General features: G+C 45.6%; 1 protein-coding gene across 3 annotated transcripts; it reads left to right on the top strand.

The window, feature by feature from the left end:
• The first annotated feature begins 48,425 nt into the window (after positions 1–48,425).
• LOC125515005 (uncharacterized) lies at positions 48,426–52,633 on the top strand. Of its 3 annotated transcripts, none has more exons than XM_048680415.2 (5): positions 48,426–48,706; positions 49,467–49,533; positions 50,017–50,544; positions 50,645–50,784; positions 51,669–52,633. In XM_048680415.2, the coding sequence occupies exons 3-5, from the start codon at positions 50,021–50,023 to the stop codon at positions 52,394–52,396; spliced, it is 1,392 nt and encodes a 463-aa protein (XP_048536372.1). In that variant the 5' UTR covers positions 48,426–48,706; positions 49,467–49,533; positions 50,017–50,020; the 3' UTR covers positions 52,397–52,633. The 3 variants fall into 3 exon arrangements, with proteins under 3 accessions (XP_048536372.1, XP_048536370.1, XP_048536371.1); XM_048680413.2 differs by having other exon boundaries at positions 48,426–48,710; XM_048680414.2 differs by lacking the exon at positions 48,426–48,706 and having other exon boundaries at positions 49,458–49,533.
• Positions 52,634–72,089: the final 19,456 nt, after the last annotated feature.

The following is a 72,089-nucleotide window of genomic DNA, read 5'->3' as shown; positions in this document are numbered from 1 at the left end:
GGAGACATTTCCTCATTGGAAATCATTGTGAGGTGTACACGGATCATAAGAGTTTGAAGTACATTTTCACGCAGAAGGAGTTGAACCTCCAACAAAGGAGATGGTTGGAGCTCATCAAGGATTATGACATGAGATTGCATTACCATCCCGGAAAGGCTAATGTAGTAGCTGACGCATTGAGCCGTAAGGGCCATGTCAATACCCTAGTGACGGGGAAAATACCAAAGGAATTAGCAGAAAACCTTCATGAACTAAGCTTAGAAATAGTTCCGAGAGGCTATGTAGCAGCATTGGAGATTCAGTCAACATTGATGGATAAGATCAGAGAAGCTCAGAAATCTGACAAGGAGATTGCTGCTATAAAGGAGAGACTTAGCAAAGGAAAAGCAAAGGGATTTCGTGAGGATGAGCACGATACCTTATGGTTTGAGGACCGTGTTTATGTGCCCAATGACCCGGAGATCAGGAAGTTGATTTTGCAAGAGGCACATAATTCACCATATTCGATTCACCCAGGGAATACCAAGATGTATTTGGATTTGAAGGAAACATTCTGGTGGACCGGAATGAAGAAGGATATTGCAGCGTATGTAGCAGTTTGTGACGTATGTCAGAGAGTAAAAGCAGAACATCAAAAGCCAGCAAGATTGTTACAACCACTGCCGATACCCGAATGGAAGTGGAATAAGATAGGCATGGATTTTATCACAGGGCTACCCAGGACAAAAGCCGGATATGACTCGATATGGGTAGTAGTTGATCGTTTGACGAAGGTAGCACATTTCATTCCAGTTAAGACCACTTACACCAGTGCTAAGTTGGCAAAGATATACATGACTAGAATCGTTTGTTTGCATGGAGTTCCGAGGAGTATCGTATCAGATAGAGGAACCCAATTTACCTCAAAGTTTTGGAATCAGTTGCATGAAACTTTAGGAACCAGACTAGAGTTCAGCACAGCTTTTCATCCGCAGACAGATGGACAGACCGAGAGAGTCAATCATATTTTGGAAGATATGCTGAGAGCTTGTGCACTAGATTATGGATCAAGTTGGGACGAAAACTTACCGTATGCGGAGTTTTCTTATAACAACAGTTACCAAACCAGTTTGAAGATGGCCCCTTTCGAAGCTTTATACGGAAGGAGGTGCAGGACACCGTTATCATGGAACGAAGTTGGAGACCGTCAATTCTTTGGACCAGATTTGATTAAGGAGTCTGAACGGAAGGTTAAGTTGATTCGCGATAGGCTCAAGGTAGCCCAGTCCAGGCAGAAGAGCTATGCAGATTCTAAACGCAAGGAGACAGTTTACGAAACCGGAGACAGAGTTTACCTTCGAGTATCCCCACTTCAAGGAGTTAAGCGCTTTGGAGTTAAGGGAAAGTTAGCACCGCGTTTCGTTGGACCGTTTAAGATCGTGAAACGTATGGGAGAAGTCGTTTATAAGTTGGAACTACCAGAAGGACTGTCAGGAGTTCATGATGTATTTCATGTTTCTCAGTTGAAGAGATGTCACGCCGAGATGGCGGAGGTACCGCTAAGAGATACTGTGCCGCTTGAAGCGATTCAGTTGAAGGACGATTTAACGTATGAGGAGAAACCAGTCAAGATTCTCGATGTTGCCAGTAGAGTTACTCGCAGCAAGGTTATCAAGTTTTGCAAAGTTCAGTGGAACCACCACTCAGAAGATGAAGCCACCTGGGAGAGAGAAGAAGATTTGCTCAAAGACCACCGTCACCTATTTTCTAGCCAACCCGAATCTCGAGGGCGAGATTCATCTTAAGGGGGGTAGGTTTGTAACATCCCAAATTTTCAATTTGGAATGTTATACACTAGATCATATGCATATCATATTTTCTTGCATTTTGGTTGATCCTAGAAATTTCACGCAACTCAAGGACCCTCGGAGAGAGTTGGAGATTTCGTTGTTTTCATATTTGAGAGTTCTCTCGAATTTTGAAAATAGGATCATTTGATTTATTTATTTTATCTTCAATAATTTTTCCGGTGTCAAAATATATGAGAGAGGGAATAATATGACTTTCCCAAATTTAGGAAAAATGAAGATATAATAAATAGATCAATTTTGCTTTCCGGTGTTTATTTGCATTTTATTTGGATAGGGAAAAATGCGCGTTTTCAAAATTTGCCTTTTAGGTCCGGAGAAAAGTTCATTTTGTTCGGCTCATTTTTAGGAGTCGGGGAAAATTTACTTTAGATTTTTCGGAGTTCGTTTAGATCCCTTTTTGTTTTTTTTTCTGCGCGAGGAAACTATTTAATAAAAATTGAGCAGCGCCTTGGGCCAAAGGCCCAAGCCAAGCCACCTACCGCCGCGCTCCCAGGCGCCAGGCGCCGAGCCAGGAGCCGGTCGGCCGCCGCCACCTCTTGCTAGGACCGAATCCTTTATGGATTCTAGGCTTTAGCCCCCTTGTCCCCTTTCCTTATTCCGTTTATTTTCTAGATCTTTCCTACTCCTATTCTAATTCCTTATCCTCTACCCCAAGTAAACCCCTCCCCTCCCCAATATAAATATCCAAGCACCCCCCCCCTCTAAACACATCAAATCAAAGCTCTCCTCCACACCCGCGCTGCCGCCGCACCTTACCGCCGCCGCCCCACACCCGCGCCGCCGCCGCACCTTGCCCACGCCGCCGCCCTACGCCGAAGCCGCCGGAGCCCCTCACCGGAGACCTCGCCAAGGTTGCCCCGCGCTACATCTATTCTTTTTCTCAGATCGTTTTCTTCTAATCGTTCCGATTCTTTTCTTCTCTAAACCGTTCCGGTTTTCTAGATCAGTTTTTCGATCGGTTTTTCTTCTCCGAAACCCTAGATCGGATTCGTTTTCTTCTCCGATTTAGTTGCTTTGGACCGTTCGCCGGACCGTTCGTCCTAACGAACGTGATCACCGGATTCTTCTAGGTTAACGAACGTCCGTTCGTTTAACCGTTCTTCTTTTTGTTTTCGTCGGATTTATTCCGCGATCGCGATCTCAGATCCGATCTTCGTTCTAGTCTTTCTTTTCGCTCGTTTATCGGAATCAGGTGATTCAAGCGCCTGGAGTTTCATCTCGAAACCGCCATTCCGTCTAATCAACTTGAACAAGTTTTTGCCCCAGTAAAATTTGACCTAGTTTCAACTTGCTAGAACCGAGTTGTTTTCTTCCGCCGTTTGTTTTTCGTTCTTTCTTGCAACCGGAGTTCTTAAGTTGAACTACCTGGTTCGATCTCTTGTTCGAGTTTTACCTGTGCATTAGATGAGTACTTATTGTATGCTTGTTGTTTGTCTGCGATAGATTACCCGGATTGCGCCGCTTGTTACTTCGAAACCCTAGGACTCGCGGATCATCAGCAAGGCAAGTAACACTTTGATCATACCTTTTCTACAACCCATGTTTTACTGCATTAGATCAATCCTCACACATTGCATGATTAGGATCTAATTAAATTGTGGGATGGGAAGTAGATGAGGTAGTACCTATTACCTGTATTATTATGAAACCTTTGGGAGTTACTCTACGTTTGCTTATATTGCCATGCTATGCTAGTAGACGTGGATTGGGTGAGTGATATCCATGACAGATGTGAGATTGATAATTTTAATGGTTTATCTAAGGTGGCAATTTAAACACACATCTGGGTGGATTGAGGCACCTGATGTCTATCAGGACTTGCCTGTTTTTTTTGGACCGCCACCCAGGCTCAAAGGGATCATAAGATAATTCATGCTAGAAACTTCCGTGTGCAGCCACATGCTACTATGGGCTCTAGCATAGTTGACTAAGTTGTGCGAACTCTTACGGGGTGGACTAGCAGATGTAGGGGATGTAGGTGTACCGGTCTACCCCACATGTAAGGTGCTAGTGCTTCTGAAAGATTATGTCTCGGTCATCCGTTTCTCAAACACCATGTAGTGCGAGAAAACAAACGGAGGCGATCGAGTCATGTGGGGAAAAGTGCGCAACCTCTGCAGAGTTAACAAACTAATCATGATTAGCCGTGTCCCCGGTTATGGACAACTTGAGTATCTAGTACTTGAATATCATTGTGAATCTCAACATGTTACTTCTAATTAATGTTATTGGGTTTTAATTACTTTTAATTGGGATTGAGAATGCTGTCAACCATTCTCAATGTTTCACAACCACCATGATAGTTAGATAAAATTTATTCCTTTGCAGTAGGCAAAAACTGGCTTTACGCAAAACTGTAACCATAGAGCTTTCCACCAGTCATATATGCATATAGTATAGCTGTTTCATTCCATTACTCTCTATGTGTTACTTTGCCAGCATATTCCATGTGCTGACCCGTTTTCGGGCTGCAACTTCTCATGTTGCAGACTTTTCAGACGACGAGTAAAGAGCGTTTAGGTCGTGGTTCTATACTCAGTGATGCCGCTGGAGTTGATGGACCCATTTATCTTCCAAGTCTTCCGCTGTTATCTTTAAAATATGGCCTTAAGTCATATTTATTGTAACAAGTTTTTTTTGAGCCATCGATGTAATAAGTGTGTGATTGCAACTCTGCTATAAAACCTCGATGTACTGTGTGGTGTCAGCATTACTGATCCAGGGATGACACCGTAGCACAGTAGACGTGATCCATTCGGGTCAGGTCGCTACAGGCAGCCACGCCCAGTACGCTCCCTGGGGCCAGCAAAGCTTCAGCTCTCCGTCGCCGCAGCCATGGGGATCGCCCTCGCCGAGCTACACCGACGGGGACGCGCACGGCGGGTTCAACCCAAACGTCACCTTCCCCCATGGACACCCGGCCGAGCACACGCCCTCGCCGGTGACCTTCACCGGTGTGCAGTACCCTCCATACAACTACTCGCCGCCCGCCTACGCGTCTTCCCCGACGCCCCATTTTCGTTGTTGCGCGCTGCCCTTCTCGCACCTCGGCGACACTGACGAGACCGAGGGCGACATGGACAACATCATCGCCGCAGGTTCGGCCGCGGCCGCCGCGTCTCCCGGGTTCGACACCCCTGACGAGACGGTGGATCTCAGCGGCGGGATGGACGGCGAGCTCGGCTACGTCTACGGCAAGGAGGAGCAGGAGGAGCAGGAGCAGGAGGAGGAGGACGAGAAGGATAAGGAGGTGGAGGAGGAGCCGGCGACTGTTCCGGTGAAGAGGTGCAAGAAGAAGACGCGGGCGGCCAGGTCAGGCGAGCCGCACATCAACTGGGCGTCCAAGGAGGAGGAATGCCTCGCCGAAGCATGGAAAATCGTCTGCCTCGACCCGACCACCGGTATGAACCAGAGCATCGAGACGTACTGGGAGCGCATCAAGACCGAGTTCGACGAGTGCAAGCTCGTCGACCCCTACTTCAAAGGCGTCTACATGCAGCGCGGCTCGAAGGCGATGGCGACCATTGGGGGCGTATCCAGGGGCATGCAACAAGTGGCATAGGATCGTCGAGGAGGTCGCGGCTTGCCCAAAGAGCGGCGCCAGCGTTGAGGATCAGGTATGCCACACCGGTCTCCCGCCTCTCTTCGTCGTGTACGCCCGCCAACTGTTTGTTCCTCCGCGCAGTTGTTGCGCATGTTCGCCCTGTACCGGCAGAGCAACAACGATGCCGAATTCAAGTACCTCCACGTTTACAAGCGCATTGACAACTGCGAGAAGTAGACGGAAGTCCGACGCACCCTCAACAAGGCCAAGGAGACCTACAAGCCGGATGCGCCGACTCCTGGCGCATCGGAAGGGCGGCCGGACGGCAACAAAGGTGCCAAGAAAGGGAAACACACCGACGCGGCCACCGCTCGAGTGCACGAGTCCATCGAGCACTGCCTCGCCGACGCGCAGGCCCGGGTTGTTCTTCGTGAAGAGAAGACCGACTCGCGGTGGTCGGCGTTGATGTCGAGCAACGCCGTCAAGCTCGACCTGCTCCTGACCAATGTCGCCGCGAAGAAGTGAAACACCGACCTGGCTTTTCTGCTGGGCGGGGCGGACATGCTCCAGAGTACCGACGAGGCGGTCAAGGCGTGGTACTTGGTGGAGCGCAGCCTCATCCTGAACCAGCTTCCCTCGACAACACCGCCGCCGCTGCCGCCGCCAAGCCCGCGTGATGACGACTCCACGACGCCCAGCAGCACCGAAGCCGCGCCGACACCGCCCAGCGCAGAAGCAGCTCCGACACCGCCAAGCCCGCGCACGCCAACTCCGCCGACGCCTGGGGCAGAGCCCGCCGAGTGATGTGTTGCGCACGCGAACTTCTGCCGCTCTATTTTTTGTACGCTTGACTATATCCGATCGTCGAACTGTGACTTGCGATCGCCGGACTTGTGGCGTCTTTTATGAGCGGGAACGACTAAGTTTGAATTTTCCGCGTCCTGGGGGCGGCGCCTGAGGGCGTGACTGGGAGTTAGGTCGCCCCCAGGGGCCGAACTAGCGCCGGTTCGCCCCCAGACCGCTCTTTTGTAGCGCCCTGGAGGGCCGAACGGCTGGAGATGCTCTTAGTCTTAGCAAGTCTGAAACTCGGGACGTTGTCCCGGACTTTATCCTGCATTCTTATGTAAATGATCTAGCTCTTATTTGATGAATAAAGTTTTAATGCTAAAAAAACATGTGTGTTGGTCATTTTGCAATGAAAGGAGACGTAAGAGCTGATGCTTATGCCTCTGATTGATCTACGCATGATGTGTGCATGCAGCTTGACAGCAGCCTTGCGGCCGTATATCTCGAGCGTGAGAGCGGCCTGGCTGCCAACCCTGTGTGCGCCTGTGGCCGTGTGTGTGCACAGCCTTGCGGCGGCAGCCGCGTGCGTCGCCCCTGTGAGCGGCCTGGCGGCCGTGTGTATGCCCATGTGCACAGCCTTGCGGCGGCGGCCGCGTGCGCGTGTATGTGAGCGGCCTCACGGCGGGATCTGTGTGCGTGAGACGTGAGGGCGGCCTGACGGCCAGCCCTTGAGTGTGCTCCTCTCCCTCTGCGTGAAGATTGCTGGCCTTTATATAGGCAGGCGCTAGGGTAAGGCCAACTCCACCGCGCGACGCCAATCAGATATTCCTTTTATCTGAATTTTGTCTGTTTGGATAGAATAATAGAGTTATGTTCGGGCGTATTCTGGGATGCGATGCCCGTGCGCCCAGCGCGTGGTCGTATCCATTTGCCTCATCTTGTCCGCCTCCATTTAAAAAAAAGGCAACGTTTCAAATGCCAAGCCTAGTTCATGGCCAGTGGCCCTAGTTCACACCGACGACAGAGCCAGCGGCCTACACGTCCATCGCCGGCAACACAGCCAGCGGCCGGCAACACAACCAGCCTCCAAAATGAATAGTTGTCCTCGCCAGCAACACAGCCAGCGACCGGCAACACAGCCGGCCTCCAAAATGAATATTTTTCTTGCCGGCACACATTCAGCGGCCCAGCGGACGGGCGGCACCCATGCCAGCCTCCAAAAAGAACGACCACGACCGATCGGACGACCTAGTTCAGCCCGTCGGCGTCGAGCATCTCCTTCTGCCTGGCCTCGAACTAGGCCCTCGTCTTGTCGCTCATCTTGAACAAGTCCACGCTCATGATCGCAAGGGCCACCTCCTTTGCTTTGGTTACGGCATTGGTGGCCTCGATGTCGAGCTGCCTCTGCCTGGCCGAGACATTGGCGGCCTCGATGTCGAGCTGCCTTTGCCGGGACGCCTCCTCCATGTCGATCTTCCTCCTCTTGGTCGTCTCCTCCATCTCGAGATTCTTCCTTTGAAGCTCTAGGTATTGCTTTCATTTGCTCGTTCTTGCTTTGCCGCTTCTTCTCGTCCCTCATATCCTTTTGAGACAGCATGCCATGCAAAGTGTCATGCAAGGCCATGGATGAGGCATCACGTATGTCGTCCACCTTGGAGTTGGTCTTGCCCCTCGGCCTCTTCAACGCCTCGCCATCTCCACCTCCGGCGAACTTGGCCGTCTTCTTGCCTCTCTTTCTTTGAAGTTCACGGTATTGATCCTTGAACTTGGGGCAATTGTTGATGATCGTCCAACAATGCGTAAGAGTGAATGGCTTGTCATTGTGCCGGGCCTTGAATGCTTCCAAAGATTGAAATGCCTACACCACATGATCAACAACAATTGAGCATGCAAACATATACAAGGCCGAAGTCTCACATGGCCGTAGCAAGGAAAATGACTAGGATAAGGAGAACATACCATGTCCCCAACGCTGAGACCACTTACGGGGCGTGCTTCGATGCTCTCAAATGCGGCGCAATACTTGTTACACTCTTGTTGGATGAACAACCACCTCTTTTGAATCGAGGTGATGCCATGGTTGCTTGTAATTTGGTAGGGCTCAAACATCTTCCTTTCATGAAAAGTTTTGTGGACTCTCGTCCAGAAAACAAGACTCTTTTGTTGCGCGCCGGTCTTCGAATCTTGGCTAATCTCCATCCAACATTGGCAAATTAACTTATCCTCATCTTGTTTATATGAACCCGTGTGAATGCTCTTCCTCCTCTTTTGTGCTTCCGCTCTTTGGGTGAGCTCGTCGATGAACAATGGCTTGCCACCAATATCAATGTCATTGTTTTCTTCTTCATCACCATCACCTTGCAATAGATGTCATCGTCTTCATGCCACGAGTCACCATGGTCGTAGTTAGCACGGTCGTCGGCCTCTTCATCGGCAACGTACTGGGCGCGGCCATCCCGACTTTGGGTCTCCTCGGGTCGCACGCACGGCCATGCCCACCCTCGAAGATCACATCCTCCATGAACTAGTTGTAGAAGGGGTCGTCGACCGGTGGCGTTGGTGTTGGCATTCCATCGAACAAGACGCGGGTGGACGGCATGGTGCCCGTGAACGGTGCCCGTGCTTGCTTCCTTTGCATCTCGACGGACGGCCGACCGCCGCTGCTGGACCCAGAAGTGATGTTGAGGTCGATGACGGCCGAGGGGCGCGGGGTGGACGGCGCGATCATGCCAACGTCCGGCGACCCCGAGAAACGGGTTTGGGCGTCGTGCCTTGGCTGAGGAAAGCCGGACGACATAGGCGTGGTCCGCGACGTCGGCGACTGGCAGTGCGGAGGTCGGGCGGCCGACGAGCATGTGCTCGCCGCGCCGACGGCCGCTGCAGGGAAACCGGCCGGACGGCACATGCCAAGCATGAGGAGGGCGTGCGCTTTGTTGACAATGTCCTCCTTCTCGTCGACCACGGCCTTGCGCTGCGCGGCCTCCATCGCATCGCGCTCGGCGACGAACTTGGCCGCGGCAGCATTGACCTTGACGACCGCCCTTCGGTTCCTCCTCTTCGCCGATTCTGCGTCCAACTTGGCGATCTCCTCCGGCGTGCACTCCGACTGCGGCTTCCTTGGAGCATTGGCCGCCTTCTTCTTCACCTTTGGGGGCGGGTCGACGGCCGGGCCGCCGGAATTCGGCTGGGCGTCGGCCATGGAATGGGGAGGGAGGGGGCGACGGGAGAGAAGTGGGAGGGTTTGGGGGGAATGGCGCCAAATAGGGCGCGGGGTTTTTTGCTTTGTGGCGCCGACAGACGGGCCAGGGGAGGACAAGCGCGCGCGTCCCGCCCGTCCACGCGCCGTCCGTTTTAACTCAAAATCGGCGCAAACTTGGGCCAAGGATGGGTCGAAAGCGGATAGAAAACGGACAAAAGTCCATTTGCTCCCACGTGTTGGGCCGTCTGATTTGTCCTTTTTATCTTAAACAGACGACAGGATAGGGTCGCGCGGTGGAGTCGGCCTCACGGAGGGAGCGACGTGCAGCCCACCAGTGCCGTCAATTTTCTATTTGTTGCATGACCGTATTGTTGGCGAGAGAATTGGAGCAGTCCATGCTTATCTTATCTCTACTGGTGAATTTGAAACAAAGGAAGCTTCGGGTGCATTTTAGGCCTTGTACAATGGAAGATGCTTAGGAAAAGTGCTTAGAAAAATAAACCAGATTTTTTTAAACACTGGTGCTTATTTGTACAGGGTAAACGCTTAACTAAGCGTCTTTTTTATAGAAATAGGCACCTGTGCTTCAGAAAAACTCGATTTATTTTTTTAAGCACCTCTCTAAGCATCTCCCATTCTACATGGGCTAATCCAACAGCGTACAGCTGATGTACTTTTGACCGAGGCCCTTGTGGCTGTCCCGCAGACTCAAGTGCGTGGCCGGAATATTTAAACGACATATTTGTGATTGAGAAATCTAATTAGCATGCAACGCATGCATGCATCAGGCTCAAGTCCACATGCATGAACTATGGCCACCGTACCTGGAGAAAGCTTTTCTTTGTACGTGTGCATATCAAATACTACCAAAATCATTCTTCCTTTGATTCTATGGAAAAAAAAACACTATGCTATATACTTGTGCTCATAGATACTTCGGCACGACAAATTCTCGTCAAACAACCGTCAAAGTACATCAAGCAACCTAGGTCGGTGTTTTGTGGGATTTTTTGTCCTTCTGTCCATTCCACGAAGAAGTCGGTGAGTGTTCGAGACTTAATGGTGAAGCAGGGTTTGTATTTGATCCCGAAGGGTAAGAGCGTGGTTGCCCACTTTGCCACGCATCCGGCGATGTCTTTGTTGTTGATGATGTTAGAAAGCGGGGCGTAGCTGACAACTTTAATGGGATTCACTACCTCCCATCCCCTCCATGTTCACAACGATGTATGGTTTTAGGATTTTGGTCACTATGTCTAGGTGATGGTCAAGATGTTAGATCGGGTCAATGGCACAATCATGTGGTTCAACAACACAAAGGGGTTCGGCTTCATCTCCCATGAAGACCGCGGCGGGCCGGGGGGGGGGGGGGGGGGGGGGGCATATTCCTTCACGGGTCCTGCTCGTAGGAAGAAGGAAGATGACGTGAAAAGCTATATATGTAATGGGAGTTCGAGTGATTTGTTTTCTAGGCACTTCTGTGATTTCTGACGTATCATCCATTATGAAGTGAATCATCTTGAACTAATCGATACCCAATGACCTTGCCTCCTTTGTCCATTTTGTAAGTAAGCATTCCTTCTTCTTAGGTTTCTGTCTCCTACATGGGACATCTCTATCAGCCTCCTAATATTGCCCTTCTATGTTCTCTTCCTCCCTCTCAATTCTCCATAAATTTCTTCAATGACATGTGTTGCTGTTGTTGATGTAGATACGTTCAACTGATATTCTTTGGTAAAGTTTTGATTTACCTTTTATTTCGGTGGCAACTACCACAACATCTCGGGCTGCAGTGGCTTATCAATTAAACCCCCCAGACCGTCTATTTTGTGTGTGTGCAGATGTTCTAATTTATGTCGGCAAGGTCTTTGATGAAGCTAGTAGCAGTTCGTGGTTGTAAATGGATCTAGGTAATCTTTATGCTCCATTGCATACCAAAATATGTTTTTTGAATCTTTGATGCTGTCATTGATAAAAAATTTGATTAGTTCATATAGGAGGTCATTATTTGCAATTTTTGAAGAAAAAAGAAATTCAATAAGTTTATGATTAATTTTATTTAAAAATTACCGATAGTTATGTGTCGTAAGAATAATATCCGGTGTCTATTCTTGATAGGTATGATATATTTTTGTGTTCATAATCTTTGGCATTATATAGATTGAGCGACCAATTCTTTCATAGTACATTGTTCGCACAATAGCTGATTTTTTGAGAAAAGCTTTGTTTTATATTCTGTAATTGTTATATGCCCTATGTGCAGATTCTTTCTAAATGTCTATCAACAAGTTGTATGATGAAAAACAAAGTAGGCCAATGACCTTACTTAATTATACACTGTTGTCACATGCCATTCTTTTCCTAAGTCTGATGCAGACATCCAAGAAGCGTGCTATTTCAAAAGCATTTACCCTTCACTAAATATATTGAGGCACTACTGGGTGTCTTTATGCCCAGTCTTATTCCTTCTAATATCTTCACAATAACATTACCAGGTCATATTCTTCTTATGGTCATGTTCTAAGTCGTCTCTCTTTTGTATCAGCGACCTTATATTTCCTTCACAGTAACATTATAAGTGAAGATGCCACAAATAAAGATTGAAGCATGCATGCAGACTTGCCAAACATGGTGTATTTACTATTTACTAGAACATGATGGCGCGCGTTGCCACGCCCGCTTATTTTGAGATACTACCGACACTTTTATTAATAAGTTGGTTTCACCGATGAAAACACTACTTTATATTTTGTGTAATCACCGATGTTATTTTAATCTCATGTAAAATTCTATGCTTCTATCATCTTTTGACGGGGTACAAATGGTTGTTCCGACATGGACCTTCGTGAACAAATTGTCCTTGGTTTACCTCGGATAAAAATATAATAATAATATAAATGGGTTACTTGCAAAAATGATCCTTTGGACTAATCTTGTATATCTTTTTTTTAAATATACCTTGCCCTACATTGAGCTCCCCATTCTGGTGATTGTCCAACATCAAAAGGGTTGTTTTATCTACAAAAGTACAAAGGAAAACAAGCCATCTCCAGCATAACATAATGAAAACTAAACCCCCCAGTAAACAAAGGTAAAACCAGAACTCCAAGTATTACCATTGCAATGCGGCTATTCTTTTTTGCCTTCATTCTCGAATTTTGTACTTACCGTTCAAAGCTTAATTGATGTCTCTGACTGGCTAAATTTAGCTTCTGAACAATGCACCATGAAGTGGCTGCATGTGAATTCTTGGGCACCAGAACCTATCAATCCATGTTACCCAACACTGCTAATAGAACTTCTGTAAAGTATGAGTAGTTCCTAAATTTACCACACTGGGTAGTGCAAAATTCGAGTGGAAAAATAAGAAAATGTGTCAACATATTTTCCAAAGTTCTTCCAGCTTGCTGAAAAAAGGTTCTTCCATACATGAAAACATTACAATTCAACGGAGGATTATGAGAGACATTGGTTTAATTGTTTTTTCATATAGTTGACCATTCTCCTTATTTTATTTCTAAATCTTGTGTTAGCATACTGAAATCCTGCAAATTATTAATAAAGCTCCCATGATGTTTCCCACAAAGAAATACAGATCAGAGCCTCATTTACATCTAAATCACAGTAAATTCTCCTCTAGCCAACAATCGATCAATCATCGGTCATCACCGAAGATGCATCAAAGCTTGCCCCTGATCCTGCTGCTATAAACTAAGAAAACAAAGCATAATAAACAAAGGAAAAAAGGTGGGGCATCGTACATGGGGAATCGAGAAGATGCAGCATCATGTGGCCCTCACGCCAAATCCAAACCCAGCAGAGCAATTCACACCGTTGAGCTCGAGAATTCCTGAAACAAGAAGATCCAAGGTGAAGGTCAGATGGGAAGAATGAAAGGATGACACGGACACGCAGTAGGAAGAACCCAGAAAAAAGGAAAGGGGGTGGAGGCGGATGCAGGAGGAGGACAACCGACGATGGACGCCGACGGACGGGCGGCAGTCGCAGCTGCCAGGAAGGAATGCTTCAGGACACAACATTAAAAACATGAAAGAAGGGGCCTGCGGAGGACAGTACATGGCATGTAAAGGTCATCGACGGGGAGGCAGGCCCGGAGCAAAAGCTCGCCGACGGGACAGAGGACGGCGGCGGCGCATCAAGGACGAAGGAATAGAGAAGCAGTTTCGGAGGAATAGACCTGGCAAAAGAAAACTCGGGCCTGTAAACATGCATGTCCGCCTGGACCCGGGCCTTTGACAGCCCGATTACGGACAGAATCTAAAGCTCATTCTATGGAGCAGCGGCTCATGAAACGGTGCGTGAATGTGTGATGACCTGGAGCCGACTGAGCTGATCTAAATCGTACATTAGAGTGATTCGATGGTTCAGAGACTTAAAACGTTGTGGAGGCTCCTAACTCACTATGCTATACTGTTTAGTAATTTGTATGTGCAGTGCGAGAATAGTAATATTCTTTTTATCGTTCTGGTTGTTTGTTGTATATACACTTACGTCCTAAGATCGGAGCAGTATCTCCCCATTCAACATATTATGCATATTAAATTGATTTGCATGTTCTTTTGGATCTGTATCTATCTTTGTATAATATATCAAGTTTTCTTGCTGATTTCATTACCATACATAAGTGATAACTGATAACAACGTCCTCTAGATGTACATGTCTGATAACCTGACTAAAGGTGCATTGTAATAATGATCGGGATTGCTAATTCAGCATGGAAACATTTAAATTATCGTCCTCAAGTGCTATCTTAGCTGAACTATGAGCTTCAGAGTCGTGGTCCCCGGTGATATGGAATACAAATTTACTAAAAGGTTTGTGATTTCTCAGTGTCCAGGTCCTGTCATGGGCGATCTAGCAGTTGCAACTTTGGCAAGGGTTAGATTTTCTATTAGGATAGCTGCTTCCTAAAGATGTATTCTAGACGTAATGATGGCTGCAAGTGTTAGTTCCCGTGCTTCCGGTTGAACCTTTCCCCCATGATGTATGTGTTGTAAGTGTGCCTGCCTAATCAATGAGTTCTGGTCCACGGATTGTGTTGGGGATATACTTCACGGTATGACCTGGCCCCAAGTATGACCCCGCCGGGACTTGGCGCCTCGTTGATAACCCGGCATGACTGGGCAGCTCATTGGTGACCCGGTCAATGGGTCAGACAAAGCAAGAAGGCCCAAGACTCAGAAGGCGGCTCATGAGAAGGCCGACTCAAGGTACAGTATCCGATGGACCGACTTGAGAGGAAAAGCATAAGGAATATCACTTTCCCCGTGAAAAAAAGCATAAGGAATATCTCGCTTACTTGGGAAGCAAGACCTAGCAAGGGAAAGCAAGATATGGATTAGGATTCCACTTGTAATAGAAAATAGACTAGTCTTAATTCTACCAGAACTCTACATGTAAACTAGCCCCTTCAACTCATATAAGGAGGGGAAAGGCACCCCAAGAGGGACAAGTTAGAAAGAGACAAGTCAATAACTCTCGAATTAGAGGTAGCGAAACACCGACCTTGTAATCAAGATCATCATCATCATCAATATCAACCAAGCAGGATGTAGGTTTTTACCTCCACCGCGAGAGGCCGAACCTAAATAAAACTCACGTCTCTCGATTCGGACCAAACCCGTTCAAGCGATCACCTAGCAGTGATAGCCTCATGATTAAGTCCTTTTTTCGAGGACATATGTCGTGACAAAACCACGACAGGTTGCATTATTGTGCATAAACCATACATCGAATTATTGTTGGAACTTTGTGATGACACTTTGAAGAATGAATGTGGAAATACAATTATTTCATTGGTTGAAAAGTTTTCTGTAATTTGTGAGATCAAAATAATATAGAGCTATCATTTTACAAATGTGTTTTACGTGAGCTCACAAGCATCCCACTAAAGCGGTAAAATTAGTTTCTTTCTCATATTATTTGTCCTTTAGGAATGCACCTCATGAGTTTTCAAGAACTTGGCGTACTAAGTCCCCGTAGCAACAGACGAAGCATTATCTAGTTTTATACAGCTAAGAACAGTTTCGTAGCTAGGATTTACCCACAACGCAGGCCAGTCTTGTTGGTACAGTAAACACTGTAGCGATAGTGTGTTATTGTTTGCTACATTTAACGAAGTGTTGATTAGGCGACGGCCTTGGCAGCCCGGGGCCTGCCTACACCCCTGGCTAAGAACCTTATTTTATACAGCAACTTTTACTAAAAAAACTTATTATAACACGATACTCGCCTCTAGGCCCATGTAGGTGAAGTGATATGAAGTTGACGTTCGTACATCATCATCAGAGAATTACACCACAACATAATCAAACAACAACCTTTACCACAAATTTATATGACCATTAATAACTAGTTTTCTCCCATGTCCTCAAGAACACTACTAAACTACCCACAATACATCATGGCGCTCGTGCACCCATGCCGAACTTGAATGTTCATGCTTTGGAAGAGAAAGTAATGTGAATTACTAACCATTATGGCGGCTTGGCCCGATCAAGACTTCTATCCCTAAAAAATGGCCTCACTTCTTTTCCGTGCGCGCGGTTGAGGAAATTGGATGGTGATCATATTCATAGGTGTAATGGTAAATATGACAATTTGAAAGTACAAACCTTTCACCAATAAAACACATAACATCAAGTAATATAATATTGATTAACGCTGGCAAGGTTCTGTTTGATAGCAAAGTACTAAAAAATCAAAGTATCAAAAACTACAGTAATTTAGCATGCATGTACAAAATACCATGGTTTTAATTTAACAACGTTTTTTGAAGTATTCACAGTGCAGAGGACCTGTTTGGTTACACCACGTAATGCTGTAAAATTTACTTGCTAGTTGTTGGTCGTGCATCCATTCGTAGCTAGTAGCTAGCAATTGCTTTTAGCGGTGAGTAGTAGTACTCGTTAAGAGAGATGAGATCGCCTCTCCGGACCTTGACTGATCTCTAAAGGATAGCCATGGATTGCTTCAGATCCTTTCTTTGATCAACGTATCCAGCCTAGTTAATTTATTTGCATTACGGAACACGCAAGACAGGGGATCGAGCGGCGGCTTGATAGCCAGATGAGTTTGTTGAGAATATCTAGCGGCCGACTCGTTTCTTTCGCTTGCTCTGTTAAAAAAAAAAGAGGTTCAGGGCTCTTTTTATTATGCAGAGAAATTACTACAATTTTGTAAATACTCTAGTTTTAATAACACAGTTTTTGGCGTTAGTCAAACAGGTCGTAGTAAATAAAACTGTGGTATCTAAAAAAACTGTAGTATTCTTAAAATACTTAGGAAATACTTTGCAATCAAACATGGCCTAAGTGATAACAGTAATTGATTCACGCCAATTGTACATGGATGGAAGGGAGATGGATGGGTGATGGTGTTGTTGATGTAGATGATGAAGATAACTTGGATGAAGATGTTCTCGTTGATGCATGCTGAGTGCGGTGTGAGTACCCTTGTTGGGCTCCCCAGTGTACGAGTTTGCAGTATGCAACAAGATTTCCCTCAGTGAGAAATAGCAGGTATCAATCTGTGAAGGTACAAGTATTCTACAATAGTTGAATGCTCTGCAACACAAATAAAACTTTGTTTGTGCCCCCAACAGTTCTAAAAAATATATCAACCTTATTAATCTTGCTAGTTGTACAAGACAATTAAAAAATAATGTCTGATGAATATTTTTGGAATAAAACAAATCTAAAAACAAAACAACATGTAAAAGTTGCTAGAAGGTGATTCTTCTTGCGAAGTCAAAGGCCCATGTCTTGGATTAGTCCACATGCACATATGAACTCCTCATACCCATGTTAAAATCCTGGCTCTGCCACTGTTTATCTTGAATAATTCATATGCATGTCCATGGGCTGTATACTCTTATTATTCTTGGATCAATTGTTTCTCTTTCGTGTTAAGTAGAAATCTATTTGTTTTTGTATTAGATAAGGGGATATTAATGCATTTGTTTAAATAAAAGAAGAACACAAGGAGATGAAGAGAGAGAGGTATTCGTCTCTGACTGTGAGTGACATGTCCCGGTCTTTGGCTCTACCTCAGAGCCATCTAGTCTAGGGGCTAAGATGAATTGGAACATGGGTATATTTGTTGTTACGAATATAAACACGTTTAATAAGAAAGATGAAGCAATTTAACAATTTAAGGCTTGTATCAGGGTTGAAATCTCTGCGAGGAAGTGCATGTAATATCAATAGACCACTTGAAATATTTGGCCTAATAGCTTTGTTTGTTCAATTTACGAGTGATGAGGACATATACCATTGTTACACCCACAGCCCCTGCTGCTGTACATACTGGACCAATTACTAGAGCTCGCGCACGCCAATTGAATTATCAGGTACTTTCGTTTCTTGGTAACGATTCTAATGTTCATGTGAATATGATGCTGCCTAAGTTGGATACATTTGTTTTGCTTACAAATGAAGGGCCTAGCTTGGACAAGAAAGATGAACATTGGAGCAAGTTCAAGCATGGAGATGATGGCATGCGCAAGGGGAACAAGAACGGAGTTACAAGTGATGATTCCAGGACTCTGAAGCCACCATAATGAGTGCATGAAGCATGAGACGAAATATACAAGATGCCACTTCATAAATTTCATCCAAAGGCTATTCTAGGTGCTGCGTCACCTTATTATTGGGTCAGGCCCATGTATTTTCGAAATACTTAAGTATAGGCTGTTTTTAGAGTCCGTATGTGTGGGGAAACAAGAGTTAGGGTTGGTTTCGGACCCCTCCACCAAGGGCCACGAAATTCCCCCTCTCTCCTCCATATATACAGCCCTTAGGGCATCGTTTAGACTTTGGGTTTTGTTTAGATTAAAAGTTCGCCATAGCTGCAACTTCGCGTACTTCGTTTGTGTCCAACGACCAGACCAAGACGTCACAGAACCCCACCTTGATCAATAAAGCTTTCATCTTATATTCGCAATATCCAGATTGCAATCTCAGTTTCTTGCTTGTTCTTCGTTTGCTCGCAGGAAACAGGCCCTCGTGGTCAGGTTGATCGTGCTCCAGCGTGGTCAATAACCCATCGGAGTTGGTTTAGCGATTGCTAAGGCGCGACGTCCTCTCGCGTTCGTAGTCAGATCGTCAAAGTCGACTTCCTCTAAAACGATAGCCACTATCTCATCGAAAGACGGGACACCTTTGCCTCTATCAAGTGGTATCAGATTTCCAGGTTACTCGGTGAGATTTTACAGTTTTTCGTAGTTTAGATCGAGTCTGTTCTTCATACCTATAGTCCACGAAAAAGCCAAAAAAATAGGGTTAGTTCATCCTATCCGAACCAACCTGAGCCTTTGCATAATCTTTTCTGTATTTGCTTTGTTGAATTTGCGGTTGCATCGTCGTGTCAAGTTGCTGGTCTTAGCGTCTAGTCCTTTCGAGTTTTGAGTTCTGTTCACAGGTTGTCACGTCGCCACTGCCATATATCACCACCGCATCATCATCATCGCTGCTGCCATATACCACCACCACACTAACTTCATCGTCGCTGCCATATTCACCACCACATATTCACCATCAATCTGAGTCCATATACGCCACCACATATCCGCTGCCATCACGCCAATCCGAGTCCACCTACAACATATATTCGCCACCAGTCCGATTTCCACCAGATTCATCGCCGCCACCAGTCCGAGATTCCACCAGATTCATCTCCGCCACCAGTGCTAGTCCGAGTCCAGTAATTGTTGCATTGTTTTTGATTTCCGGATCACGCGATACTTCGAGTCGTGACAGAATAGGACTCCTGAGTTTTCGAGCTACCCGCGGAAGAAAAATAGTTCCAAACTCAAAAAAAACTAAGTCTGGAAAATTCTGGCTAGGCAGTTTTTAGACCATTTGTAGACTTTTTCGAAAAAAAATTTGTTGCAGAGGAAAAAAGTGCAAAAAAAAGTGAAAAAAAAGAAAAAAAAATTCAGAGAGTGCTCCTCCCTTGTTTACGTGCAGCGCCGTGATTTTGTTAGTGTTCTAGGCTCGCGTCTCTAGCACGGTCTAGCCTAGGACCAGCACAGTACCGTCGTTGAACGTTTATTCAACATTGCATCTCTGAATTGATTATTGCTGACCCTTTTTGCTACCATATTATAAGCCTTCCCAGCTCCACATACATCTACGTCGTGCGTTTGACTCTCCCTGGTAATCGCTCTATCCAAGCTTTGAGAGTTTTGACTACGACGGTTGCTGATCACCGCCTGATGCTGGGTAAGAATGTTGAGGATCGTAGCAGAAATTTAAAATTTTCTACGCATCACCGAGATCAATCTATGGAGTAATCTAGCAACGAGGGGAAGGGGAGTGCATCTACATACCCTTGTAGATCGCTAAGCGGAAGCGTTCAAGTGAACGGGGTTGATGGAGTCGTACTCGTCGTGATCCAAATCACCGATGATCCTAGCGCCGAACGGACGGCACCTCCGCGTTCAACACACGTACGGTTGGGAGACGTCTCCTCCTTCTTGATCCAGCAAGGTGAGAGGAGAAGTTGAGGGAAAACTTCGACAGCACGACGGCATGGTGGTGATGGAGCTCGTGGTTCTCCGGCAAGGCTTCGCCAAGCGCTACGGAGGAGGATGAGGTGTTGGAGGAGGAAGAGGGCTGCGCCAGGGAAGAGGTCACGGCTGCCCTCCCACCCCTCCACTATATATAGGGGCAAGGGGAGGCGCCCTAGGGTTTCCCCTAGGGGGCGGCGGCTAGGCAGATTGGATCTCCCTAGGGAAAATCCTAGGAAGACTTGCCCCCCAAGCCAAGCAGGTGGAGGCTTGTCTCCCAAGTAACGTGGGAAAGGGTGTGGGGGCGCACCACCCCTTAGTGGGCTGGTTTGCCCCTTCCCCTTTGGCCCATGAGGCCCTCCCACACTTGCCGGGGGTCCCGAAACACCTTTCGGTCATGCTGGTCATAGCCTGATACCCCCGGAACACTTCCGGACTCCAATACCCTTCGTCCAATATACCGATCTTCACCTCTGGACCATTCCGGAGCTCCTCGTCATGTCCGGGATCTCATCTGGGACTCCGAACAACCTTCGGTAACCACATACTATTTCCCATAACAACTCTAGCGTCACCGAACCTTAAGTGTGTAGACCCTACGGGTTCGGGAACCATGCAGACATGACCGAGACAACTCTCCGGCCAATAACCAACAGCAGGGATCTGGATACCCATGTTGGCTCCCACATGTTCCACGATGATCTCATCGGATGAACCATGATGTCGAGGATTCAATCAATCCCGTATACAATTCCCTTTGTCCAGCGGTATTGTACTTTCCCGAGATTCGATCGTCGGTATCCTGATACCTTGTTCAATCTCGTTACCGGCAAGTCTCTTTACTCGTTCCATAACACATCATCCCATGATCAACTCCTTGGTCACATTGTGCACATTATGATGATGTCCTACCGAGTGGGCCCAGAGATACCTCTCCGTTTACACGGAGTGACAAATCCCAGTCTCGATTCGTGCCAACCCAACAGACACTTTCGGAGATACCTGTAGTGTACCTTTATAGCCACCCAGTTACGTTGTGACGTTTGGCACACCCAAAGCACTCCTACGGTATCCGGGAGTTGCACAATCTCATGGTCTAAGGAAATGATACTTGACATTAGAAAAGCTTTAGCAAACGAACTACACGATCTTGTGCTAGGCTTAGGATTGGGTCTTGTCCATCACATCATTCTCCTAATGATGTGATCCCGTTATCAACGACATCCAATGTCCATGGTCAGGAAACCGTAACCATCTATTGATCAACGAGCTAGTCAACTAGAGGCTTACTAGGGACATGGTGTTGTCTATGTATCCACACATGTATCTGAGTTTCCTATCAATACAATTCTAGCATGGATAATAAACGATTAACATGAACAATGAAATATAATATAATAATAACTAATTTATTATTGCCTCTAGGGCATATTTCCAACAGTCTCCCACTTGCACTAGAGTCAATAATCTAGTTCACATCGCCATGTGATTAACACTCACAGGTCACATCGTCATGTGACCAACATCCAAGAGTCTACTAGACTCAATGATCTAGTTCACATCACTATGTGATAAACACTCAAAGAGTTCTGGGTTTGATCATGTTATGCTTGTGAGAGAGGTTGTAGTCAACGGGTCTTGCCATATTCAGATCCCTATGTATTTCGCAAAACTTTATGTCATATCGTAGATGCTGCACCAACGTTGCACTTGGGGCTATTCCAAATTATTGCTCCATTGTACGTATCCGGTATCTCTACTCAGAGCTATCCGGATAGGTGTTAAGCTTGCATCGACGTAACTCTTTATGTCGAACTCTTTATCACCTCCATAACCGAGAAACATTTCCTTATTCCTCTAAGGATAATTTTTGACTGCTATCTAGTGATCCAGTCCTAGATCACCTTTGTACCTTCTTGCCAGACATGTGGCAAGGCACACATCAGGTGCGGTACTCAGCATGGCATACCGTATAGAGCCTATGACAAGAGCATAGGGGACGACCTTCGTCCTTCCTATTTCTTCTGCTGTGGTCAATCTTTGAGTCTTTTTTAGATCTGGAGAGAGGGTGGTAGTGTGAGAAGCAAGTGGGCAGCCCTTAGCAAGAAAGCGCTCAAGCTCCAGCCTATATATCTTTTTTATACTACTAGTATTGGAGGTGGAGTAGTGGTAGAGTAGTTTATATTTTCTCTGTGTACAGTACTGTTGGAAATATGCCCTAGAGGCAATAATAAAAGCATTATTATTATATTTCCTTGTTCATGATAATTGTCTTTATTCATGCTATAATTGTGTTATCCGGAAATCGTAATACATGTGTGAATAATAGACACCAACATGTCCCTAGTAAGCCTCTAGTTGACTAGCTCGTTGATCAACAGATAGACATGGTTTCCTGACTATGGACATTGGATGTCATTGATAACGAGATCACATCATTAGGAGAATTATGTGATGGACAAGACCCAATCCTAAACATAGCACAAGATCGTATAGTTCGTTTGCTAGAGTTTTCCAATGTCAAGTATCTTTTCCTTAGACCATGAGATCGTGTAACTCCCGGATACCGTAGGAGTGCTTTGGGTGTACCAAACGTCACAACGTAACTGGGTGACTATAAAGGTATACTACGGGTATCTCCGAAAGTGTCTGTTGGGTTGACACGGATCAAGACTGGGATTTGTCACTTCGTATGATGGAGAGGTATCATCGGGCCCACTCGGTAATGCATCATCATAATGAGCTCAAAGTGACCAAGTGTCTGGTCACGGGATCATGCATTACGGTATGAGTAAAGTGACTTGCCAGTAACGAGATTGAACGAGGTATTGGGATACCGACGATCGAATCTCGGGCAAGTAACATACCGATTGACGAAGGGAATTGTATACGGGGTTGCTTGAATCCTCGACATCGTGGTTCATCCGATGAGATCATCGAGGAGCATGTGGGAGCCAACATGGGTATCCAGATCCCGCTGTTGGTTATTGACCGGAGAGCGATCTCGGTCATGTCTACATGTCTCCCGAACCCGTAGGGTCTACACACTTAAGGTTCGGTGACGCTAGGGTTGTAGGGATATGTATATGCAGTAATCCGAATGTTGTTCGGAGTCCCGGATGAGATCCCGAACGTCACGAGGAGTTCTGGAATAGTCCGGAGGTAAAGAATTATATATAGGAAGTGCTATTTCGGCCACCGGGACAAGTTTCGGGGTCACCGGTATTGTACCGGGACCACCGGAAGGGTCCCTGGAGTCCACCGGGTGGGGCCACCTGCCCCGGGGGGCCACATGGACTGTAGGGGGTGCGCCTTGGCCTATATGGGCCAAGGGCACCAGCCCCAAGAGGCCCATGCGCCAAGAGATAAAAAAAAGGGAAGAGTCCCAAAGGGGGAAGGCACCTCCTAGGTGCCTTGGGGAGGAGGGATTCCTCCCTTGGCCGCCGCCCCCCTAGGAGATTGAATCTCCTAGGGCCGGCACCCCCCCTAGGCTCCCTATATATAGTGGGGGAAGGAGGGCCTCTCATACCACGCCTTTGGTGCCTCCCTCTCCCTCTCCAACACATCCTCCTCCTCCATAGTGCTTGGCGAAGCCCTGCCGGAGTACTGCAGCTCCATCACCACGACGCCGTCGTGCTGCTGCTGGAGCCATCTTCCTCAACCTCTCCTTTCCCCTTGCTGGATCAAGAAGGAGGAGACGTCACGCTGACCGTACGTGTGTTGAACGCGGAGGTGCCGTCCGTTCGGCGCTAGGATCTCCGGTGATTTGGATCACGTCGAGTACGACTTCCTCATCCCCGTTCTTTGAACGCTTCCGCGCGTGATCTACAAAGGTATGTAGATGAAATCCGATCACTCGTTGCTAGATGAACTCCTAGATGGATCTTGGTGAAACCGTAGGAAAATTTTTGTTTTCTGCAACGTTCCCCAACAGTGGCATCATGAGCTAGGTCTATGCGTAGTTCTCTTGCACGAGTAGAACACAATTTATTGTGGGCGTTGATGTTGTCAACTTTCTTGCCGCTAGTAGTCTTATCTTGCTTCAACGGTATTGTGGGATGAAGCGGCCCGGACCGGTGAGACCAGTTCCACCGACAAACATGCACTAGTTGCATAAGGTGGCTGGCGGGTGTCTGTCTCTCCCACTTTAGTTGGAGTGGATTCGATGAAAAGGGTCCTTATGAAGGGTAAATAGAAGTTGACAAATCACGTTGTGGCTTTCACGTAGGTAAGAAAACGTTCTTGCTAGAACCCTACTTCAGCCACGTAAAACTTGCAACAACAATTAGAGGACGCCTAACTTGTTTTTGCAGCAAGTGCTTTGTGATATGATATGGCCAAAGTTGTGATGAATGATGAATGATATATATGTGATGTATGAGATGTTCATGCTATTGTAATAGGAATCACGACTTGCATGTCGATGAGTATGACAACCTGCAGGAGCCATAGGAGTTGTCTTTATTTTTTGTATGACCTGCGTGTCATTGAGAAACGCCATGTAAATTACTTTACTTTATTTCTAAACGCGTTAGCCATAGTAGTAGAAGTAATAGTTGGCGAGCAACTTCATGGAGACACGATGATGGAGATCATGGTGTCATGCCGGTGACAAGATGATCATGGAGCCCCAAGATGGAGATCAAAGGAGCTATGTGATATTGGCCATATCATGTCACTATTATTATTTGATTGCATGTGATGTTTATCATGTTTTTGCATCTTGTTTACTTAGACGACGGTAGTAAATAAGATGATCCCTCATAATAATTTCAAGAAAGTGTTCCGCCTAACTATGCACCGTTGCGACAGTTCGTTGTTTCGAAGCACCACGTGATGATCGGGTGTGATAGATTCTAACGTTCACATACAACGGGTGTAAGACAGATTTACACATGCAAACACTTAGGTTGACTTGACGAGCCTAGCATGTACAGACATGGCCTCGGAACGCAGAAGACCGAAAGGTCGAGCATGAGTCGTATAGAAGATACGATCAACATGAAGATGTTCACCGATGTTGACTAGTCCGTCTCACGTGATGATCGGACACGGCCTAGTTAATTCGGATCATGTTATACTTAGATGACTGGAGGGATGTCTATCTAAGTGGGAGTTCATTGAATAATTTGATTAGATGAACTTAATTATCATGAACTTAGTCTAAAATTTTACAATATGTCTTGTAGATCAAATGGCCAACGTAGTCCTCAACTTCAACGCGTTCCTAGAGAAAACCAAGCTGAAAGACGATGGCAGCAACTACACGGACTGGGTCCGGAACCTGAGGATCATCCTCATAGCTGCCAAGAAAGATTATGTCCTACAAGCACTGCTAGGTGATGCACCTGTTCTCCCTGCAGAACAAGACGTTATGAACGCTTGGCAGGCACGTACCGATGACTACTCCCTCGTTCAGTGCGGCATGCTTTACAGCTTAGAGCCGGGACTCCAAAAATGTTTTGAGAGACACGGAGCATATGAGATGTTCGAAGAGCTGAAAATGGTTTTCCAAGCTCATGCCCGGGTCGAGAGATATCAAGTCTCCGACAAGTTCTTCAGCTGTAAGATGGAGGAAAACAGTTCTGTCAGTGAGCACATACTCACTATGTCTGGGTTGCATAACCGCTTGACTCAGCTGGGAGTTAATCTCCCGGATGACGCGGTCATTGACAGAATCCTTCAGTCGCTTCCACCGAGCTACAAGAGCTTTGTGATGAACTTCAATATGCAGGGGATGGAAAAGACCATTCCTGAAGTATTTGCAATGCTGAAATCAGCAGAGGTAGAAGTCAAAAAGGAACATCAAGTGTTGATGGTGAATAAAACCACTAAGTTCAAGAAGGGCAAGGGTAAGAAAGCCTTCAAGAAGGACGGCCAGGGAGTTGCCGCGCCCGGCAAACAAGCTGCCGGGAAGAAGCCAAAGAATGGACCCAAGCCCGAGACTGAGTGATTTTATTGCAAGGAAAGTGGTCACTGGAAGCGAAACTGCCCCAAATACTTAGCAGACAAGAAGGCCGGCAAAACAAAAGGTATATGTGATATACATGTAATTGATGTGTACCTTACCAGTACTCGTAGTAGCTCCTGGGTATTTGATACCGGTGCAGTTGCTCACATTTGTAACTCAAAGCAGGAGCTGCAAAATAAGTGGAGACTGGCGAAGGACGAGGTGACGATGCGCGTCGGGAATGGTTCCAAGGTCGATGTGATCGCCGTCGGCACGCTACCTCTACATTTACCTACGGGATTAGTTTTGAACCTCAATAATTGTTATTTAGTGCCAAGTTTGAGCATGAACATTGTATCAGGATCTCGTTTAATTCGAGATGGCTACTCATTTAAATCCGAGAATAATGGTTGTTCTATTTATATGAGAGATATGTTTTATGGTCATGCTCCGATGGTGAATGGTTTATTCTTAATGAATCTCGAGCGTAATGCTACACATATTCGTAGTGTGAATACCAAAAGATGTAAGATTGATAATGATAGTCCCACATACTTGTGGCATTGCCGCCTTGGTCACATAGGTGTCAAACGCATGAAGAAGCTCCATGTTGATGGACTTTTGGAGTCTCTTGATTACGAATCATTTGACACGTGCGAACCATGCCTCATGGGTAAAATGACCAAGACTCCGTTCTCAGGAACAATGGAGCGAGCAACCAACTTATTGGAAATCATACATACTGATGTGTGCGGTCCAATGAGTGTTGAGGCTCGCGGTGGCTATCATTATGTTCTCACCCTCACTGATGACTTGAGTAGATATGGGTATGTCTATTTAATGAAACACAAGTCTGAGACCTTTGAAAAGTTCAAGGAATTTCAGAGTGAGGTTGAAAATCAACGTGACAGGAAAATCAAGTTCCTGCGATCAGATCGTGGAGGAGAATACTTGAGTCACGAATTTGGCACACACTTAAGAAAATGTGGAATAGTTTCACAACTCATGCCGCCTAGAACGCCTCAGCGTAATGGTGTGTCCGAACGTCGTAATCGCACTCTATTAGATATGGTGCGATCTATGATGTCTCTTGCCGATTTACCGCTATCTTTTTGGGGCTATGCTTTAGAGACTGCCGCATTCACTTTAAATAGGGCTCCGTCGAAATCCGTTGAGACGACACCGTATGAATTATGGTTTGGGAAGAAACCTAAGCTGTCGTTTCTAAAAGTTTGGGGATGCGATGCTTATGTCAAGAAACTTCAACCTGAAAAGCTCGAACCCAAATCGGAAAAATGCGTCTTTATAGGATACCCTAAAGAAACTATTGGGTATACCTTCTACCTCAGATCCAAAGGCAAGATCTTTGTTGCCAAGAATGGATCCTTTCTAGAGAAGGAGTTTCTCTCGAAACAAGTAAGTGGGAGGAAAGTAGAACTTGATGAAGTATTACCTCTTGAACCGGAAAATGGCGCAACTCAAGAAAATGTTCCTGAGGTGCCTGCACCGACTAGAGAGGAAGTTAATGATGATGATCAAGATACTTCTGATCAAGTTCCTACTGAAATTCGAAGGTCCACAAGGACACGTTCCGCACCAGAGTGGTACGGCAACCCTGTCTTGGAAATCATGTTGTTAGACAACGGTGAACCTTCGAACTATGAAGAAGCGATGGCGGGCCCGGATTCCGACAAATGGCTAGAAGCCATGAAATCCGAGATAGGATCCATGTATGAAAACGAAGTATGGACTTTGACTGACTTGCCCGTTGAGCGGCGAGCCATAGAAAATAAATGGATCTTTAAGAAGATGACAGACGCGGATGGTAATGTGACCATCTATAAAGCTCGGCTTGTCGCTAAGGGTTATCGACAAGTTCACGGGGTTGACTATGATGAGACTTTCTCACCGGTAGCGAAGCTAAAGTCCGTCCGAATCATGTTAGCAATTGCCGCATTCTACGATTATGAGATATGGCAAATGGACGTCAAAACAGCATTCCTTAATGGTTTCCTTAAGGAAGAATTGTATATGATGCAGCCGGAAGGTTTTGTCGATCCTAAGAATGCTAACAAGGTGTGCAAGCTCCAACGCTCGATTTATGGGCTGGTGCAAGCATCTCGGAGTTGGAACATTCGCTTTGATGAGATGATCAAAGCGTTTGGGTTTACACAGACTTATGGAGAAGCCTGCGTTTACAAGAAAGTGAGTGGGAGCTCTGTAGCATTTCTCATATTATATGTAGATGACATACTTTTGATGGGAAATGATATAGAACTCTTGGACAGCATTAAGGCCTACTTGAATAAAAGTTTTTCAATGAAGGACCTTGGAGAAGCTGCTTATATATTAGGCATCAAGATCTACAGAGATAGATCAAGACGCCTCATAGGTCTTTCACAAAGCACATACCTTGATAAGATATTGAAGAAGTTCAATATGGATCAGTCTAAGAAGGGGTTCTTGCCTGTGTTGCAAGGTGTGAAATTGAGCTCAGCTCAATGTCCGACCACGGCAGAAGATATAGAAGAGATGAGTGTCATCCCCTATGCCTCAGCCATAGGTTCTATTATGCATGCCATGCTGTGTACCAGACCTGGTGTAAACCTTGCCGTAAGTTTGGTAGGTAGGTACCAAAGTAATCCCGGCAAGGAACACTAGACAGCGGTCAAGAATATCCTGAAGTACCTGAAAAGGACTAAGGAAATGTTTCTCGTTTATGGAGGTGACGAAGAGCTCGTCGTAAAAGGTTACGTCGACGCTAGCTTCGACACAGATCTGGATGACTCTAAGTCACAAACCGGATACGTGTATATTTTGAATGGTGGGGCAGTAAGCTGGTGCAGTTGCAAGCAGAGCGTCGTGGCGGGATCTACATGTGAAGCGGAGTACATGGCAGCCTCGGAGGCAGCACATGAAGCAATTTGGGTGAAGGAGTTCATCACCGACCTAGGAGTCATACCCAATGCGTCGGGGCCAATCAAACTCTTCTGTGACAACACTGGAGCTTTTGCACTTGCCAAGGAGCCCAGGTTTCACAAGAAGACGAGGCACATCAAGCGTCGCTTCAACTCCATTCGTGAAAATGTTCAAGATGGAGACATAGATATTTCTAAAGTACATACGGACCTGAATATAGCAGATCCGTTGACTAAACCTCTCCCTAGAGCAAAACATGATCAACACCAGAATTCCATGGGTGTTCGATTCATCACATGTAACTAGATTATTGACTCTAGTGCAAGTGGGAGACTATTGGAAATATGCCCTAGAGGCAATAATAAAAGCATTATTATTATATTTCCTTGTTCATGATAATTGTCTTTATTCATGCTATAATTGTGTTATCCGGAATCGTAATACATGTGTGAATAATAGACACCAACATGTCCCTAGTAAGCCTCTAGTTGACTAGCTCGTTGATCAACAGATAGTTATGGTTTCCTGACTATGGACATTGGATGTCATTGATAACGAGATCACATCATTAGGAGAATGATGTGATGGACAAGACCCAATCCTAAACATAGCACAAGATCGTATAGTTCGTTTGCTAGAGTTTTCCAATGTCAAGTATCTTTTCCTTAGACCATGAGATCGTGTAACTCCCGGATACCGTAGGAGTGCTTTGGGTGTACCAAACGTCACAACGTAACTGGGTGACTATAAAGGTATACTACGGGTATCTCCGAAAGTGTCTGTTGGGTTGACACGGATCAAGACTGGGATTTGTCACTCCGTATGACGGAGAGGTATCACCGGGCCCACTCGGTAATGCATCATCATAATGAGCTCAAAGTGACCAAGTGTCTGGTCACGGGATCATGCATTACGGTATGAGTAAGGTGACTTGCCGGTAACGAGATTGAACGAGGTATTGGGATACCGACGATCGAATCTCGGGCAAGTAACATACCGATTGACGAAGGGAATTGTATACGGGGTTGCTTGAATCCTCGACATCGTGGTTCATCCGATGAGATCATCGAGGAGCATGTGGGAGCCAACATGGGTATCCAGATCCCGCTGTTGGTTATTGACCAGAGAGCGATCTCGGTCATGTCTACATGTCTCCCGAACCCGTAGGGTCTACACACTTAAGGTTCGGTGACGCTAGGGTTGTAGGGATATGTATATGCAGTAACCCGAATGTTGTTTGGAGTCCCGGATGAGATCCCGGACGTCACGAGGAGTTCCGAAATAGTCCGGAGGTAAAGAATTATATATAGGAAGTGCTATTTCGGCCATCGGGACAAGTTTCGGGGTCACCGGTATTGTACCGGGACCACCTGAAGGGTCCCGGGGGTCCACCGGGTGGGGCCACCTGCCCCGGGGGGGCACATGGGCTGTAGGGGGTGCGCCTTGGCCTATATGGGCCAAGGGCACCAGCCCCAAGAGGCCCATGCGCCAAGAGATAAAAAAAGGGAAGAGTCCCAAAGGGGGAAGGCACCTCCTAGGTGCCTTGGGGAGGAGGGATTCCTCCCTTGGCCGCCGCCCCCCCTAGGAGATTGAATCTCCTAGGGCCGGCGCCCCCCCTAGGCTCCCTATATATAGTGGGGGAAGGAGGGCCTCTCATACCACGCCTTTGGTGCCTTCCTCTCCCTCTCCAACACATCCTCCTCCTCCATAGTGCTTGGCGAAGCCCTGCCGGAGTACTGCAGCTCCATCACCACCACGCCGTCGTGCTGCTGCTGGAGCCATCTTCCTCAACCTCTCCTTTCCCCTTGCTGGATCAAGAAGGAGGAGACTTCACGCTGACCGTACGTGTGTTGAACGCGGAGGTGCCGTCCGTTCGGCGCTAGGATCTCCGGTGATTTGGATCACGTCGAGTACGACTTCCTCATCCCCGTTCTTTGAACGCTTCCGCACGTGATCTACAAAGGTATGTAGATGCAATCCGATCACTCGTTGCTAGATGAACTCCTAGATGGATCTTGGTGAAACCGTAGGAAAATTTTTTTTTTCTGCAACGTTCCCCAACACAACTCAGGTAAGAACCCCTTCTTTGACTGATCTATTTTGAACTCCTTCAAAAACATGTCAAGGTGTGCGTTCTTTGAAAATATCATCAGGCGTCTTGATCTATCTCTATAGATCTTGATGCCCAGTTTGTAAGCAGCTTTATCCAGGTCTTCCTTTGAAAAACACTCTTCAAACAACCGTTTATGCTTTCCAAAAATTCTACATTATTTCGGATCTTACAATATGTCATCCACATATACTTATCAGAAATGTTGTAGTGCTCCCACTCACTTTCTTGTAAATACAAGTTTCTAGCAAACATTGTATAAACCTAAAAGCTTTGATCACTCCATCAAAGCATGTATTCTGACTCCGAGATGCTTGCTCTAGTCCATAGAAGGATTGCTGGAGCAAGCATACCTTTTAGCATCCTTAGGATCGACAAAACCTTTTATTGTATCACATACAAACTTTTCTTACGGAAACTGGTAAGAAAACTTGTTTTGGCATCCATTTGTCAGATTTCATAATCGAAAAATACAGCTAATGCTAACATGATTCCGACAGACTTAAGCATCGCTACGGGTGAGAAATTCTCATCGTAGTCAACTCCTTGAACTTGTGAAAAGACTCTTTCCCACAAGTCGCACTTCATAGACGGTAACATTACCGTCCATGTCCGTCTTCTTCTTAAAGATCCATTTATTCTCAATGGCTTGCCGATCATTGGCCAAGCCCACCAAAGTCCATACTTTGTTCTGATACATGGATCCTATCTTGGATTTCATGGCTTCTAACCATCTGTCGGAATACGGGCCCACCATCGCTTCTCCATAGCTCGTAGGTTCATTGTTGTCTAACAACATGATATCTAAGACAGGATTACCGTACCACTTAGGAGTAGTACATATCCTTGTCGACCTACGAGGTTCGATAGCAACTTGATCTGAAGCTTCATGATCACTATCATTAACTTCCTCTTCAACAGACGTAGGCGCCACAGAAAACATCTTTCTGTGTTGCATCACTCTCTGGTTGAAGTAAAGGTTCGACAACCTCATCAAGTTCTATCTTCCTCCCACTCAATTCTTTCGAGAGAAACTCCTTCTCGAGAAAGGACCCGTTCTTAGTGACAAACAATTTGCCCTCGGATCTGAGATAGAAGGTATACCCTACTGTCACCTTTGGGTATCCTATGAAGATGTGTTTGTCCGCTTTGGGTTCAAGCTTCTCCGGCTGAAGCCTTAAGCATCACAGCCCCAAACATTAAGAAACGACAACTTTGGTTTCTTGCCAAACCAATGTTCATACGACGTCGTCTCAACGGACTTAGATGGTGTCCTATCTAAAGTGAATGCAGCTGTCTCTAACGCATAACCTCAAAATGAAAATGGTAGATTGGTAAGAGACATCATAGATCGCACCATATCTCATAGTGTTCGATTACGACGTCCGGATACACCATTACCTTGTGGTGTTCCAGGTGGCTTCAACTGTGAAACAATTCCACAATGTCTTAAGTGATTGCCAAACTCATAACTCAGAAAATCCCCTTTTGATCAGATTGTAGGAACATGATCTTATTGTTATGATGATTCTTAACTTCACTCTGAAATCGCTTGAACTTTTCAAACGTTTCAGACTTGTGCTTCATTAAGTAGATATACCTATATCTACTCAAATCGTCAGTGAAGATGAGAAAATAGCGATATCCACTGCACGCTTCAATTCTCATTGGATCACACGCATCAGCATGCATGATCTCCAACAAGTCACTTGCCCGTTTCATTGTACCTGAAAACGGGGTCTTAGTCATCCTGCCCATGAGGCATGGCTCGCATGTGTCAAGCGATTCAAAATCAAGTGACTCCAAACATCCATCGACATGGAGTTTCTTCGTGCATCTTACGCCAATATGACTTAAGCGGCAGTGCCACGAGAAAGTGGTACTATCATTATTAACTCTACATCTTTTGGCGTGAACATGTGTATTACCACGACCGAGATTCAATGAACCATTCACATAGGGTGCATGACCATGAAAGGTATCATTCATGTAAAACAGAATAACCATTATTCTCTAACTTAAATGAATGACCGTATTGCAATGAACATGATCTAATCATATTCATGCTCAACGTAGACACCTGATAACATGTATCTAGGTTCAATACTAATCCCGAAGGCAGATGGAGCGTGCGATGGTGATCTCATCAACTTTGGAAACACTTCCAACACACATCGTCACCTCGCCCTTAGCTAGTCTCCGTTTACTCCATAGCTTTTGCTTCAAGTCACCAATAATAGCAACTGAACCGGTATCCAATACCCAGGTGCTACCAGGAGTACTAGTGAGGTACACATTAATAACACGTATATACTTTGTTGAAGTTGCCAGCCTTCTTATCTACCATGCATTTGGGGTAATTCCGCTACCAGTGACCGTTCCCCTTACAATAGAAGCACTTAGTCTTGGGTTTGGGTTCAACCTTGGGTTCCTTCACTGGAGCGGCAACTGGTTTGCCATCCATGAAGTTTCCCTTTTAGCCCTTGCCCTTCTTGAAACTAGTGGTCTTGTTAAACCATCAACACTTGATGCTCCTTCTTGATTTCTACCTTTTGCGGTCTTAAGCACCGCGAACAGCTCCGGGATCAACTCCATCCCTTGCATGTCATAGTTCATCACGAAGATCTAGTAGTTTAGTGATAGTGGCTAGAGAACTCTATCAATCACTATCTTATCTGGAAGTTTAACTCCCACTTGATTTAAGTGATTGTAGCACCCAGACATTCTGAGCACATGCTCACTAGCTGAGCTATTCTCCTCCATCTTGTTGGCAAAAAGAACTTGTCAGAGGTCTCACACCTCTCAACACGGGCATGAGCCTGAAATCCCAATTTTAGCTCTTGGAACATCTCATATGTTCTATGGCATTTAAAACGTCATTGGAATCCTGATTCTAAGCCGTAAAGTATGGTGCACTAAACTATCAAATAGTCATCAGGATGTGTCTATCAGGTGTTCACAACATCCACAGACGACGTTGTAGGGGTTTGCACATCGAGCGGTGCATCAAAGACGTAAGCCTTCTGTGTAGCAGTGAGGACACTCCTCGGACTATGGACCTAGTCCGCATCATTGCTTACAATATCTTTCAACTTAATCTTTCTCTAGGAATGTATTGAAACAGGGAGCTACAACATGAGCTATTTATCTACAACATATTTGCAAAGACAATTTAGACTATGTTCATGATAATTGAGTTCATCTAATCAAATTATTTAATGAACTCCCACTCAGATAGAAATCCCTCTAGTCATCTAAGTGAAACATGATCTGAATCGACTAGGCCGTGTCCGATCATCACGTGAGACGGACTAGTCATCAACAGTGAACATCTCATGTTGATCGTATCTTCTATACGACTCATGTTTGACCTTTCGGTCTTCCGTGTTCCAAGGCCATGTCTGTACATGCTAGGCTCGTCAAGTCAACCTAAGTGTTTCGCATGTGTCCCGAGGCCATGTCTGTACATGCTAGGCTCGTCAACACTCGTTGTATTCGAACGTTAGAATCTATCACACCCGATCATCACGTGGTGCTTCGAAACAACGAACCTTCGCAACAGTGCACAGTTAGGGGGAACGCTTTCTTGAAATTTTAGTGAGGGATCATCTTATTTAAGCTACCGTCGTTCTAAGCAAATAAGATGTAAAACATGATAAACATCACATGCAATCAAATAGTGACATGATATGGCCAATATCATTTTGCTCCTTATGATCTCCATCTTCGGGCTCCATGATCATCGTTGTCACCGGCATGACACCATGATCTCCATCATCATGATCTCCATCATCGTGTCTTCTTGAAGTTGTCTCGTCATCTATTACTTCTACTACTATGGCTAACGCTTTAGCAATAAAGTAAAGTAATTACATGACGTTTATGTTGACACGCAGGTCATAAAAAAATTAAGACAACTCCTATGGCTCCTGCCGGTTGTCATACTCATCGACATGCAAGTCGTGATTCCTATTACAAGAACATGATCAATCTCATACATCACATATATCATTCATCACATCCTTTTGGCCATATCACATCACAAGGCATATGCTGCAAAAACAAGTTAGACGTCCTCTAATTGTTGTTGCAAGTTTTTACGTGGCTGCTATAGGTTTCTAGCAAGAACGTTTCTTACCTACGCCAAAACCACAACGTGATATGCCAATTTCTATTTACCCTTCATAAGGACCCTTTTCATCGAATCCGATCCGACTAAAGTGGGAGAGACGGACACCCGCTAGCCACCTTATGCAACTAGTGCATGTCAGTCGGTGGAACCAGTCTCACGTAAGAGTACGTGTAAGGTCGGTCCGGGCCGCTTCATCCCACGATGCCGCCGAATCAAGATAAGACTAGTAACGACAAGTAAATTGACAATATCGACGCCCACAACTGCTTTGTGTTCTACTCGTGCATAGAAAGTACGCATAGACCTAGCTCATGATGCCACTGTTCGGGATCGTAGCAGAAATTTAAAATTTTCTACGCATCACCGAGATCAATCTATGGAGTAATCTAGCAACGAGGGGAAGGGGAGTGCATCTACATACCCTTGTAGATCGCTAAGCGGAAGCGTTCAAGTGAACGGGGTTGATGGAGTCGTACTCGTCGTGATCCAAATCACCGATGATCCTAGCGCCGAACGGAAGGCACCTCCGCGTTCAACACACGTACGGTTGGGAGACGTCTCCTCCTTCTTGATCCAGCAAGGTGAGAGGAGAAGTTGAGGGAAAACTTCGACAGCACGACGGCATGGTGGTGATGGAGCTCGTGGTTCTCCGGCAGGGCTTCGCCAAGCGCTACGGAGGAGGATGAGGTGTTGGAGGAGGAAGAGGGCTGCGCCAGGGAAGAGGTCACGGCTGCCCTCCCACCCCTCCACTATATATAGGGGCAAGGGGAGGTGCCCTAGGGTTTCCCCTAGGGGGCGGCGGCTAGGCAGATTGGATCTCCCTAGGGAAAATCCTAGGAAGACTTGCCCCCCAAGCCAAGCAGGTGGAGGCTTGTCTCCCAAGTAACGTGGGAAAGGGTGTGGGGGCGCACCACCCCTTAGTGGGCTGGTTTGCCCCTTCCCCTTTGGCCCATGAGGCCCTCCCACACTTGCCGGGGGTCCCGAAACACCTTTCGGTCATGCTGGTCATAGCCTGATACCCCCGGAACACTTCCGGACTCCAATACCCTTCGTCCAATATACCAATCTTCACCTCCGGACCATTCCGGAGCTCCTCGTCATGTCCGGGATCTCATCTGGGACTCCGAACAACCTTCGGTAACCACATACTATTTCCCATAACAACTCTAGCGTCACCGAACCTTAAGTGTGTAGACCCTACGGGTTCGGGAACCATGCAGACATGACCGAGACAACTCTTCGGCCAATAACCAACAGCAGGATCTGTATACCCATGTTGGCTCCCACATGTTCCACGATGATCTCATCGGATGAACCACGATGTCGAGGATTCAATCAATCCCATATACAATTCCCTTTGTCCAGCGGTATTTTACTTGCCCGAGATTCGATCATCGGTATCCCGATACCTTGTTCAATCTCGTTACCGGCAAGTCTCTTTACTCGTTCCGTAACACATCATCCCATGATCAACTCCTTGGTCACATTGTGCACATTATGATGATGTCCTACCGAGTGGGCCCAGAGATACCTCTCCGTTTACACGGAGTGACAAATCCCAGTCTCGATTCGTGCCAACCCAACAGACACTTTCGGAGATACCTGTAGTGTACCTTTATAGCTACCCAGTTACGTTGTGACGTTTGGCACACCCAAAGCACTCCTACGGTATCCAGGAGTTGCACAATCTCATGGTCTAAGGAAATGATACTTGACATTAGAAAAGCTTTAGCAAACGAACTACACGATCTTGTGCTAGGCTTAGGATTGGGTCTTGTCCATCACATCATTCTTCTAATGATGTGATCCCATTATCAACGACATCCAATGTCCATGGCCAGGAAACCGTAACCATCTATTGATCAACGAGCTAGTCAACTAGAGGCTTACTAGGGACATGGTGTTGTCTATGTATCCACACATGTATCTGAGTTTCCTATCAATACAATTCTAGCATGGATAATAAACGATTAACATGAACAATGAAATGTAATATAATAATAACTAATTTATTATTGCCTCTAGGGCATATTTCCAACAAAGAACTGGTAAGAATCTGAGATTTGCTTGACGGATTTGTGACATCCACCACCACCTCTTGTCTTGTGTGTTTCTATTGCTGCTAACCATGGCAGGATCACAAGCCGATGAGACTGACTGGGAGAACCTGACGAATAAGGAGTTGCATGATAAATTTCAGCAAATGATGAGTGGACAGGTGCAAGATGTGCTTAACAGATTTGACGAGGCCATGGAGAAGATAGATGGCATGGAGAAGACGTTCGAAACAAAGGTCGATAACAAGTTTAATGAATTGCTCGCGCGTCTTCCACCACCACCACCACCGGCTGCCCCTAACGCACCTCTCCAACAACAACAACAACAACAACAACAACAACGCTTTCCAAATCAAGTGGGACGAACACAGTGCGTTCCGATTGACCCTGGGCAAACTTCTGGTGCCGCTGTTGATGCTTCTGCCGCTCCTGCTGCTACTGCGGAGGCGGAGGACCATTACGAGGATGAGATTGACCAAAATCAAAACTACGTGCCACCACCAGCACCGCCACCACCAGGTCATCCTCATGCATATCATCGCAACGGTAGGGCTACACCACCACCTGAGGGACATGACCATCTTCCTGAACTAAAATTGAATATTCCACCATTTGAGGGTAGATATGTTCCTGATATATATCTTACTTGGGAGTTAGAAACTGAACAACGATTTACATGTTTACAATATCCTGAGGAGAGACGTGTTCCTGCTGCTGTTTGTGCTTTCACTAGCTTTGCATGTGTTTGGTGGTCTGAACATTGTAGATTATATCCTATTCCAGCTACTTGGTCTGCTTTGAAAACTGCTATGCGTACTCGTTGGGTTCCACCATATTATCAACGTGAATTACTTCAAAATTTGCAGCGTTTAAGACAAGGAAAAAATTCTGTAGAAGAATATTATCAGGAATTACAAACTGGCATGATTAGATGTGGTATTGTTGAGGAGAATGAAGCTATGCTTGCACGTTTTATGGGTGGATTAAATAGAGAGATTCGGACCATTCTAGAGTATAAGGAGTATACTAATATCACTCGTTTATTCCATCTTGCTTGTAAAGCTAAACGTGAAGTGCAGGATCGACATGCATTGGCGCGAACTAACTTTTCTGCAGGTCGATCTTCATCATGGACACCACGTGCATCCTCTACTTCCACTCCACCAGCACCTCCATCAGGTGACACCTCCAGCCGTGATACAAGAAAGCAGGCACAACCACCACTATCTGCCAAGAGCACACCTGCCGGACCTGCGTAGAGCTCTTCTTCTTCCATGGCATCAACAGGGCACACAAGTGATATTATTTGTCGTCGTTCTAAGGGGAGAGGACATTTTGCGAGAGAATGCCAATCTCAGCGTGTGATGATTGCTATTGAGGATGGTGGGTATGAGTCCGCTAGTGACTATGATGAGGAGACTTTGGCTCTTATTACACGTTAAGAACACGATGGAGATGATTCTGATCATGAGACGCAATACATGGCTCTTGAAGATGCTGACAGGTATGAATGTTTAGTTGCTCAACGTGTTTTGAGTGTGCAGGTCACACAAGCTGAGCAAAATCAGAGGCATAATTTGTTCCATACAAAGGGAGTTGTGAAGGAACGTTCTATTCGCGTCATCATAGATGGAGGGAGCTGCAATAACTTGGCTAGCATGGAGATGGTGGAGAAGCTATCTCTCACCACAAGACCACATCCACATCCTTACTACATCCAATGGTTCAACAACAGCGGCAAGGTTAAGGTAACATGTACTGTTCGTGTGCATTTTAGTATCTCTACATATGCTGATTATGTTGATTGTGATGTGGTACCTATGCAAGCATGTTCCTTATTACTTGGTAGACCATGGCAATTTGATAAAAATTATGTACACCATGGTAGAAACAATCAGTATACTCTTGTTCATAAGGATAAAAATATTACTTTGCTTCCTATGACTCCTGAATCCATTTTGAAAGATGATATTAATAGAGCTAATAAATCAAAACAGGAGAAAATAAGAGTGAAAATCAGATTGTGGCAAAAGAATTTGAGCAACAAATGAAACCTAATAATAAACCATCTAGTGTTGCTTCTGAAATTAAATTGAAAAGTGCATGTTTACTTGCCACAAAATCTGATATTGATAATCTAGATTTCAGCAAATCTGTTTGCTATGCTTTTGTGTGCAACGAGGCATTATTTTCATTCGAGGACGTGCCTTCCTCTTTGCCTCCTGCTGTCACTAACATTTTGCAGGAGTTCGCTGATGTATTTCTAGAAGACGTGCCACCGGGATTACCACCTATTCGAGGGATTGAGCATCAAATTGACTTAATTCCCGGTGCATCATTACCCAACCGTGCACCATACCGTACCAATCCAGCGGAGACGAAGGAGATTATGCGTCAAGTACAAGAACTGCTCGACAAAGGTTATATACGCGAATCCCTTAGTCCTTGTGCTGTTCCTATCATTTTAGTGCCGAAAAAGGATGGTACGTCGCGTATGTGCGTTGATTGTAGAGGCATTAATAATATTACTATTCGTTATCGTCATCCTATTCCTAGGCTAGATGATATGCTTGATGAATTGAGTGGCATTACAATACTCTCCAAAGTTGATTTGCATAGTGGATACCATCAAATTCGTATGAAATTGGGAGATGAATGGAAAACAACATTTAAAACTAAGTTTGGATTATATGAGTGGTTAGTCATGCCTTTTGGGTTAACTAATGCACCTAGTACTTTCATGAGGTTAATGAACGAAGTTTTACGTGCTTTCATTGGACGATTTGTGGTAGTTTACTTTGATGACATATTGATTTATAGCAAATCTTTGGAGGAACATTTGGAACATTTACGTGCTGTTTTTACTGCTCTACGTGATGCACGTTTGTTTGGTAACCTTGGAAAGTGCACCTTTTGCACCGACCGAGTATCTTTTCTTGGCTATGTTGTTACTCCACAGGGAATTGAAGTTGATAAAGCCAAGATTGAAGCTATTGAGAGTTGGCCGCAACCCAAAACGGTCACACAAGTGAGGAGTTTCCTTGGCCTCGTTGGTTTCTATAGGCGTTTTGTGAGAGATTTCAGCACCATTGCTGCACCTCTCAACGAGCTTACAAAGAAGGATGTGCCTTTTGTTTGGGGTACCGCACAGGAAGAAGCCTTCACGGTATTGAAAGATAAGTTGACACATGCTCCTTTACTCCAACTTCCTGATTTTAATAAGACTTTTGAGCTTGAATGTGATGCTAGTGGAATTGGATTAGGAGATGTGTTATTACAAGATGGCAAACCTGTTGCATACTTTTCTGAAAAATTGAGTGGGCCTAGTCTGAACTATTCTACTTATGACAAAGAATTATATGCTCTTGTTTGGACCTTAGAAACATGGCAACATTATTTATGGCCCAAGGAATTTGTTATACATTCTGATCATGAATCTTTGGAACACATTAAAAGTCAAGCAAAACTGAACCATAGACATGCTAAATGGGTTGAATTCATTGAGACTTTTCCTTATGTCATTAAACACAAGAAGGGTAAAGAAAATGTTATTGCTGATGCATTATCTCGTCGTTATACTATGCTTTCACAACTTGACTTTAAAAAATTTGGTTTGGAGACCATCAAAGATCAATATTGTAACGCCCTCGATGCGGCTATATCTCCCACGTGTCGAAGCACGACTTAGAGGCATAACCGCATTGAAAGCAATGTCACAAGTGAGGTAATCTTCACACAACCCATGTAATAAAATAGGGGAAGAAGTTACATAGTTGACTTACAATCGTCACTTCACACAATTACATGAATAAAGCATTACATCATCCAAATACAATCAAGGTCCGACTATGGAACCAAAATAAAAGAAGAACCCCAAATGCGACAAGGTCCCCGATCGACCCCAACTGGGCTCCACTACTGATCAACTAGAACGAAACACCACAAAGGACAAGATCTTCATCGAGCTCCTTCTGAGCTTGGTTGCGTCAACTGCACGGTCTCATCAGCACCTGCAAGCTGGTTTTTGGAAGTATCTGTGAGCCACGGGGACTCAGCAATCTCGCACCCTCGCTATCAAGACTATTTAAGCTTATGGGTAAGGTAAAGGTATGAGGTGGAGCTGCAGCAAGCGACTAGCATATATGGTGGCTAACCTGTTCACAAAAGAGAGCGAGAAGAGAAGGCAAAGCACGGTCGATAAAAGTATGATCAAGAAGTGATCCTAGAACAACCTACGTCAAGCATAACTCCAACACCGTGTTCACTTCCCGGACTCCGCCGGAAAGAGACCATCACGGTTACACACGCGGTTGACTCATTTTAATTAAGTTAAGGTTCAAGTTATCTACAACCGGACGTTAACAAATTCCCATCTGCCCATAACCGCGGGCACGGCTTTCGAAAGTTCAAATCCCTGCAGGGGTGTCCCACTTAGCCCATCACAAGCTCTCACGGTCAACGAAGGAATAGACCTCCTCCCGAGACATTCCGATCAGACTCGGTATCCCGGTACTCCAAGACATCCTCGACAATGGTAAAACAAGTCCAGCAAGACCACCCGATGCGCCGACATCCCGATAGGAGCTGCACATATCTCGTTCTCAGGGCAACACCGGATAAGCAATCCGTACAACTAAAACCAGCCCTCGAGTTTCCCCGAGGTGGTGCTGCAAGGGGCTCTAGTTTGGACCAACACTTAGACAAGCACTGGCCCGGGGGGTTAAAATAAAGATGACCCTTGGGCTGGCCTAACCCAAGGGAAAAAAAGGCTAGGTGGCAAATGGTAAAACCAATGTTGGGCCTTGCTGGAGGAGTTTTATTCAAAGAGAACTATCAATGGGTTCCCATTATAACCCAACCGCGTAAGGAACGCAAAATCCGGGAACATAACACCGATATGACGGAAACTAGGGCGGCAAGAGTGGAACAAAACACTAGGCATAAGGCCGAGCCTTCCACCCTTTACCAAGTATATAGATGCATTAATTAAATAAGAGATATTGTGATATCCCAACAAGTAAACATGTTCCAACAAGGAACAACATCTCCATGTTCCAACAAGGAACAAGCTTCAATCTTTACCTGCAACTAACAATGCTATAAGAGGGGCTGAGCAAAGCGGTAACATAGCCAAACAACGGTTTGCTAGGACAAGGTGGGTTAGAGGCTTGGTTCAACAATATGGGAGGCATGATAAGCAAGTGGTAGGTATCGCAGCATAGGCATAGCAAAAGAGCGAGCAACTAGCAAGCAAAGATAGAAGTGATTTCGAGGGTATGGTCATCTTGCCTGAAATCCCGCAAGGAAGAAGAACGAGTCCATGAAGAAGACAAATGGACGTAGTCGAACGGTTCCTCACAAACGCGACATTAACGGAACCAACCCGAAGAAGCAAACACCGGAAAGAAGCACACAACATAGTAAACAACCCTCACATAATCATGGCATGATGCACAAACAAGTATGATGCATGTCCGGATTAAAGAGGCATGGCATGGCAAAGTGCACAAGCAATCCTACAAATTAAGTGGAGCTCAATATTAACCAATTATTTAGTTCACTCTCGATTAGGTACTCCATAATATTAAATGTTGGTTAACATGGCAAGAGGTGTAGCATAACAAACTATACCATCTAAACAATTTAAATGGGGCCGGATATAATAAACAACAAAACCGGTATACCCCATATGCAATTATCAATTTGGTGCAACAACAATTTTAACCAATCTTGAAGTTGTTATCATGATGCGGATGACATGTGCAAGTTTATGCAATTTTTAATAAAAGTTGACAAGAGAATTATGAAGCATTTGTCACCGTGGTGAAAAGAAAAGGGGTGCCACGGCGACGAATACGAAAATGATGCCACGACAACATATCGGTTATCAGGTAGTCCACGGGGATACCAGTGCAAAAGGAAAAGTGACGGGAGCGTGCAAGAGATGGTGGGATGATCCCGGATTCCGGGTGTCCCACGGGTTAGTGGCATGGAAAACGAGTGACAATACGGACACGGTGCAGACAAAGGGTGCATCTCATCCAACATGCATTCATGCGTTCACGGGCGTCGACTCGGGGTTATACCTTTTAAGCATGCGTTTTCGAAGTGTATCGAGTCGGCGTAGAGGAAGTAGTGGAAGTAGACGTTCTCGGACGTCGAGGGAAGTAGTGGTTCACGCGACGGTAGTAGAAGTAGTCGTCCTATCGTTCATCGGCGATCATCGGAGCGGTAGTGGAAGTAGAGGTACATGACGACGGTAGAGATACTCGCGATGGTAGTGGTACAAGGTCGTCGGGGTACTTGCCGGTCCGGTCTTGGTGTATTATGTACATGGCTAACGTAATGGTACTCGGTGTCTTGTCGAACCCAAGCGACGGTAGTCGTACACGGCGCGATGTGGAAGTAGTTGTACTCGCGGTCTTCGGTGATGGTAGTCGTACACGTATCGACGAGGTACTTAACGTTTCGGTTTGTAGCCGTTCGAGCGTCCGTGTGGTCTTGCCGGTGGGGTACTTGGCGCTTGCGGTCCAACTCCGAGGTCATAGCCGTGTAGTCGAACTTGACGGAAAACGGGTCTCGCTGGGGACTTGACGCATCCATCCAGAACTTGTGGTACTTGGCGAAAACGACGGGAGGCGGGCAGTGAACAACGACACGAAGTTCAGGTGTCGCGGTGGTCTTGGCGTCCAGCGACAGCAGCAGGCATCGCAGACACCGGGCGCGGTCGCCTGCAGACGGACAGAGACGCAACAGCAAAAGAAAAACAGCAGCAGCTCCCGAAACTTGACAGCGCATGGAAGGAGGAGGTCGAGGACGCAGGCGGGGCAGCGGTGCTGGCGACGGTCGAGGATGACGCCTCCGGTCAGCGAAGCACGGGTGCAGGGGAGGTGGAGTTCCTGCTCGGGGAGGCGCAGGTGAGGGTCGTCGTGGTGCTCTGCTGTAGGGTGCCATGGCGGGGAGGCGACGAAGAGGATGGAGCTCTGGGCGCAGGAGGATGGCCAGGGTGCACGGAGCGGCAACGGTCGCCGGAGCTTGAGGGCGCGGGGCCGCGACGTTCGCGATGGCGGCGGCAGGCCTGGTCGAGGGAGAGATGGGGGTCGAGGACGAGGGGGACTTGGGGCACCGGCGGCGGCCTCGGGAAGGAGGAGGGACTTGGCGCGGCGGAGAGCAGGGAGAAGAGACGAGGGAGAGGACGAGGGGATCGGGGAGAGAAGACGAGGTGGGAGGCGGTGCTGGATGAGGACGAGAGGGAGAGAAGATGGGCTCTCTCCCTGCTCTAGGGTTAGCTGGGGAGTGGGCCTTGGGAGGCCGGCCCAATGGAGAGGAAAACGTCCAGGGGCCTGCTGGGCTGCTCTCTCTCCTACTCTCTTCCTCATTTCCTTTTATTTGCCAAAATAGCAAATAGCAAAGGCATAAATAAGAGAAAGAAAAGGTTGGAGAAGGAATTTGGGCACTGGGATAATTTTCACAGACTCAGAAAAATGTGCACAGTCCGGGAAAATAGAAAAAGGTCAAGTTTAAAGATTAAATTCAAATTCCTTTGAATTTAATTCAAAAGGTTTGAACTAGGATAGGTTTTTTGAAGTGCCCAAAAATGTTGAGAAAATAGGTGGAGCTCCGGAAAATGATGAAAGGACATGTGGCAAAGTTAGAGGCCAAGAGTTGAAATAATAAAAGGCATTGGGATTTTTGCAAGTGTGTTAAGGTAATTCCACATAATTGGAATAATTACTATAGCTCTCTAAATATCGAGAGGATAAGTTGTAAAGAGAATCACCATGTGAATTCCCTCAATTTAAATGGATCAAAGATCCATACCATTTGTTTAGTTGAGTTAAGAAAAATAAATGGCATGATGGCATGATGACAATGCACATGATGCAATGATGAATGCAAAGAACCAAACAAATCACACGACGAAACCTGGAAACCCTGGAAGGCAACTGAAGCTCTGGTCTTGGGGCGTTACAAATATGTCCATGATGCTAAATTTAAAGATGTATTGCAGAATTGTAAGGAAGGGAGAACTTGGAACAAGTTCGTTCTTAACGATGGATTTGTGTTTCGTGCTAACAAGCTATGCATTCCAGCTAGCTCTATTTGTCTTTTGTTGTTGCAGGAGGCGCATGGAGGAGGATTAATGGGACACTTTGGCGTCAAGAAGACGGAGGATATACTTGCTACACATTTCTTTTGGCCAAAGATGAGACGGAATGTTGAGCGTTTTGTTGCTCGCTGCACTACATGTCAAAAAGCTAAGTCACGACTCAATCCTCATGGTTTATATATGCCTTTTGCCTGTACCTAGTGTTCCTTGGGAGGATATATCTATGGACTTTGTTTTAGGTTTACCTCGAACAAAGAAGGGGAGGGATAGCATATTTGTTGTCGTGGATAGGTTCTCGAAAATGGCACACTATATACCATGTCATAAAAGCGATGATGCTGTTAATGTTGCTGATTTGTTCTTTCGTGAAATTATTCGCTTGCATGGTGTGCCAAATACTATTGTTTCAGATCGTGATACTAAATTTCTTAGCCACTTTTGGAGATGTTTATGGGCTAAGTTGGGGACTAAACTGCTTTTTAGTACTACTTGTCACCCCCAAACTGATGGACAAACTGAAGTAGTCAATAGAACATTGTCTACTATGCTTAGGGCTGTTTTGAAGAATAACAAGAAAATGTGGGAAGAATGCTTGCCTCATATTGAATTTGCTTATAATCGTTCATTGCATTCTACTACTAAGATGTGTCCTTTTGAAATTGTGTATGGTTTCCTACCTCGTGCACCTATTGATTTGTTGCCTCTTCCATCTTCGGAGAAGGTTAATTTTGATGCTAAAGAACGTGCTGAATTAATTTTAAAAATGCATGAGTTAACTAAGGAAAACATTGAGCGTATGAATGCTAAATATAAACTTGCTGGAGATAAGAGTAGAAAAGATGTTTGTGTTTGCACCTGGAGATCTTGTTTGGTTACATTTGCGTAAGGATAGATTTCCTAATTTGCACAAATCAAAGCTAATGCCACGTGCTGATGGTCCTTTTAAGGTGTTAGAGAAAATAAATGATAATGCATATAAACTTGAGCTGTCTGCAGATTTTAGGGTTAGTCCCACTTTTAACATTGCAGATTTGAAGCCTTATTTGGGTGAGGACGATGAACTTTCGTCGAGGACGACTTCATTTCAAGAAGGGGGGGATGATGAGGACATCAATACCATTGTTACACTCACAGCCCCTGCTGCTGTACATACTAGACCAATTACTAGAGCTCGCGCACGCCAATTGAATTATCAGGTACTTTCGTTTCTTGGTAACGATTCTAATGTTCATGTGAATATGATGCTGCCTAAGTTGGATACATTTGTTTTGCTTACAAATGAAGGGTCTAGCCTGGACAAGAAAGATGAACATCGGAGCAAGTTCAAGCATGGAGATGATGGCATGCGCAAGGGGAGCAAGAACGGAGTTACAAGAAGAAATCTATTGTTTGTCCATGGGCTGTATACTCTTATTATTCTTGGATCAATTGTTTCTCTTTTGTGTTAAGTAGAAATCTATTTGTTTTTGTATTAGATAAGGGGATATTAATGCATTTGTTTAAATAAAAGAAGAACACAAGGAGATGAAGAGAGAGAGAGGTATTCGTCTCTGACTGTGAGTGACATGTCCCGGTCTTTGACTCTACCTCAGAGCCATCTAGTCTAGGGGTTAAGATGAATTGGAACATGGGTATATTTGTTGTTACGAATATAAACACGTTTAATAAGAAAGATGAAGCAATTTAACAATTTAAGGCTTGTATCAGGGTTGAAATCTCTGCGAGGAAGTGCATGTAATATCAATAGACCACTTGAAATATTTGGCCTAATAGCTTTGTTTGTTCAATTTACGAGTGATGAGGACATCAATACCATTGTTACACCCACAGCCCCTGCTGCTGTACATACTAGACCAATTACTAGAGCTCGCGCACACCAATTGAATTATCAGGTACTTTCGTTTCTTGGTAACGATTCTAATGTTCATGTGAATATGATGTTGCCTAAGTTGGATACATTTGTTTTGCTTACAAATGAAGGGTCTAGCCTGGACAAGAAAGATGAACATTGAAGCAAGTTCAAGCATGAAGATGATGACATGCGCAAAGGGAGCAAGAACGGAGTTACAAGTGATGATTCCAGTACTCTGAAGCCACCATAATGAGTGCATGAAGCATGGGACGAAATATACAAGATGCCACTTTATAAATTCGTCCAGAGGCTATTCTAGGTGCTGCGTCACCTTATTATTGGGCCAGGCCCATGTATTTTTGAAATACTTAAGTATAGGCTGTTTTTAGAGTCTGTATGTGTGGGGAAACAAGAGTTAGGGTTGGTTTCGGACCCCTCCACCAAGGGCCATGAAATTCCCCCTCTTTCCTCCATATATACAGCCCTTAGGGCATCGTTTAGACTTTGGGTTTTGTTTAGATTAAAAGTTCGCCATAGCTGCAACTTCGCGTACTTCGTTTGTGTCCAACGACCAGACCAAGACGTCACAGAACCCCACCTTGATCAATAAAGCTTTCATCTTATATTCGCAATATCCAGATTGCAATCTCAGTTTCTTACTTGTTCTTTGTTTGCTCGCAGGAAACATGCCCTCGTGGTCAGGTTGATCGTGCTCCGGCGTGGTCAATAACCACTCGGAGTTGATTTAGCGATTGCTAAGGCGCGACGTCCTCGCACGTTCGTAGTCGGATCGTCAAAGTTGACTTCCTCTAAAACGATAGCCACTATCTCATCGAAAGACAGGACACCTTTGCCTCTATCAACGAGTTTGTCTACACGTTGCCCTTACCGTGCTCATTGACGTCAGAATAAAAGACACAGATACATCCCAGACATTGTGTGTTCGGATACTTTATCCGATATGCCTCGACATTGATATCCCAGACATCGTGTGTTCGAACACACTCGAAGATGTCTCTTTGGATTATAAATTATAGTACAAGATTGTAGAGTGTGATGTTACAAAGGATAGGCTCCATGGAGACCTTTTAGAAAAATATATATCAAAATATACATGTTCTTCAAGCATGTACAAACTTTCGTCAACCAAATTCCGTTATTTGCATGCTACACCCACAAATCTGGCCCAAATACAAAAAAAGGAAAAAACCCATTTTAATCTATGTATTTTTTTCCAGCACATCACATACGAACATATGTGTTCATGAAATTTTATACGTGTATATATTCTACAATTTTTTCAGGTTTTTTTAGATGTGGAAATAGTATTTTCTCTGAAAATAAAAATAAAAAGCTTCATGGACCTCGGCCGCTGCGTGCACTTTTCGGAGATTGCAGCACTATTCCCTGAAGCGAGCCTCCCCCCCAAAAAGCGAGCCCCCTCCCGAGCGCGAAGCTAGGGTTTCTAGCCGCCGCCACCGCTGCCGGCCCGCCGCCGCGGCGCGCCCAGCCGGCCGAAGCCTCCGCTGCCCCGCCCCCGGTACAGGATCCCAGCAGCGCCTCCCTCCGTCAAGCAGCCGCTCCCACCAGCAGCGCCCCCCTCCCCGGAGCAGGCGCTCCCACCCAGCAACGCTGCCGACCGGAGCTACGCCGGCGACCAGTCCATAGGCAGGTAGCCACCACTCCTTCGTCCTTCCTACCTCTTCCCTCATCCCCCCTCCCTCCCTCCTCTTGCATCCTCTGTTTGTTCAATTTTTTCCTGAATTTTTTATTGGATGAGTACTTGATGTAGATTTGATACTGTGAGAATATGATGATAATTATTTCTTGATGAGTACTTGCTGCATGATTCTTCCAGAGCATGTTCAAGTTTACATGTGAAAGGATTTTGCTTGATAGGTGCTTGTGATAATGCTTGTAAGGGCAAATGTTACAAATTGCATTTTTTTTTCTTTCAGATGAGCAAATGTTTTGGTTTAAACATGTTATCAGTGAAACATGCAATGATTGACGATATATGAAAAGGAAAAGATTTAGTTGTTTTATCTGCACCGTCTTGACCTGAAACCATAGATTAGCAGTAACATGCAATTTGAGAGAGCAGGAGCTTTGTCTTGGTTATACTGGCCGAAATTGCTTAACACATTAGTACTAGTGGTATTGTTGGCATGATAGATGTCCCAAATCTGTTTATGATTGGGAATATAGTGGTGCTGTTATGCTGTGTTGTCGATTTTAACAGTCAGACCTAAAATATTACCGTTTAAGGTTATTGTCTCTCCTTTTGCATGTTAGCTGATTGTTCTTCAGGTTCTACCTTTTGTGTTATGCCATGATAGATGCACAACTAACTAATGATTTGATTTGATGCTATTTTACACTTACTAAAAGTCTAACTCTACCCCTTTGGAACTTCGAGTTGGAACAGGGCATCAACATTGTCAATTGGAGGGGCTTGGAACTGCTTCGGAATCCACAGTAGAGCAAACACGAAGGTAAGCTGCTATTCCTAGCTTCTATACATATGTTTTTGTGAATTAAAAAATAGTATAACGTATCCTGGCGCTTTTCCAAAATGCCTAATTTATGTATCCGTATCTGCCCGATACTGATACACCTATCCGTATCGGTGCATTTTAGCCTTGAGCTGTGTGTAGGTTTAGATGGATATTTTTTTTCTTTTGAGGAAACATGATGTCTGAGTGCAAGTGGTTCAAGCTTGTAAGTGTTGAAGATTGCTTTTTGGCCTGCACTCTACCCTGGGTAATGTGCATGATGTTCTCATATCTGCACTTGTTCACACTCCCCCCTAATGGTTCTTCTGACTTAAACATAAGTTTTGTTCCTTCCATTGGAAAGTGACCTCTTGGAACAATTCTTGAACAGAGAAGCGAACTAGCCAACTTTGAAATCAACATCATCTACTTAAAATTGCTAATGATTACCGGGTCCCTTTTTGACAAGACTGCCTATTTTAGGATAATGGCTCATCGTGGACACCTAGATGGACTAATGCGCCATGGTGCATTCTCTGGAGCCGGCCTCTCTGGCCGCCAGCCTTTGGAGCCTTCTCCTGCCACCATACTGGAGATCCTGGAAAACAAGCTTGCCGTGCAGACCGCAGAGGCGGAAAAACTTATCCGAGAAAATCAGCGATTGGCAGATAGCCATGCAGCCTTGAGAAAGGATATTATTGACACTGAGACAGAAATGCAAATGATTCGCACCCACCTAGGTGATGTCCAGGTAGAGACTGATATGCACATGAGAGATTTGGTGGAGAGAATCAGATTAATGGAGGCAGACATACAGGCTGGTGACGCAGTGAAGAAGGAACTTCACCAAGTGCATATGGAGGCAAAGCGACTTATTACTGAAAGGCAGATGCTTACTAATGACTTAGAGGCTGCGACTAAAGAACTACAGAAGTACTCTGGTGACAATAGTAACCTTACTGAATTGGTTGCGGAGCTAGATGGTCTACGGAAAGAGCATCACAGTCTAAGGTTTGTGATAATGACCCTTCTAAAACATTTTCGATGTCAACCTGAGCTTTTGGGTTTGTATTGGTATTTACTAATACAATTTTTGGCTCCTCGTGCAAAGATCTGCCTTCGAGTATGAGAAAAACACAAACATCAAGCAAGTTGAGCAGATGCGGACCATGGAAATGAACTTGATAACCATGACTAAAGAGGCGGACAAGTTACGAGCTGATTTGGCAAATGCTGCAAACAGAGCACATGGTATTTGATTTCTCCTTATTCTGTTGATCTAAATATGAGCGGAATCAGGTTGTGCTGTCTATGTAGAGGGTCACAACTCATAAGGTGGAATTAGACTGGGTTGTACTCTTGAGGCATTCGTGTGCCCCTACGTTTCACCAAATTTGTCATTTCTGACAGAAATTGCAGACTGGTATAGTCATGTCTAGGTGCATGTGTCCTGTGTTGCTCATGCCAAAGTAGATGTGTTATCCTGAAACTTACACCCTGTAGCAATTGTTTGATGTAGTTTAAACTCCAGCTTCTGCAAAAGAAATGGTGAACTTACTTTTTACTCCCTCCATTCCTAAAAGTAAGGCGTATTTTGTTTCGTTCAGACATGCATTTGACCAACAATTACTCCATAAATACAAGGTTATATGACATGAAATTTGTGTCACTATATTCGTATTTAAGAGTACTTCGTTATGATAGTGATTTTGTATCAGATGCATCAAATATTAAAACACTAATTGTTGGTCAAAGTCTTGTCTTAACGAAACGAAATACGCCTTATTCATCAGAACAGAGGGAGTAATAGCTTATGTGCTTAAGATATGTGTTCTGTTATTAGACTTATTTGATGAAAAGTCTGTCAAATATAGTTTACAGCTTATCTTACCTGCAAATTTGAGGACACTAAAGCTTATGAATAGTTTCATTAAACAGCTCTAAACTTGCAGCTAATGTCATGAGAAATTATGGTACATGCATGTATGAAAAAAATCCTGTAGGAACAAGGATTGCAACATAATTCTACTTTAATATGATTTTTTTGTGCTGGTGTTTATGGCTGGCTTGTACATATATCTGCATGCACTTTAATGACACTAATGCTTCACTGCATCTGATTTTTGAACAAGCAGCAGCACAGGTTACACCTCCACAGCCTGGGACAGGACAAGCTGCAGCGGCTTCAGCAGCCACAAATCCATATGCAAGTGCATATACCAGTCACCCCTCCGCATATCAGCAAGGAACTTCCCAAGCCGCGGCATACCAGCAGGGAACTGCCCAAGCCGCGGCATACCAGCAAGGAACTCCCCAATCCGCGGCATACCAGCAAGGAACCCCCCAATCCGCGGCATACCAGCAAGGAGCCCCCCAATCTGCGGCATACCAGCAAGGAGCCCCCCAAGCCGCGGCATATCAGCAAGGAGCCCCCCAAGCCGCAGCATATCAGCAAGGAGCCCCCCAAGCTGGAGCATATCAGCAAGGAGCCCCCCAAGCTGGAGCATATCAGCAAGGAGCCCCCCAAGCTGGAGCATATCAACAAGGGACATACGGTTACCCAACAGCCTATGATTCTGCCACCGCTTACCAGCTGCATGCTAATGCGTATGCTAGCTATTCTGGCTATCCAGTTGCAGGCTATGCACAACCTAGCTATCCTGGCACGTACGCTGCACCTCAGCAGCACCCAGTAGCCAGTGGCGCGGCTACTGATACCACAAGCGCGTACGGTGCCGCTGGCAGCACGGGATATCCTGCTGCACCGGTTCAGGCAAGCAGCGGGGCTGCTAACGCGGGGCAAGCGGCGCCGCCAGCTTCTTATCCTGCAACATATGACCCAACCAAAGCAGCCCAGAGGTGAAGTCCGGGGTTGTAACCTGAAGACGGCCTGTGTGCCTGCATATTTTATCAAAAAATTCTCAGGCCTCTTATTTCCTTCATGTACATTCATTCACTCCCTGTAGCTTTATGCACACCATGGAGCCGCTGCAAGTTGCAGTTTATGGTCTGAGTCTTGAATTGATCTGTATCTCTTGTTTTGCTGGATGGTTGAATTGATTGGCGCAGCTGTTGATTAATATCAGGGATGTTAGAATGACTCTTGCTGTTTTGCAATCGCGCGAAGCATAGCTGTGGTGCTGAGACTTCTTACCCTAGCTTCTGCACTAACTTCCCTTGGCACCAGGACAGAAGAATAATTTCACTATTGGTTATTCCTAACACAGGAATGCACGGTACTTGTTTCAGTTTTCTGTGAGGCCGAGCAAAACAGTCCAGTCAACTTCTAAATTTATATCTCGCACATAACACACGAAACCGGCAATAACAGATATTTAAGCTAAAGTTAGAAGGGTGGATCCGAAGCAGTTGCTCATCATTGGTCAACTCTGGTGGGATGTTAACCAAGGCAAAAGGATATGTTGGGATTTCCTGGGATTCAGTGTTTGAATTTATGGTTTGCATTTTAGACCCCAAAAAGTGTTTGAGTTGACATTTGAATAAATCCAAATTTGAAATGTACAAATGTGAAATTTATTGTCTCTGGCGAATAGTGCACTCCATGAGGTTCAATATGCACAAAAAGTCACTCAATTTGGTGTGACTGGCGAAAAGTTATGAAGGCTTGAAGTTACATGGGCATTTCTGTAAAAGTTGGAGTGATTTAATAACCTTATTAAAAGAAATTAAACGAAATAGAGGACACATGATGATTGGTTGATGCCAATTCGGGACTGAATAGACGTGGGCGTTGGATTTGAATCATTGTGGATGGCTGTGATCGAAAGATACCGCTTCGGCTCATAAATGATGTGGTGTCTGATTGGCTTGTACTGGTTCGGTAAGTGATCTAATCATGGTCATTGGTCCTGGATCTAACGACTAAAAAAGTTAGGGTTCGCAAAATGCTCATTAGCGTTTTGCCGCAGACGCCCTGGTGATCGGTGGCGATGGCAGTGTGGTTGGCGGTGCTCAGCGTGATGCAGCAAAGATTAAGGTGGCCTTGGAGGGCTCGGGGGGTCGACAGCGTTGAGCGGAATGCTCGTCGGAGTTGTAGCGAGGTTGTTCCTCTTCGAGCGTGGTAGCTCTGCTCGAATTCAAGCGCTCTTGGACATGGTGGTGAGGTCAAACGCGTGCTCACCTCGTTCGAATTGTGGTCGCGGCGGCGGTGCTATTTGGTCCTCGTCGAGGTCGTGCGCTAAGAACGCCCTGGTCATGCGAACAGTACCAAAACGGTGTATTGGGGTGCGTGGAGTGAAGTGGTAGAAGCAGCGGGCTCGGGAGTGTCTGTGCTTGTCACAATCGTGTGGCGATGGCGATGACTGAGGCGTCGACTGTGAATTCAATTGGCGGCAGCCTGGAAGCGATGGCGAGCATGAGCAGGAGCAAATGACGAGGGCGGCCAGGGCTATTTTTATAGGGTGAGGTGGCAAGCTATGTCGTGGACAAGATCGTGGAGTTCATGTGACATGGGTGCGGTCGTGGATGTGTCGTGCTCGCCGGAAAGCGGACGGAGGTCGTCGATCTCCACTTAAATCGAACGGTCGACAACCTCCTATCCTGGTTAGAATTTTAAAATGAGGTTGGCCGTGGTGGGCTCGGCCTACTGCTGTGGTGGGCGTGCGAGAAAGATTGGCTGGGCTAGATTAGATTTTCTCCTTTTCTTTTATTTTCCTTTTCCCTTTTAAGTCTAAATTTGATTCAAGGATCAAACTGATTTAAACGTTTTGGGAATTTTTTCGCAGATCCAGTGAATATTTGGGACTTAGAAAGTTTACATTTCAGCCCAAAATAATTAAACAAATTGTCACCCTATTTAGGGATATCTTTTTATCCCCTATATTTGATTTAAGATTCAATTAATTCCCAAAATTATCTTAGGGCTTCAAATAATATTTAGGGATTTAGAGAAATCATTTCCATCCCAAAAAATTAAATAAAAAGGTCACACACATTTTGCTCAATTTTTGGCTTTATAAACAATCAACGAAAATGATTTTAAGGTTCAGAATAATTCCAAAATCATTCCGAGTCACAAATCCACTCAATTCAATCAAATACAAGTCAAACCTTGCTATGATCAAGCAATTACAATCAAAGTTGAACTTTTTAACGGACACCTAATTTATTTATTCACATTTCAAAATTGGGAAAAAAATTGAGATGTGACAATCTGGGGCCGAGTCAGATCGGTTGCCAGAAGGCGTTTGTGGTGCTGTGATGGCCCCATAGTAGATAAAACGTTGCTTGTAGTTTCTGATACGTCTCCAACGTATCTATAATTTTTGATTACTCCATGCTATGTTATCTACTGTTTTGGGCAATATTGGGCTTTATTATCTACTTTTATATTATTTTTGAGACTAACCTATTAACCGGAGGTCCAACCCAGAATTGTCGTTTTTTTGCCTATCTCAGTGTTTCGAAGAAAAGGAATATCAAACGGAGTCGAAACGGAACGAAATCAACTGGAGAAGTTATTTTTGGAAGGAAAGCTACCGGATGGACTTGGACCCCACGCCAGGAGCCAAGGGAGGTGCGGGGGCGCGCCCCCTGCCTCGTGGGGCCCCCGAAGCTCCACCGACGTACTTCCTGCACCCATATATACTCATGTACCCTAAAACTTCCAGAACACACAATAGATCGGGAGTTCCGCCGCCAGAAGCCTCCGTAGCCACCGAAAGCCAATCTAGACCCGTTCCGGCACCCTGCCGGAGGGGAAATCCCTCTCCGGTGGCCATCTTCATCATCCCGGTGCTCTCCATGACGAGGAGGGAGTAGTTCTCCCTCGGGGCTGAGGGTATGTACCAGTAGCTATGTGTTTGATCTCTCTCTCTCTCTCTCTCGTGTTCTTGATTTGGCACGATCTTGATATATCGCGAGCTTTGCTATTATAGCTGGATCTTATGTTTCTCCTCCCCCTCTACTCTCTTGTAATGGATTGAGTTTTCCCCTTGAAGTAATCTTATCGGATTGAATCTTTAAAGATTTGAGAACACTTGATGTATGTCTTGCCGTGCGTATCTGTGGTGACAATGGGATACCACGTGATTCACTTGATGTATGTTTTGGTGATCAACTTGCGGGTTCCGCCCATGAACCTATGCATAGGGGTTGGCACATGTTTTCATCGTGATTCTCCGGTAGAAACTTTGGGGCACTCTTTGAGGTCCTTTGTGTTGGTTGAATAGATGAATCTGAGATTGTGTGATGCATATCGTATAATCATACCCACGGATACTTGAGGTGACATTAGAGTATCTAGGTGACATTAGGGTTTTGGTTGATTTGTGTCTTAAGGTGTTATTCTAGTACGAACTCTAGGGCTGTTTGTGACACTTATAGGAATAGCCCAACAGATTGATTGGAAAGAATAACTTTGAGGTGGTTTCGTACCCTACCATAATGTCTTCGTTCGTTCTCCGCTATTAGTGACTTTGGAGTGACTCTTTGTTGCATGTTGAGAGATAGTTATGTGATCCAATTATGTTATTATTGTTGAGGGAACTTGCATTAGTGAAAGTATGAACCCTAGGCCTTATTTCAACGCATTGCAATACCGTTTACGCTCACTTTTATCATTAGTTACCTTGCTGTTTTTATATTTTCAGATTACAAATACCTTTATCTACTATCCATATACCACTTGTATCACCATCTCTTCGCCGAACTAGTGCACCTATACAATTTACCATTGTATTGGGTGTGTTGGGGACACAAGAGACTCTTTGTTATTTGGTTGCAGGGTTGCTTGAGAGAGACCATCTTCATCCTACGCCTCTTACGGATTGATAAACCTTAGGTCATCCACTTGAGGGAAATTTGCTACTGTCCTACAAACCTCTGCACTTGGAGGCCCAACAACGTCTACAAGAATAAGGTTGTGTAGTAGACATCAAGCTCTTTTCTGGCGCCGTTGCCGGGGAGGTTAGCGCTTGAAGGTATATCTTTAGATCTTGCAATCGAGTCTTTTAGTTTCTTGTTTTATCACTAGTCTAGTTTATAAAAGAAAATTACAAAAAAATGGAATTAAGTTTGTCTCATACGCTTCACCTTTTTAATATCTTTTGTGAGTATGATGGAAAGGATAATTGTGCTCAAGTGCTAGAAGAAGAAATCTATAAAATGTTTGGCACTAAATATTTAAATGATGAGCATGATTGCAATGTTGCTAGTATGAATTCCTTGAATATCCATGATGCTAATGTTGGGGAACGTAGTAATTTTAAAATTTTCCTACGCACACGCAAGATCATGGTGATGCATAGCAACGAGAGGGGAGAGTGTTGTCCACGTACCCTCGTAGACCGAAAGCGGAAGCGTTATAACAACGCGATTGATGTAGTCGTACGTCTTCACGGCCCGACCGATCAAGCACCGAAACTACAACACCTCTGAGTTCTAGCACACGTTCAGCTCGATGACGATCCCCGGACTCTGATCCAGCAGAATGTCGGGGAAGAGTTCCGTCAGCACGACGGCGTGGTGACGATCTTGATGTTCTACCGTCGCAGGGCTTCGCCTAAGCACCACTACAATATTATCGAGGATTATGGTGGAGGGGGGCACCGCACACGGCTAAGAGATCAATGATCAATTGTTGTGTCTATGGGGTGCCCCCTGCCCCCGTATATAAAGGAGCAAGGGGGAGGAGGTGCGGCCAGGCAAGGGGCGCGCCAGGAGGAGTCCTACTCCTACCGGGAGTAGGACTCCCCCCTTTTCCATGTTGGACTAGGACTTGGGAGGGAAAGAGAGAGAGCGGGGAAAGGAAAGGGGGGGGGGGGGCGCCGCCCCCCTCCTTGTCCAATTCGTACTTGGGGGGGAAGTGGCGCGCGGCTGCCCCTTGGCCTCCTCTCCTCTTCCTCCACTAGGCCCATTAAGGCCCATTAGGTTACTGGGGGGTTCCGGTAACCTCCCGGTACTCCAGTAAAATGCCGATTTCACCCGGAACACTTCCGATGTCCAAACATAGGCTTCCAATATATCAATCTTCATGTCTCAACCATTTCAAGACTCCTCGTCATGTCCGTGATCACATCCGGGACTCCGAACAACCTTCGGTAAATCAAAACATATAAACTCATAATGAAACTGTCATCGTAACGTTAAGCGTGCGGACCCTACGGGTTCGAGAAGAATGTAGACATGACCGAGACACGTCTCCGGTCAACAATCAATAGCGGAACCTGGATGCTCATATTGGTTCCTACATATTCTACGAAGATCTTTATCGGTCAGACCGCATAACAACATACGTTGTTCCCTTTGTCATCGGTATGTTACTTGCCCGAGATTCGATCGTCAGTATCTTAATACCTAGTTTAATCTCGTTACCGGCAAGTCTCTTTACTCGTTCTGTAATACATCATCCTGCAACTAACTCATTAGTTGCAATGCTTGCAAGGCTTAAGTGATGTGCATTACCGAGAGGGCCCAGAGATACCTCTCCAATAATCGGAGTGACAAATCCTAATCTCGAAATACGCCAACCCAACATGTACCTTTGGAGACACCTGTAGAGCACCTTTATAATCACCCAGTTACGTTGTGACATTTGGTAGCACACAAAGTGTTCCTCCGGTAAACGGGAGTTGCATAATCTCATAGTCATAGGAACATGTATAAGTCATGAAGAAAGCAATAGCAACATACTAAACGATCAAGTGCTAAGCTAACGTAATGGGTCAAGTCAATCACATCATTCTCCTAATGATGTGATCCCGTTAATCAAATGACAACTCATGTCTATGGCTAGGAAACATAACCATCTTTGATCAACGAGCTAGTCAAGTAGAGGCATACTAGTGACACTCTGTTTGTCTATGTATTCACACAAGTATTATATTTCCGGTTAATACAATTCTAGCATGAAAAATAAACATTTATCATGATATAAGGAAATAAATAATAACTTTATTATTGCCTCTAGGGCATATTTTCTTCACTCTCCCACTTGCACTAGAGTCAATAATCTAGATTACACAGTAGTGATTCTAACACCCATGGAGCCTTGGTGCTGATCATGTTTTGCTCGTGGAAGAGGCTTAGTCAGCGGGTCTGCAACATTCAGATCCGTATGTATCTTGGAAATTTCTATGTCTCCCACTTGGACTAAATCCCGAATGGAATTGAAGCGTCTCTTGATGTGCTTGGTTCTCTTGTGAAATCTGGATTCCTTCGCCAAGGCAATTGCACCAGTATTGTCACAAAAGATTTTCATTGGACCCGATGCACTAGGTATGACACCTAGATCGGATATGAACTCCTTCATCCAGACTCCTTCATTTGCTGCTTCCGAAGCAGCTATGTACTCCGCTTCACATGTAGATCCCGCCACGACGCTTTGTTTAGAACTGCACCAACTGACAGCTCCACCGTTCAATGTAAACACGTATCCGGTTTACGATTTAGAATCGTCCGGATCAGTGTCAAAGCTTGCATCAACGTAACCATTTATGATGAGCTCTTTGTCACCTCCATATGCGAGAAACATATCCTTAGTCCTTTTCAGGTACTTCAGGATGTTCTTGACCACTATCCAGTGATCCACTCCTGGATTACTTTGGTACCTCCCTGCTAGACTTATAGCAAGGCTGTAACACCCTCGATGCGGCTATATCTCCTACGTGTCGAAGAACGACTTAGAGGCATAACCGCATTGAAAGCAATGTCGCAAGTAAGGCAATCTTCACAACATCCCATGTAATATAGATAATAAAAGGGGAAAGTACATAGTTGGCTTACACTCGCCACGTCAAACAAAGTACATAAATAGCATTACATCATCCAATCACTCATGGCACAACTACGGTGCCAAAATAAAAGATCAACCCAACATGCGACACGGTCCTGATCGCCCCAACTGGGCACCACTACTGATCATCAGGGAAAGACACATAGTAACGGCGTGAGTCCTCGTCGAACTCCCACTTGAGCTCAAGCGCGTCATCTGGAACGGAGTCATCAGGCCCTGCATTTGGTTTGGAAGTAATCTGTGAGCCATAGGGACTCAGCAATCTCGCACCCTCGTGATCAAGACTATTTAAGCTTATAGGTAAGGCAAGGTAATATGTGGAGCTGCAGCAAGCGACTAGCATTTATGGTGGCTAACCTGCTCGCAAAAGAGAGCGAGAAGAGAAGGCAAAGCGCAAACGAATAACTAGAGAACAACCTGTGGCAAGCATTACTCCAACACCGTGTTCACTTCCCGGACTCCGCCGAGAAGAGACCATCACGGTAACTCACACGGTTGATTCATTTTAATTAAGTTAAGGTTCAAGTTATCTACAACCGGATATTAACAAATTCCCATCTGCCCATAACCGCGGGCACGGCTTTTGAAAGTTCAAATCCCTGCAGGGGGTCCCAACTTAGCCCATGACAAGCTCTCACGGTCAACGAAGGATATTCCTTCTAGCGGGAAGACCCGATCAGACTCGGAATCCCGGTTACAAGACATTTCGACAAGTTAAAACAAATCCAGCAACACCGCCCGAATGTGCCGACAAATCCCGATAGGAGCTGCACATATCTCGTTCTCAGGGCACACTCAGATTGTCCAAACTTTCGGTAGGCCAACCCAGAGTTGCCCCTGGTGGCCACCGGCAGCTGACGAGGTGGACCAACACTCAGAGGAGCACTGGCCCGGGGTTTAAAATAAAGATGACCCTTGAGTCCGCGAAACCCAAGGGAAAAGGCTAGGTGGCAAATGGTAAAACTAAGGTTGGGCATTGCTGGAAGAGTTTTATTCAAGGCAGACTATCAAGGGGTTCCCGTTATCACCCAACCGCGTAAGGAACGCAAAATCCGGGAACATAACACCGATATGACGGAAACTAGGGCGGCAAGAGTGAAACAAAACACTAGGCGAGAGGCCGAGCCTTCCACCCTTTACCAAGTATATAGATGCATTAAGATAACAAGATAATATAATGATATCCCAACAAGTAAACAATATTCCAACAAGGAACGGTCTCCAATCTTCACCTGCAACTAGCAACGCTATAAGAGTGGCTGAGCAAAGCGGTAACATAGCCAATCAACGGTTTGCTAGGACATGGTGGGTTAGAGGTTTGACATGGCAATTTGGGAGACATGATAAGCAAGTGGTAGACATCGTAGCATAGGCATAGCAAAAGAGTGAGCATCTAGCAAAGCAAAGATAGAAGTGATTTCGAGGGTATGATCATCTTGCCTGCAAAGTTGTCAGAGTTGACCGGATCGTCGAAAGCAAACTCAACGGGCTCCTCTTTAGTGAACTCATCTCCCGGCTCTACCCAAACAAGAAAAACAAGAAAAAAGGACACAATCAACCATGTGCAAAGCTCAAACAACATGATGCAAACATGGTATGCTATGCGGGATGTGATATGTGATGCATATGCAAGATTTGACAAGGAATGAATGAACCTGGCCTCAACTTGGAAATGCAAGTGTGCCACTGGAAAGGTGAGATGATTTCGCTTGAAAACGATATAAAGAACGCCGGAATCGGAGACACGGTTTGGAAATGGCAAGCAATTCAAATATGGCCCCGGTCTGCGATAAACAGCAAGTAGCCATCTAAATGCAACAAGATGAACATGCTACAGCACTCAAACATGGCAACCAAATACATGGCAGGGATCCACTCATAAAGCTTAACAAAAGATGAACACTGAGCTACGGCCAATTCATCCATTAACAGGTTCGAACAAGCATGGCAAAAGTGCAATTGGTAAACAGGTTTCAGACTTTGTGAAAGTAACACTTGTTTGGAATTTCAGATCAGGTAGCACACTTTGGAGCATGAAAACTAGATGCTACAGGAACTTAACATGGCAAAGTAAAGCATGGAATGGAGCTACTCAAAGAGCTTAACAAAAGTCCCTTAGAGACCTTGAGCCAAAAGGGATCAGAAAATACAATTGCAAGCAAGTGAACATGGCAAAAACTTAAACAGATCTCAGACTTAGTGAAAAACTGGAGCATGCAAATCAGATATCAAGTAGACATGTTTACGAGCTCGATGCACTTGCTACAGAGCATGTCATGACAATCTAAGCATACACCCATCAAGAATACACATTATGCAAGCTAGACATGGCAAGAACAATAACATAGCATGAACGGATCAACTATAACATCCTCGGCAAAATCGCTAACAAGTAGACAATCTGCCCAGATTCACGAAATAGCAAAAGTAGAGCTCGATTGACTGAAACTAGGTTGCTCCATAATTGCAAACAAAGACATGGATGGATAGAGCACTACAAGATTAACAAAACATCCTTACTGATCATCCTCAAAAGAGGCACGGATCACTAGGAAATAACATGAACATATGGCATATTGATAAAAACAGATCAAGGACTTAGTTTGCTAAGTCCCTGAAATCAGCATTAACGAATGCACCACTTTGCAAGCTTGTGCTAGTAACCACACACATCACAAAAATACATGGATAGCACCTCTGGAAAGATGACAAAGCATATAACAAAACACATGTAGAGCTCAGGGGCATATCATGCACACAATAATCATGGCAAAAAAAACAAATAGCTATTTGGAGCAGCAGATCTGGCAATTATCTCAAATAGCACTCTTCCAACGGCATTTTAGGCATCAAGATGAACTCAAATGAAAATGATACAATGAGATGAAATGATGTGCTCTCTGAGACGAACATTTTGATATGCTATATGCCCAAAACGGATATACGGATGCGGAGATATAGCAGGTCAAAGTATGCAAAATAATCTGGGACTTAGGGAAAAGATGAAGTCAACCCTAGGGTTTTGAATCCGGATCTGAGATCCACCACGTGGATCGAGGTTTGCCGGGGGACCTTCGCCAGAGTTGGTGCTCGAGCTCGCCAGAGAGACGCCGATCGGAGGAGGAGGGGGACGAGGCCGGCCTTGGACGAGGTCGGCGCGGAGGAGCTCGCTGGCACCGGGTGGAGGTGGCACGGACTTGCCGGCGCGGTAACGGAGGTGGCCGGCGATAGAGCGGCGAGGGGGCTCCGGCCACCAGAGATGGCCAGCGGGCGGCGGAGCAACCGGGCGCGGGCGGCGGCTGGCGGCTGGGCCACGGGGCCTGCCCCGTGCCGCGCGGGCCGGCGCGGTGGAAGAACGGCGGCGGCGAGTGGCGGCATGACACGTGGCGGCGGCGGCGCGGGTCGGATGTGTCCGGCCCGACGATCTTTGTCCGGCGGCGGCGGATGGGGTGGATCTAGGGTTTCAACCGGGATTTCGAATGGGGGAGATATTTATAGGCATAGAGGGAGCTAGGAGTGTCTAAATGAGGTGCGGTTTTCGGCCACGCGATCGTGATCGAACGCTCTAGATGATGGAGAGGGTTTAGGTGGGTTTTGGGCCAAATTGGAAGGGTGTTGGGCTGCAACACACACGAGGCCTTTTCAGTCCCTCGGTTAACCATTGGAGCATCAAACGAAGTCCAAATGGTACGAAACTTGACAGGCGGTCTACCGGTAGTAAACCAAGGCTGCTTGGCAAGTCTCGGTCCAATCCGGAAATGTTTAATCCCCACACACGAAAGAAAGGTAGAAATGGCCACCGGAGGAGAACGAAGCGCCGGAATGCAAAACGGACAACGGGGAGAATGCTCGGATGCATGAGACGAACACGTATGCAAATGCAATGCACATGATGACATGATATGAGATGCAAGACAACAACAACAACACACGGAGACAAAAACCCGAACCCGAGAAAATAAAATAACTTAACGCCGGAAATTGCAAGAGTTGGATTACATATTAGGTAAATTATATCCGGGGTGTTACAACACTCCACCACTACGAAAGGATCTCGTCCCGAGATCTAGGACTGGAAGAACGCCGGGTACTCAGAACGGAAGTGATCCTCGCGTTCTCAGGTGGCTTCATGGTCGGAATGGTGTGACCACTTGACTTTGAGGAATTTGATTGACTTATTGCGAGTCTTGCGTTCAGTCTCTTCAAGAATAGCAACGGGGTGCTCACGATAAGAGGGATCTTCTTGGAGCTCAATGTATTCGAAGTTGACGGTGCGCTCAGGAGTCTTGAAGCACTTGCGGAGCTGAGAGACATGGAACACGTCATGCACATTTGCAAAGTTTGAAGGAAGCTCGAGTTGATAGGCGAGATCGCCTCTCTTGCTGACGATCTTGAAAGGTCCCACGTATCTAGGGGCAAGCTTCCCTTTGATACCGAAGCGACGAGTACCTTTCATTGGAGAGACGCGGAGGTACACATGATCTCCGATCTCGAAAGCCAAATCACGGTGCTTACTATCATAGTAGCTCTTCTGGCGCGATTGCGCTGCTTTGAGGTTATGTCGAATGACTTTGCACATTTCCTCTGCCTCTGTGATTAAGTCATTACCCAAAAGTTGACGTACACCGATTTCAGACCAGTTGAGAGGGGTACGACACTTCCTGCCATACAGGATTTCGAATGGGGCCTTGCCCGAACTTGCTTGAAAACTGTTGTTGTAGGAGAATTCAGCATATGGAAGACAATCTTCCCACTTCATGCCGAAGGACATCACACAAGCCCTGAGCATATCTTCAAGAATCTGGTTAACACGCTCGACTTGACCGCTAGTTTGAGGATGGAAAGCAGTGCTGAAGCGGATGTTGGTGCCCATGGCCTTCTGAAAAGAATCCCAAAACTTGGAGGTAAAGATGCTGCCATGGTCTGAAGAGATCACCTGTGGAATACCGTGCAGCGAGACAATTCGAGAGGTATAGAGCTCGGCCAATTGAGCTGCAGTGATAGACTCTTTGATAGGTAGAAAGTGAGCCACTTTAGTGAGTTTGTCGATGACAACGAATATAGCATCATTGCCACGCTTGGACTTTGGAAACCCAGTCACGAAGTCCATCTCAATGTGGTCAAACTTCCATTCTGGAATGGCAAGAGGTTGGAGGAGACCAGCTGGCCTTTGGTGTTCTGCCTTCAATCTTCTGCAGACATCACACTCATTCACGAACTGAGCGATTTCGCGCTTCATTCGAGTCCACCAATAAGCCTGCTTGAGGTCCTGATACATCTTCGTGCTCCCAGGGTGGATGGAGAGGAGTGAATTGTGAGCCTCATTCATGATCACTTTACGAAGGTCACCTTTGGGCACAACAATACGATCCTCAAAGAAGAGAGTATCCTTGTCATCAAGGCGGTAGCACTTGTACTTGGGTTGGCTCTTGGCAATCCCAATCTTCACCTTCTTCACCCTAGCATCAAGAAGCTGAGCTTGGCGAATCTGGTCTTCCAAGGTAGGAGAGACTTGAAGGTTGGCGAGAAAACCTTGAGGAACAACTTGCAGATTGAGTTTGCGGAAAACTTCACAAAGCTCGGGTTGATAAGGCTTGAGAATCAGACTATTGCAATAAGCCTTCCTACTCAATGCGTCAGCAATCACATTGGCCTTGCCTGGAGTATACTCGATACTCGGATTATACTCTTGAATCATTTTAACCCATCGAGTCTGCCTGAGGTTGAGATTAGGCTGAGTGAAGATGTACTTGAGACTCTTGTGGTCAGTGAAGATGTCCACTTTTCTTCCTAATAAGAGATGTCTCCATGTCAAAAGAGCATGCACAACTGCTGCCAACTTGAGCTCATGAGTGGGGTAGTTCTTCTCGTTGGGCTTCAACTGGCGAGAGGTATAAGCCATAACTTTCTTTTCTTGCATCAAAACTGCACCAAGACCTTGGAGAGAGGCATCGCAAAAGACCTCGAACGGTTTGGATTCATCAGGAGGAGTCAGAACTAGAGCAGTGATCAATTTCTCTTTCGAAGTGTTGAAAGCAATGTCACATTCCGGAGACCAAACGTACTTGACGTGCTTCTGGAGAAGATTTGAGAGAGGCTTCGCGATCTTAGAAAAGTTCTCAACGAACCTTCGATAGTAGCTTGCGAGACCGAGGAAGCTACGGAGTTGCTTCACGTTCTGAGGTGGTTCCCAATTCACAATTGCAGACACCTTCTCAGGATTCACCGCAATGCCCTGGCAGAGATGATATGCCCAAGATAAAGAACCTCATCGAGCCAAAATTCACACTTTGAGAACTTGGCGTAGAACTGGTGTTCCCTGAGCTTATCAAGCACCAAACACAAGTGTTTGGCATGATCTTCCTTGTTCTTCAAAAAGACCAGAATGTCATCGAGATAGACCATAATGAATTCATTGGTGTAGGCGTTGAAGATGAAGTTCATCATGCGAGAGAAAGTCGGAGGAGCGTTGACGAGGCCAAAAGACATGACAGTGTATTCATATGAGCCATAGCTTGTCCTGAAAGCCGTCTTGGGAATATCTTGCTCACGGATTCGAATCTGGTGATAACCCATACGGAGATCAAGCTTGGAGAATACTTGGGCACCTTTGAGTTGTTCGAACAGCTCATTGATGTTGGGAAGTGGGTACTTGTTCTTGATAGTCTTCTTGTTCAATGGACGGTAGTCAACACAAAGTCGGTCCGTTCCATCCTTCTTCTTCACAAAAAGAACTCCACAACCCCACGGAGAAGAACTAGGTCGGATGAGACCCATTCTCTCTTGAATATCGAGTTGCTTCTTCAGCTCCTTCAACTCTTCAGGTCCGAGCTTGTAAGGACGTTTGCAAACCGGTTCCGTGCCAGGCTCAAGATCGATGACGAATTCAACTGGCTGGTGCGGAGGCATTCCTGGAAGCTCTTCTGGAAAGACGTCTTGATATTCGCAAACGACTGGAATTTGAGAGATGGCATCCAGTTCACCCTTCTCATTGAGAGAAAACAGACAGATGGTATTATCCCGAGCGGCAAAGACAATAACATCCTCAGAAGAATGAGTCAATTGAATCTGCCTGGCTGCACAATCAAACTGAGCCTTGTGCTTAAAAAGCCAATCCATCCCGAGAATAAGATCAATATCCGAGTTACCAAGGACCATTGGAGAAGCGAGAAACTAGAAATCACCCATCATGATAGAAATATCCGGAATCTCATGGTTAGCGAGCAAACATTTACCCGGAGAGACAACTTCTAACGGTTTATGCATAACTTGGGAAGTCAACTCATGCTTAGATGCAAAAGGTTTCGAGATGAAACAATGCGATGCACCAGTGTCAAAAAGTACTTTTGCGGGAACATCGTTAACAGGAAGGTTACCCATGATGACATCTGACGAGTCCTCTGCCTGCGCTGCATTCATCAAATTGACCTTGGCGTGCTTGGGGTTATGCTTGACCACAGCTGTACTTGCCGATCTCACAGGAGGAGGAGGAGGGAGACGCCTCTGGTTGAAGCACTTGTTGGCATAGTGACCCTTCTGTTGGCACTTGTTGCACGTGACCTCTGAAAGCGGACGGTGATACGGAGCACTCGATCTTGGAGCATGAGACGAAGTCTTGTTCTGAAAGCCAGGGTTGGGTGGGTGGGAAGATCCACTGCCACCTTTGCTCTTCTAATACGGCTGACGGAACGGAGGAGGAGGAAGCCAATACTTCTGCTACTTTACCACTTTAGTAGAGGAAGAAGGAGTAGCATCTCTGACTCGCGTCTTGGAAGCATCACACCTCAGTTGAGCAGCCTCTTGCTTCAATGCCATGTTGTAGAACTCATCGTACCTCAAGGGCTCAAAGAGAACAAGAGTTAGATGGATTTCTTCTCTGAGACCACCCCTCAACTGGTATATCATGCTCTTCTCGTCAGGGACGTCCTGCTTAGCAAAGCGGGCGAGCTTCTGAAACAACTTGTTGTAGTCATAGACAGACAAAGAGCCTTGCTTCAGGTTGCGGAATTCCTCACGCTTGCTTTCAACCACGCTCTGAGGAATATGATGAGCTTTGAAGTCTTGACGGAATTCATCCCAGGTAATCACACGGCCTCCTCTGGAATCCTTGTACTGCTGGAACCATTCTGCAGCTTGGTCTTTGAGTTGGAAGGAAGCGAACTTGACAAAGTCCCCAGGCCTGACGTTACTGCCCTCGAAATGCTTGCATAAGTCCACGAGCCAATCGTCAGCATCAGTTGCCTCAACACAATTGCGGAAGGTCTTTGGCCCGTTAGCAAGGAACTGGTTGAGTGTAGCAAAGTGATTCAGATTGTTGCCTTGGTTGCCTTGGTTCGCTTGGTTGCGCTCTTGAAGAATTTGCATGATCAACTGCGTGTTTGCATTGGTTGCGGCCATCACAGCTTGCCATGCCTCCGGAGGAGGGGGAGGTGGTGGCTGATCAGGATATGGAGTCGTGCGCGTTGGAGGAGCCATCCTGAAGAGGTTGACATCCATTAGCACATTGATAGACAAATATAGAAGGTGAATCCAACGGAATGAAATTGCAATAAATCGTCTTCACATCCGAACAAAATGAAAGAATGCATTCCACTTGAAATGGTCACATATCCATAAATTGAGAAGCCACTTAGAATTTAGGTAGAGGAATAAATCAACAAGGTACAGAACAAGAACGAATACTCGGTAAGAAATCCCAATCTCAAACCAAATATCCGTGGAAGAAGAGCTAGATCTACAAGAATTCCCACCTATGAAACTCCTAAACCTTTCCGGTTATGCAATCAGGTGTTGGAGATACAAGGGAAGCATAATATCTCACCCAAATCTAGCAAATCCTACATCCAGCTGTATCCATCCTTCAACACATAACCGAGAAAACTTCGGAAACTATCTACCTCAACCTTCGAAAAGCATCCGTTATACAAGTTATGGCAATACTCCCAAACTCCCGCCCCAGTACTGGGTGGCGTCGAGGTTATCTCACCAACAACTGCATAAAAGAGATTTTCGATGTCGGCGTACTAAACTCAGGTATTCCAGAACTGCAACGATAAAATTGTGACGACAACACCTCGGAGCTCAACTCTCCGGGACACTGCCACAACCCCTAAATGACAGGAGGCACCAAGAACAATGTTCTCGTCACAAATCCATCGGAACGATTCCAAGATACCCGCGTGATCCTGAATTTTTTTTAGTGAAATTTTAGAAGAGAAGAGTCAAAACTCTACTTCAGGATGCCTTACCAGAGCGATGAAGGAACTGGGGAGTAAAAAGAATTCCTAAACTCTCCGATATATAATTCCTAAATGACTCAAAACATTTTTTTCTAGACTCAACTCGGCTGCTAAAAACGATCAAGCAGTGGGGCTCCTAAGGTCGGGGAAGGCTCTGATTACCAACTTGTAACGCCCTCGATGCGGCTATATCTCCTACGTGTCGAAGCACGACTTAGAGGCATGACCGCATTGAAAGCAATGTCGCAAGTAAGGCAATCTTCACAACATCCCATGTAATAGATAATAAAAGGGGAAAGTACATAGTTGGCTTAGACTCGCCACGTCAAACAAAGTACATAAATAGCATTACATCATCCAATCACTCATGGCCCGACTACGGTGCCAAAATAAAAGATCAACCCAACATGCGACACGGTCCCGATCGCCCCAACTGGGCACCACTACTGATCATCAGGGAAAGACACATAGTAACGGCGTGAGTCCTCGTCGAACTCCCACTTGAGCTCAAGCGCGTCATCTGGAACGGAGTCATCAGGCCCTGCATCTGGTTTGGAAGTAATCTGTGAGCCACAGGGACTCAGCAATCTTGCACCCCCGCGATCAAGACTATTTAAGCTTATAGGTAAGGCAAGGTAATATGTGGAGCTGCAGCAAGCGACTAGCATTTATGGTGGCTAACCTGTTCGCAAAAGAGAGCGAGAAGAGAAGGCAAAGCGCGAACGAATAACTAGAGAACAACCTGCGGCAAGCATTACTCCAACACCATGTTCACTTCCCGGACTCCGCCGAGAAGAGACCATCACGGTAACTCACACGGTTGATTCATTTTAATTAAGTTAAGGTTCAAGTTATCTACAACCAGGAATTAACAAATTTCCATCTGCCCATAACCGCGGACACGGCTTTTGAAAGTTCAAATCACTGCAGGAGGTCCCAACTTAGTCCATGACAAGCTCTCACGGTCAACGAAGGATATTCCTTCTAGCGGGAAGACCCGATCAGACTCGGAATCCCGGTTACAAGACATTTCGACAAGTTAAAACAAATCCAGCAACACCGCCCGAACGTGCCGACAAATCCCGATAGGAGCTGCACATATCTCGTTCTCAGGGCACACTCAGATTGTCCAAACTTCCGGTAGGCCAGCCCAGAGTTGCCCCTGGGGGCCACCGGCGGCTGACGAGGTGGACCAATACTCAGAGGAGCACTGGCCCCGGGGTTTAAAATAAAGATGACCCTTGAGTCCGCGAAACCCAAGGGAAAAGGCTAGGTGTCAAATGGTAAAACCAAGGTTGGGCATTGCTGGAAGAGTTTTATTCAAGGCGGACTGTCAAGGGGTTCCCATTATCACCCAACCGCGTAAGGAACGCAAAATCCGGGAACATAACACCGATATGACGGAAACTAGGGCGGCAAGAGTGGAACAAAACACTAGGCGAGAGGCCGAGCCTTCCACCCTTTACCAAGTATATAGATGCATTAAGATAATAAGATAATATAATGATATCCCAACAAGTAAACAATGTTCCAACAAGGAACGGTCTCCAATCTTCACCTGCAACTAGCAACGCTATAAGAGGGGCTGAGCAAAGCGGTAACATAGCCAATCAACGAGTTGCTAGGACATGGTGGGTTAGAGGTTTGACATGGCAATTTGGGAGACATGATAAGCAAGTGGCAGGCATCGTAGCATAGGCATAGCAAAAGAGCGAGCATCTAGCAAAGCAAAGATAGAAGTGATTTCGAGAGTATGATCATCTTGCCTGCAAAGTTGTCAGAGTTGACCGGATCGTCAAAAACAAACTCAACGGGCTCCTCGTTAGCGAACTCGTCTCCCGGCTCTACCCAAACAAGACAAACAAGCAAACAGGACACAATCAACCACGTGCAAAGCTCAAACAAGATGATGCAAACATGGTATGCTATGCGGGATGCGATATGTGATGCATATGCAAGATTTGACAAGGAATGAATGAACCTGGCCTCAACATGGAAATCCAAGTGTGCCAATGTAAAGGTGAGATGATTTTGCTTGAAAACGATATAAAGAACGCCAAAATCGGAGACACGGTTTGGAAATGGCAAGCAATTCAAATATGGCCCCGGTCTGCGATAAACAGCAAGTAGCCATCTAAATGCAACAAGATGAACATGCTACAGCACTCAAACATGGCAACCAAATACATGGCAGGGATCCACTCATAAAGCTTAACAAAAGATGAACACTGAGCTACGGCCAATTCATCCATTAACAGGTTCGAACAAGCATGGCAAAAGTGCAATTGGTAAACAGGTTTCAGACTTTGTGAAAGTAACACTTGTCTGGAATTTCAGATCAGGTAGCACACTTTGGAGCATGAAAACTAGATGCTACAGGAACTTAACATGGCAAAGTAAAGCATGGAATGGAGCTACTCAAAGAGCTTAACAAAAGTCCCTTAGAGACCTTGAGCCAAAAGGGATCAGAAAATACAATTGCAAGCAAGTGAACATGGCAAAAACTTAAACAGATCTCAGACTTAGTGAAAAACTGGAGCATGCAAATCAGATATCAAGTAGACATGTTTACGAGCTCGATGCACTTGCTACAGAGCATGTCATGACAATCTAAGCATACACCCATCAAGAATACACATTATGCAAGCTAGACATGGCAAGAACAATAACATAGCATGAACGGATCAACTATAACATCCTCGGCAAAATCGCTAACAAGTAGACAATCTGCCCAGATTCACAAAATAGCAAGAGTAGAGCTCGATTGACTCAAACTAGGGTGCTCCATAATTGCAAACAAATACATGGATGGATAGAGAACCACAATATTAACAAAACATCCTTACTGATCATCCTCAAAAGAGGCACGGATCACTAGGAAATAACATGAACATATGGCATATTGATAAAAACAGATCAAGGACTTAGTGGAATTGCTAAGTCCCTGAAATCAGCATTAACGAATGCACCACTTTGCAAGCTTGTGCTAGTCACCACACATATCACAAAAATACATGGATAGCACATCTGGAAAGATGACAAAGCATATAACAAAACACATGTAGAGCTCAGGGGCATATCATGCACACAATAATCATGGCAAAAAAAAAATAGCTATTTGGAGCAGCAGATCTGGCAATTATCTCAAATAGCACTCTTCCAACGGCATTTCGGGCATCAAGATGAACTCAAATGAAAATGATACAATGAGATGAAATGATGTGCTCTCTGAGACAAACATTTTGATATGCTATATGCCCAAAACGGATCTACGGATGCGGAGATATAGCAGGTCAAAGTATGCAAAATAATCTGGGACTTAGGGAAAAGATGAAGTCAACCCTAGGGTTTTGAATCCGGATCTGAGATCCAGCGCGTGGATCGAGGTTCGCCGGGGGACCTTCGCCGGAGTTGGTGCTCGAGCTCGCCGGAGAGACGCCGATCGGAGGAGGAGGGGGACAAGGCCGGCCTTGGACGAGGTCGACGCGGAGGAGCTCGCCAGCGTGGTCGCCGGCACCGGGCGGAGGTGGCGCGGCCTTGCCGGCGCGATAGCGGAGTTGGCC

The sequence above is a fragment of the Triticum urartu genome, chromosome 6A (assembly GCF_056163025.1).
Source record: "Triticum urartu cultivar PI428250 chromosome 6A, HENAU_Tu73, whole genome shotgun sequence".
Classification (NCBI taxonomy): Eukaryota; Viridiplantae; Streptophyta; class Magnoliopsida; order Poales; family Poaceae; genus Triticum; species Triticum urartu.
Note: the sequence above shows the minus strand (reverse complement) of the source record. Positions and strands in the feature narration are given on the sequence as shown.

Excerpts from the sequence above, each read along its gene's own strand:
- LOC125515005 (XM_048680415.2), top strand. The coding sequence starts at position 50,021 with ATGGCTCATCGTGGACACCTAGATGGACTAATGCGCCATGGTGCATTC. Across the intron at positions 50,545-50,644 it reads AAAGAGCATCACAGTCTAAG|ATCTGCCTTCGAGTATGAGA; the intron begins GTTTGTGATAAT and ends CCTCGTGCAAAG. Across the intron at positions 50,785-51,668 it reads TGCTGCAAACAGAGCACATG|CAGCACAGGTTACACCTCCA; the intron begins GTATTTGATTTC and ends TTGAACAAGCAG.